At 43.0% G+C, this 71,852-nt stretch overlaps 1 protein-coding gene across 4 annotated transcripts; it reads left to right on the top strand.

The window, feature by feature from the left end:
* Positions 1–17,527: 17,527 nt before the first annotated feature.
* On the top strand, positions 17,528–64,571 carry TNC (tenascin C). 4 transcript variants are annotated; one of them, XM_086475861.1, is made up of 24 exons: positions 17,528–18,026; positions 18,980–19,072; positions 19,166–20,293; positions 22,077–22,340; positions 23,211–23,326; positions 23,424–23,580; positions 24,168–24,437; positions 25,567–25,752; positions 26,497–26,586; positions 27,304–27,567; positions 37,321–37,593; positions 39,640–39,912; positions 47,880–48,152; positions 53,548–53,670; positions 54,923–55,066; positions 56,208–56,327; positions 56,776–56,919; positions 57,433–57,563; positions 58,549–58,681; positions 60,516–60,667; positions 61,615–61,711; positions 62,391–62,552; positions 63,787–63,950; positions 64,461–64,571. In XM_086475861.1, the coding sequence occupies exons 1-24, from the start codon at positions 17,528–17,530 to the stop codon at positions 64,569–64,571; spliced, it is 5,367 nt and encodes a 1,788-aa protein (XP_086331987.1). The 4 variants fall into 4 exon arrangements, with proteins under 4 accessions (XP_086331987.1, XP_009954751.2, XP_086331988.1 ...); XM_009956449.2 differs by having other exon boundaries at positions 18,980–20,293; XM_086475862.1 differs by lacking the exon at positions 47,880–48,152 and having other exon boundaries at positions 18,980–20,293.
* The last annotated feature ends 7,281 nt before the right edge of the window (positions 64,572–71,852 follow it).

Raw genomic sequence — 71,852 nt, 5'->3', positions numbered from 1 at the left:
CTTTGTTGCTATTCACATCACTGATGTGCCCTGATGGTTCTAATCCAGTTTTTGTCTAGGCTGTATCTGCTAGTGGCTTTTTTCTTCCAGCTCTGAAAGCTACAGTTAGAACAGAGATTGCTTTGCAGATGGCAGAAAAAAAGTATGTAGCAGAGGTATAGTCTTGTGTTTTTTTCTTTTTTCTCTCAAGTTCGTAGCAAATTGCTCTACTTGGCTGATTGCTGTGCACCCTGCCATGAGTCTGAATGCAGCTCAAAAGCACCCCACTGACCTGCTTGTTTTGTTTCTCTTTTCTGAGTTCCCATTTCCAGAAATTGATGCTTAAGTGTTCGAGCTCTTAACAAAAAACCCAGATCCAAGGACAGACTGAATTCCCTGTTAACTTCTGCCTCATCTCATTCACTGGAAGCTAGACTGGCATTGGTGCTAGTTCTCCCATAGTTACCTCTTCCAATTCTGTTCTCGTTTTTTTAGTTTATATGTAACACATTTGAGTAATCTGCCCCATAAAGTAACTAGTTTGTTTCTTGTGTCTTATATAAAAATCCTTCTGTGGTTTGAGCTGGATGTAGTATTCTTCTTTACATGCTGTCTCAAAGCATGAATCACTTCAGTTGTGTAACAGCAGCAGGAGATGTTGCTGCACAACAGTGGATGCAGCTCGTCATGGAGGAAGACTGTGTGTACACGTGCGTATGAATGATTCCTCTGATTTCATATAATGTCTGGAGACTGTAACAGATGAAAAGGCATTCTGTAGGTATAATTAGCTGGACCCATGTATTCTGTTTCAGTTGCAGATTTTTCTCAAATTTTCTGGTGTGTTTCTCTGTGGGTTTTGTTAACCTTATCATTTATTTCCATGGTTTCGTCATCTTATTCTGGTAATTGGCTTGGCACATCCTGTGTTTTGGCTTCTGAGTAAGTCTTCAATTTTCTATTGTTACACTAGAATTTCAAGCAGTCATGTAGCTATCTGCATACTCGCTACACATCTCTGGTTAGACTTTCTTCTTCAGTGCAAAAGACCTTTGCTGATCTGTGATTCTTTTTCTCTGTTGCATTGCAGGGATAACACTACAGTTCTTTGCTTGTTATTTTTCCGTCAATTTTATAGCACTCTTCAGGAAGATGTTTAACTATGGAAATGAGGATTTGACATTACTTTTCCTGCGAGGTCCTTGGAATTAAGTATTCTTAATTCACAGAGACATACATTCCCCCCTGTGAGGTTTTACCAGTGGATAAACTGAGACACATAAGATGATTTATAAAATAATTTCAGTGCAGGATGCCTCAGTTTCAGTACTCAGTTCTAACCACGAGACCACACTATTAATCCCAAGATTGTGAGCACTTTCTGTGCCAGGAGCACATGGTTCTGTGGGAGCTCCACATATCCAGCCCTGACAAGCCAGCTCTATTTAGCTTCATTTATGGTGCAGAAGACTCTTGAGTTGACAGACCCTTCGTTGGGAAGGTTTTGTCTCAACTACTGCTGAGATGTAGTTTTTCTGGGCCTGGGGAATCCATTCAGTAGGAGACCTGTTCATTTCTTGCTTTGCAATGATACTGTAAGGTAACAGTCTATGCCTCACCGTCTCATTGAACTATAACTCCCAGATGAACATGTTCTTTGGCTGCCTTATATATCAGTTAATTTCAAACTTTATTTCCGTTTTGATTTTCCCATCAGTCAGCAGTAGACTCCCTAGTAAGTCCATCTGACAGTTTGTATTCCCAGTTTTCACAAAGGAGAGTCTCTACTCTCCAGAAAGATCCATCCTCACAGCACCACAAACCAAGGCTCTACAGCAGAGCAGAAGTGAGCTGCGTGCTCCCTTGCCTGCCATCATCTTCCACATACCCATGCAGGACAAATCCAGAAGATACTCGCTCCTTTTCTAATGCTGCCTGAGTAGCAGGACCCCAATCACACCAACGTATAAGCCACTGTTGTAAATGTCAGCTGAAATATATATATGTGTAAATAAAACTACTCCAAATTAACATTTGTTTGGCTTTTTCAGCTCAGCATTGAGAGTTTCACCTCTTCACATAATAATGAAGGGAATAAACGTAATCTGTAAAAAAAAAAAAAAAAAAAGGCACAAAAAAGCACAAACCCAACAAAACCAAAACACCAAACAACTCTATGCTTTTTATAGATACAGCAATTTAATTTCTTGGGCTTTGCACCTCTAAGGCAGAAAGGAACAGCAACATAAACCATGTGGGACATTACTTCAGTCAACCTATTGCAGTTTGTATTATTCCCTTGAACTCGTTCAGTGGCGTCCTTTTTACATGATCTTATCCTTATTTTGCCTCAAACAAAAACTGTACTTTAAAAAAAGTAATACAGAGACATATTTTTAGCTGCTGTGAATCACTGGACTGCCACAAGTCAAATTCACCAGCTGGTCTAACATACTTTGTAGGAAAAGAGAGAGTGAAGTTGGCTAATACACCAGAACAGTACAATCAAATTAGAAAAATGAGAAATCTCACTATCTGTCTCCTCTGCTCCCCCTCCCTGCCCCTCCCCAGCTCTTCTTTCCTCTCTTTTCCCAGTCTTTCAAGCTGTTCGTTTCACATCTTGAGCCAAGCTGGTTTCCAGCCAAACATACTGGGAGGTGTGGGGGGAGTGTTATTTATCTGTAGTTATAATACTTTTTTGTATAATAAGCAGAACTTGCCTTGCAAACAGAATAATCAGTGTCCTCAAAGATGGTAAGAAACAGGAAGGTAACTAGACAGTGAGTCAGCCATCAGTAAAAAGCTCTTTGGCTCCTGGGCCATTACTTTTGAAGCACTTTGCTGCCTGAAAATTCAGTTTGGTTTCTAATGGTGTTTTAAAATGTGCTGACATGCCTTCCCCATGGGCATCTCTCTGCACTTTTAGAGGTGTAAATGAACATAAGATTAATTCTCTTTCTCTTCCTGTCCTGGGATGAAGGAGACCATGAGCACTGTAGTTTCATAATACTTTTTCCTCAGTAATTGAAGTCCAGGCTGCTCTGTGCTTTATTAGAAAAAGGAGGTTGAAGAAATGATTGAGGTGGTTATTCTTTCAAAAAGGCCATTTTGTTCAAAGCAAGCTGTAGCAGAAAAATTACTGGTTTAAAGGAAAATTTCCTCAGAAAGGTTTTTCAGGGTAGGATGGAATTTTTTCTTGAGAAAGGGAACTCCCGAAATGCTGCTGACTATAATTTAGTTTTCTTCTTGCTGAGTTTTTAGAATTGAATGAAAAAAGGCATCTTTCAATGGCAAAATATGTTGTGAAAAAACATTCAACCAGTTACTTTATCATCACTTGGTCACAGTTATTTTGTAGTGCTCTTTTCATAGAGCCAACCTTTATACATTTGTTTGGTTGCTCAGATGTCCAGTGAAGAGGACAGGGAAATACTGAATGTAATAAACCAGAATGAGAAGAACTGAGTTGTTTGTTTGGTTTCATTTGGTTTGTTGGTGGGTTTTTTCCCCCAATATAGGGGATCACTGATGCCCCCAAATAACTAACCTGAAATAATGTCATCCTAATAAATACCTGTACTTAACAACAGATATCTTACCATTTACAAGCATCTTTGATGTCTGCTTACAGACAACTCGAGCTTTGCTTTTCTCAGACTTCACAATCTAAGATGACCTTATGTGTGTGTGAGGGAAATTAGTAATGATTTAGTTATAGCTCAGTGTTTCCCTGCTGTCAGAGCTGAGCTGGTGTTCCCCCCACATGGTAAGGGGTGCTACAAGGCATTACAAAAGTTATCTGAGCAGCAGGACGAAAGACATCCTCATCCAAAGGGCTAAGTCTTTCTTCAAGTCAAATAAAAATTAGGGGCACGTTTTAGGTTACCTCCCCCTCAATGGAACAAAAGCCCAGTGTTTTGGTAAAGGATTTCACTACTGCAGAAGGTAGGCACTGTGTCATTCCAGCAGTGAGAGGCAGAGGATGGCTTCTAGGAGGCTGGTGCTATTCGGATAGTGCACTGTGATCCTTCAAGGTGAAATTTGCCACATAAATGTGTATAACTAGTATCTGCCACAGGGTGGGGCTCTAGAAAATTTGAAAATAGATTAAGACCTTTGTTCTGCCATCTGAAAACAACAAACTCCTTTCTTGTGCCCCTTTCCCATCTTATTCTTCTCTCCTTTTCCTGTCGGAGAAAATGAAAAGAAAAAAACCCACAATTTATTTATTCACTTCTCAAGTCTGCCTGAGACTGTTTTTTAAAGACCCTTCTTTTGTGAGTTTAATCAGATGCTTGATAACAGAAAAAGCGTTGCTAACTAACCCGGGGTACAAAGAAGCCCCTTCAGAGGAACACATGACCTCATCGACAGGATTACTCTATCACATGAATTCAGACTCGATCGCACACCCAAAATAAATGTTAGGCTCCGTTTGCAGTGAAGTGCTTTATTTGCCTCTATTCGGCAGGGCATATGCTTTGCCAATGTCTTCCTCAGTAGCTGGGATTAAACATGTATGGAAATTCAGCACAAGAGGCAGATTTTCCTGGTCACAAATAGCCTGCCGTGCACTCAAAAGCTGCTGGCTGGACTGTGCCTTTGGGCCATTGCCCTCCTGGAACCAGCAAGCTCTGGCACAGGTTGCAGTCGTGGAGCGAGTCTGGTTTTCGCTCACAGCTCCCATTGTCTCTCTTGGTTTTGTTGGGTGCTCAGAGCCTTGGCAGCCAGGAGCTGACTCTGGGAACACTTGCAGGGTCACACACAGCGCTCCCAAAAGTAACCCTTTGCCAGAAGGTGGCACACATCCCTTCCTAATATATAAGAAGTGACGCCATTGTATTGCCTTGATGGTCTCAGGGTGTCTAGCACCTAATATTAGACAGCATCAATATCGCTCAGATAACCGTTTCGCAGGCACTTCTCAGGAAGTGTGTGGATTTCTAGCCAGGTGCTTTGAAATCTCAGTCCGGGTGTAAAGAATAGAGCTTGTATTGCCCCTGTGAATGAAGAGGAGGACATGGAGAGCAGTGCAGCCTCCCACCCTGGCACACTTTTGCTGGACAAGGCATAGCAGCAGAGACCTTAGGGTCTCCAAGAAAAGGCAGGAAAGGCTTCTACAGTTGTTGCAGTAAAATTAACTAAAAAGGCAAGATCCTGACAAGTCACAAGCTGGAGGCATATTTGGTATAAGCCACATTATCCATGGTCAGGAAACCATGAGCTTGCTGCAAGGCAACACATCTGCAACTCAGGCTGAGATGTATCGTTTATTTGTTTCTAATTATGCACATTTACAGTATATTACATGAGAGATTAAACAAGAAGTTATAAGCATGGTCTGATCAATTCTGCAGTACACGTCTAAGTCACTCGACCATTATCTTCATTCGTTTTGAACTCAGATAATTTTATTAATTCTGGCGGTACTAAAGATGAGTTATTAAGAGCTTTGGATTCCTGTGTTTAGTATGGGTCTCTTCCTGAGTCTGGTTGGCTATATATAACTATTATGTAATGCCACATTGGATGCTTTTCACATAAACAACTGTGTCTAAATAGCCGTAAGGCTCTGACACAAGCCAAGAGAAGCTGGGGTATTCTAGGGTTCAGCAGATGCCGTTTCCTTAGGGTCTGATCCTGTAAATGTGGATTCTGCATAACATTTGTGATACCTGGTGGTGGGACAACAGATGTTGCAAATCCTTGTTCTTGAAGTTTTCCAGTTGATATCATGATCGTTTTGATTAAGTGAGGGCTCAAGCTATTATAAGAGCATCACGTTACAATACATGCTGTGCCTTTACATTTCTTTAAGGGACAGCAGGCTGCTTTTTAGCATGACAACCCAAACGTACACCTTTGAAGTTATCTGCAAGAGGCAGCATTTGGGGGTAGTGGCCCCTCACGCATCCTGCAGGGGCTGTGCCTGGGCAGTAAGCAGAGCAGAAGGTGTGCAGGTTCCGCCACGTTTGCTGCCATGCACTGCTGGCTGCGCAAACTGCGGCAGGGGCCATCGCTGCCCCCCACAGTACACCTGAAATGGAAATTTCCTTATAGTAACGCAGAGCATTTCCATAAGGCTAATCTTCTTTTAATAATGTTAAACACAAGTTTGTTATCTGATTTCAACCAGTGGTGGCTGGCCTCCGGAATGGCTCCAAAGCAAGAATTGAGTTTATTCTACAAATAATTGTATAGGCATGGCCTTAACAAGACTATCTGATACCCAGCAGCCCTAAAAACCATGGTAGTTGTTTCAGAGCAGCTCTGCTCTAGCCAGATTGTATGATTTCCAAAGGCATCTTATTTTCATCATGTTTTCACCATTGGTGCTGTCTACTGTCTATCTGTGGCCTCTTTAGAAGCTGACTGCGATTAAACCTTATTAAGAACTGTAGCCACTTGGCTACTATTGTTTAACACACTTGGTACTTCCTCTAATATAGGTGGTATATAAAAGTTTTAAGAGACAATCTCTAGCGTGAAGATCATAGAACTTAGGCAGAAAAATGGAGAGCAGGGAAAGTCTTTTCATAGGGGGTAAACTGAAGAAGCAGTCTAGAGAAACAACTGGAAACATGAAAAGAATTAAGTAATTTAGATATTTGCACTTTATTTAGGGTGAAAATCTCCCATAGACTTACTAGAAATCAGGATGATAATTGACTTGGCTAAACTCATGCCAGAAATTAGGAGCGATCTCAGATCTCACAAGTCGCAGCGCAGTGCCATTTCCACAAACCCGGCTTTCCTCTGAGTTCTTGCTCCTTTGCTCTTGGTGGACTAGCAATAGCAGCAGTAATGTGTTCAGGCAGAATTTCTTTACTTTTGTGATCATCAGCCAGGTAATTCCTAAGAAACATAAATCAAAAAAGTCTTTAGGACTATAAAACTGGAAGGCACCTCTTGGTTGTTGAGTTCAATATCCTGTTATTGCAGGCACCTCATCACATAATCTGTTTTTCACTTCTGTTTAATTATTACGTGTTTTCAGCAGTCATTTTCTCCCTGCTATATCTCTGCCAGCTGACTTAATTTTTCATTTAATTCATGAGATTCGCTCATTATATTTAATACTTTATTGATCAAAGGTGTTACTGATACTGGAAGAAGACCACCTCTGATCTCTGAACTTCTGCTGTGCTTTGAAAAGCAGCCAAACTCATTGTTTAGTTTGGAAAGATCTGTTCTCTCTCTGAGATCCTGAACAAGGGTAGACCTAGAGAGATTTTCCATGGCTAAGAGTACAAAACGTTTGAAACAAAGTAGTTTATAATGGAATAATCATGCTAATTTAACTCAAAATAGTCACTGTACGACAGAAGATTTAGGCTCTCATGGGGCTCCTTTTATGCTTATCATTCAGAATTTACCATAGCTCTTTCACATTTTTATGGATGTTGGCTTCAGTGGGTTATTTTTACTACCCCTTTTGTGGCACTGTCATGCTGATGGCTTTGAAATATGAGCCTTTCCTAAATTCTAAATTGTACACAAAGCAATTAATTAAAATTCCTTCCAAAACAGCCTTGGTAAAGCCTTGTCTATATGCTGCTTTTCAGCCAAGGTAGAATGGGCGGAGGCTAAAATGATTCCAAATGGTTTTATTTAAAGATGACGTACGGTAGGATCTGTGAACCAGAAACTATACAGCTTCCCAAAAGTAGAAATGTCATCTAAGAGCCAAAGCCAAAAATGAAAAATGAACTGGAGGGAAGAGTTCATGCTTAGCTGAGGGATGTTTAATGCAGGACCTCAGGGGCTGGATGGGGCAAAAAATACCTCTGTGTTTTAATTGCTGTTCTTTGAAGCAGTCTGAGGTATAAATCTGGTTGCAATTCTAGTGATCACTAGGATCAACTGCAGGGTTTGTTTATGGTAATCTAAAATTTGGAGGTTTTTATTAGTAATTCCAGTGGCATGGGCAAGGCCCTTGGAATGTATGATAGATGCATTCTGCACATGAAAGCTGTCATCTATGAGAGCTCAGAAATCAAGCATGAATTAACTATGCAAATCAGTTCCCATCTCAGCATTCAAAGTGCCCTTAGTTATAAGTGTTCTCAGTCATAGAATCACAGACTGGTTTGGGTTGGAAGGGACATTGAAGTCCAACCCCCTGCCCTGGGCAGGGACACCTCCCACCAGACCAGGTTGCTCCCAGCCCCATCCAGCCTGGCCTTGAGCACTGCCAGGGAGGGGCAGCCACAGCTGCTCTGGGCAGCCTGGGCCAGGATCTCACAGGGAAGAACTTCTTCCCAATATCTAATCTAAGTCTACCCTGTTTTACTTTCAAGCCATTACCCCTCGTCGTATCACTACCCCCCCTGGTAAAAAGTCCCTCCCCACCTTTCCTGCAGCCCCCTTTAAGCTCTTGAAGGCCGCTCTAAAGTCTCCCTGGAGCCTTCTCTTCTCCAGGTTGAACAACTCCAACTCTCCCAGCCTGTCCTCACAGGGGAGCTGCTCCAGCCCCTGATCATCTTTGTGGCCTCCTCTGGACCCGCTCAAGCAGCTCAATGTCTTTCTCGTGGTGGGGGCCCCAGAGCTGGCCGCAGCCCTGCAGGTGGGGTCTGACCAGAGCAGAGCAGAGGGGCAGAATCCCCTCCCTTGACCTGCTGGCCACGCTGCTTTTCATGCAGCCCAGGATGCAATTGGCGTTCTGGGCTGTGAGCGCACACTGCTGGGTCATGTTGAGCTTCTCATCAACCAACACCCCCAAGTCCTTCTCTGCAGGCCTGCTCTCGATCCACTCATCACCCAGCCTGTACCTGTGCTTGGGATTGCCCTGACCCGGGTGCAGGACCTTGCACTTGGCCTTGTTGAACTTCATGAGGCTTGCATGGGTCCATCTCTCCAGCCTTTCCAGCTCCCTCTGGATGGCCTTCCTTCCCTCCAGCGTGTCAGCTGCAGCACACAACTTGGTGTCATCAGCAAACTTGCTGAGGGTGCACTCCATCCCACCATCTCTGTTGCCAACAAAGATGTTAAAACAGCACTGGTTCCAATACGGATCCATGAGGAACACCATTAATCACTGATCTCCAGTCAGGCATTGAGCCGTTGATAGCAGCTCTTTGAGTGCAACCATCCATCCAGTTCCTTTTCCACCAAGTCATCCACCCATCAAATCCACGTCTCTCTAGTTTAGAGACAAGGTTGTTGTGCGGGACAGTGTTGAATGCTTACACAAGTCCAGGTAGATGATGTTAGTTGCTCTTCCCTCATCCACTAACACTATAACCCCATCGCAGAATGCCACCAGATTTGTCAGGCACGATTTGCCCTTGGTGAAGCCATGTGGCTGTCACTAATTACCTCCTTATTTTCCATGTGCCATAACACAATTTCCAGGAGGATCCGCTCCATGATCTTGCTGGGTACAGAGATGAGACTGACTGACCTGTAGTTCCCCAGGTCTTCCTTTTTAAGTATGGGGCTTATGTTTCCCCTTTTCCAGTCAGTGGGAACTTCACTGGACTGCCACAACTTCTCAAATTTGATGGATAGTGGCTTAGCCACTTCATCTGCCAGTTCCCTCAGGACCCGCCAATACATGTCATCAGGTCCTGTGGACTTGTGTACCTTCAGGTTCCTTAGATGGTCTTGGACATTATCTTCTCCTACAGTGGGAGGTTCTTCATTCTGCCAGTCCCTGCCTTTGCCCTCTTCAATTTGGGCGGTGTGGCTGGAGCACTCGCTGGTGAAGACTGAGGCAAAAAATTTGTTGAGTCCCTTCTCCATATACCAGGCAACCAGGTCTCTTGTTTCCTTCCAGAGAAGGCCCACATTTTGCCTAGTCTTCCCTTTATTGCCAATGTACCTGTAGAAGATTTTCTTGTTGCCCTTGACTTCCCTAGCCAGATTTAATTCTATCAGGGCTTTAGCTTTCCTAACCTGATCCCTGTCTGCTCAGGCAATTTCTCTGTATTCCTGTCAGGTTACCTGTCTTTGCTTCCACCCTCTGTAGGCTTCCTTGTGTTTGAGCTTTCTCCTTCTTCATCCATGCAGGCCTCCTGGCGTTTTTGCCTGACTTCCTCTTTATTGGGATGCATCACTCCTGAGTTTGGAGGAGGTGATCTTTGAATATTAACCAGCTTTGTAGGGCCCCTTTTCCCTCCAGGACTTTATCCCATGCTACTCTACCAAGTAGATCCCTGAAGAGGTCAAAGTCTGCTCCCCTGAAGTTCAGGGTAGTGAGATTGCTGTGCACCCTCCTTGCTGCCCTAAGGATCTTGAACTCCATCATTTCATGGTCACTGCAGCCAAGGCTGCCCTTGAGCTTCAGATTTCCACAAGCCCCTTGTTGATGAGAACAAGGTCCAGCATAGCACCTCTGCTCATTGGCTCTTCTATCACTCAAAGAACGAAGTTATTATCAACGCATTCCAGGACCCTCCTGGATTGATCATGCCCTGCTGTGTTGTGCCTCCAACAGATGTTGGGGTGGTTAAAATCCCCCATGAGGACCAAACCCATGAAAGGGGCTGCTCTTAAATGTGCAGTGCCAGCAGTAGATGAAGAATAGGTGGCTTCAGGGTGTGTCCAGAGCTCTGAGTTGTGGATGCTTACCTGCATCAAACACAAACTACCAGTTTGCCCTTAAATAAACAAGTCATAAAGACAGATTCATGAAAAGACAAGTGTGGTATTAGAGCCGGGTGCTCTAAGGTGCTATAAATGCCTTCTGGGAGGTGCTTGTGTTTGGACTACTATGATGGGACTCAGCAAAGCTGAATCAGCTTCGTCGGTCTTGCAGTGAGTAAAATACTTAGGCCTAAATGCAGAGGCTTCTAGGAGCTCGAGTGTCTCAGTGCCGGCCTCTCTGTGTCTGTTTTCTGTATTTGAAGTGGAGGAATGACCCTTTAGTCGCCCACTGTAATTACAAAATCTTTTGGAGAAAAGGCTTTCTGCCACATGTACAGCACGCATGGATGCTGTGGAGCCTTCGTTCTGGGGCTATGGACATCACCGAATCGCTTCTGTAACAGAAAGTGGGTTTCAGTGCCTTTACCACCTTGTATCTTTAGACTTCACACTTCTCTAGTTAAACGTGTTTTAGAACTTCCTTCCCAGTTGTTTCCTCTCTGCCTCTTTCTCCATGCAATTGTTCCAAAGGGTGCTTTCTCCCTCTTTTTCACTGTTGTTGGACATCCACCTGCACCAAGATCTTTTTGGTTAATGCTTTTCTTTCCTTTTAACTTCCAGGAATATGTTCAGTCCTCAAATCTGGAGCAGGGTGGGGTGGCAAAGGCTTTCAAATCAGTGCCTTTGTGCTTTGCTGTTTATAAAAGGGGATATCACTGAGTCCAGATCCATAGTTGTTTGTGGGTTTTCCAGATGTGGGGTTTCTTACATAGAAACCCATAGAGTATACGCAAGATGGTTTTTTTCATGAACTGGCTATGGAAGTAGAAGTGAAGTTATTTGAACATAGATTAGAGGTAAGTCTTCACAGTGCAACTTGGAAAGTGGATGGATTACAGCTTATCACACTGCATTTTATCTCTTAGAACTTTTGAGAATGAGGGAATCAGCTTCTTTCTTTCTTCTTTGATAGTTATGATCCCCTTGCTGTATTCATGCAGTTGATTTAAGACATCGAAGAAAATTTCTGAATTATGAGTATTTCCCTTTGGAGCTTCACATCCTAAGGATATATTTATATTTGTGGTGTCTAATTGGTGTTGAAACAATTCGACATTTCTTTGCATACATGTTCTCTGTGAGCCTTGGGGAATGCAATGGATTTTCTGAATTACTCTAAATTTGGCTGCCTTAAAATTCTTCTCCTTAGAATGAATACAATGTAACTAAAGAAGAAAAAAAAAAAAAAAGCAACAATTTGGCTTTGATCATTTCTGCTGGAAAGATTCTGTACTGATGGTTTAGGACTGTTATGGATTTCTGCTCTCCACTGTGATTTAATGTAGTTTGACCTACACTGAGTATCCCTGTTGATTCCTTTGCCCTGTTGGAATTGGGAACAGAAAGAAAATTATTTTCTGTAGTCATGAATGTATGGAAACAGCAGTGAAAGATGATGAAGTCAGAACTGTTTGTGTTTTGGCCTGCCATGTCACAACTTTCACACACACCCCTCCCCCCCAGTCTCTTTGAGAACATTTCAATTTACTTCAGTTTTAATCCATTTGTGTTTGATCTGTTTGGAGCCTCAAGAGTCACATGCTCTTGGCAAAGCTACATTAGCACTTTTTCTTTAAAAGTTTGCATCTTCTGAAGCCTTGCCTTGCAAAAATGCACCCTGTCAGACAGTTTCATTTTGTTAATCCTCTGTAATAGCACTGCTTCTAGAAAATGCACAAATTCCCCCTGTCTGCAGCGAGGGAGTATTCCAGGTCAGATCAAATTCCTAATGTGAATTTTTTGTCTGTATGGCAACAGATAAAGCGAAGAGTACCATGATGCCATGAAGTCAGAGCCTACACACATGCACTGCTGGATACCCCAGTCTTGAGGAAACAGATGGCCAGATCACACCTTGGTGGAAATTCTTGAAACATGAAGTTTCTTCACTTAACAGATCACAGAAAACTATTTTGGGGTTAGCAGTTAACAAACCTCGAAGTGCACCATTTTGGTTTTTACTGTAGAGGGCTATGGCTCTTCTCCAGCTGAGCCTCCCCCTCGGTCAGAATCTAGCCCCTTGCCACTTTTATGCAAATTTTAACAAGATGGGCTTGAATCCAATATACGCTGACAATGTTTCTTCCCCTCCTGCTTTAATGTTGGAAGTGTCTGTTTAGAGATGAATTGTTTCCATTTTTATCTCTCTTTTTTTTTTTTTCCCCTGCCTTTTTAAGTCTGATTTCCAAGTCATGGCATGTAAAGGGTGTCTAGGCAAATCTAATCAGCCTTCTGCCTCCTTTAAGAAGGACAGCTGAGATACTTTTTAACACCTCCATTCTTTAATTGCTGCAATCTGTTTTGATTAAAATCGCACAGGGTTTTCATTTGCATATTTATCGCTCCACATACCCACAAATCATCTCACAACTCTGCCACTCTCGAATTTGCAAGAGAGACCAGAGTGGTACACTAGAACTCTAAACTATGCAAACATTAATTTAGTTTCTCACACCTGCTGGTTTCCAGCAAATATGTCTTTAGGGAAGGAAAATATTCATACATTAGCTTTGCTTAGTATTCCCCAAGAGTCAGGATTCCTGGGTTTTTTTCAAGATTGATTGAAAATTTCCTATTAAGAAACAAATTCCTAATTAAATGGAAGGGTTCTGAAAAAGTTCTGATGTCAGCAGGGGGCAAGGGGGGGGGGGGCGGGGGGAGTGGAATGTCTAAACAAAACAATAACTCTAACATTTTTTCAGCTTTTGACAGCCAGACTGATGTGCTTTCAGGTCCTCAGATGAAAGGGCCACAGTAGAAATGAAAATTGTTCCTTTCCTTTGTGTTATTGACAGTCCATTTTACTTCTACCACATATTATTAAGAGCATTACTAGTATTTCTAGCTGGTGATCAGGACCTCAAGGAGTGTTTTCTAGAAATGGTCTTTTTTCTCCTCTTTGTATGACATCTAACTCTTTACAGTTAGTGTTTATATAAGACAAGGAAATTTTTTTCCTAAATCTCTTTCTCTATCAGCTGGTACTGCATAGATGCCATGATTAGCGTCTCAATTAATTGTCTCTAATTTTTTAATAGGCCAAAGAAACTCTAAAGTGAACAGTAACATGCTCTGAGACAGCCAAGACTGAGGAGTAGAGAGGAGACAGCAAGTTGAGCCTGTGGCTGGGATGAAAAAATGTGTATTTTCTTCATGCTCTTCTGACTTGAACCAAATGCTCCTTGCTGACATTCCAAATTTTCAACACCATTACTGCCATGGTGGCTAAGCTGTTGCCAAGTGCCCTCTTCCCATGTTGCATTGATATGGACAGCACATTTATCAGAGAAAGACTGACATCTCTATCCTGGCCACATAGACCAATAAATTCACATACATCATGTGTTAAGTTTATGTGCTCTAAAGATCTTGCACAATTTTTTAAAAAAAAAATTAGTACTCTTACAATGATAGCTGGTGCATCTGGTGTTAGTGATCCGAGGTTTCATCACTCAGCCTATACCTGCACAAGATGTACTGAGATGGGTAAGGCTGCCTAAGGGTTCCTGGAAGCAAAGACGTGCACAGCAGGCTCTGAGATACGCACTCTTGGATGTGTTTTTCAACTGGTGCCAGTACACAATGCATTGACAGGACTGCAGACTCAGTCCTGCAGGAAGCCACTCCTGATCAAGGAAATTTAAGATGTGTGAGAAGCCACAGCACCTTTGTTATTATTTATATAGTGGTTGTGCCTAAGGGAACAGGAGAAAGGTAAAAGTTAACTTGCCCCATGAGGGTGATGGCTGTGGGAAGATGCCGGTGATCAGATTGAGACCAACCACATAATCATTGCTGAGTTTTTTGAAGCAGTTGTGTTGTAGTCAGGATGGCAGGAAGACATGAGGGGCACAGTTCATTAGGATGAGTAATATTCCATATTAGACAAACTGCTTGTAAAAGATGGACCCATTCTTGGTCATACAAGCCTCAACATATCTGACAATTATGCTACAAACATCACCCAGCTCTTTTTATGTGCGTTACAGCAAGGCCAAACTCACGATAAGGGTCATCTTCTTTTGAAAACTCTTGCTGCAAGACTTTCAGGTGCCTGTAAGTAATCCAGCAGCTGATGTCTGCAAAGAAAATATAGAGAGGATGTCTCCAAGAGGCAGGTTTAAAGTACAATCTACATGAACCTTTCTGAAGGGAAGGAGATGGGGAAAAATGAAGGAACAACAGAGTCTGACAGTTACTTGGCTTCCATTCCTCTCTAGAAAGGCCTGCTCCTGGGTGGTCCATTGTGGCCTGAGCTGTTGTTTAGGTATGTTTGAGGAATCGGAGTTGGAGAGAAGGATGTCATCTTTGTTCTTCCAGCCAAAACCATGGCTAATGTATAAATAATTGTATGAAGGTGTCTTGTTTTGTAGATCTCAGATCTAGGAGTGGAGCTCAGCTAATCATGATCTGAATTAGCTCAGATATCACACTAGGTGTCAAAACTCAGAGGTCACAGAACAGACACTGAGGAATGCTTCTTCTAGACCACCATAATGCTTCTTCATGAACTCCAGAAGAATGTAAGCCAAGATACATGAAGTCTTCCAGTATCACCTGTAGGCTGAGAGGTTTGGCTGAGACTAATGCAATGATACTACTAAATGCAAAAGTAGTGCTGTTCATGTGGCTTTCATCAATAGTGAAGGTGACAGCAGCTCTTGTGAGAAGTAGGTTTTTCGTTTTCCAGGCATATTAAAAAAAATTGCAGTTTTTACCAGCATAAAATGATATGTAAACTCACGTCAGTCAGCAGAAAAACTACTATCAATTTTATCAGTTCAGGCAAGGTCCGTATTCTTGTGGGTTGGGGTTTACAAGAGCCATGAGGAAACTGATGCTCAACTTTCACTGAAATTCAGTGAGAATTAGATGCAGAGCTGCTTCCAGTTTGTTTCATTTTCCATTGGTGATGCATCTGTCAAGCAGCCTGTCGTTAAATAAGTACTTGTGGGTTAGGTACCAATTTTAGCTATATGACCTTGTCTCAGGGCAAAAAGTGTATAGCGCATGGAATCTCATTGCATGGAAAGCAACTTGCAAACAGCAAGTGGGAGTGCTTGAGAGGAAAATCCCACTTCAAATGCTGTCCTGAACATGTTTCATGAACTGGCAACCCAATTTAGGGGTTGGCCTGAGTCACAAATGAGACCTGGACCGCGTCTGTCTCTGTTATTCTCTATTGGCTTAAAGCTGAATGCCTTTCCATGAAAAGAAAAAAGCTTCTACGGCTGCTTGTTTATTTCTGATTTATTCCCCAATAAAAAGGGGTGGAGTTCAGTCTTTGTGAGCTCAACATTGTGTACAAAAATGCTAACTTCAGTAGAGGGTCTGATGTATTATTGTCATTCTTTCACAAAAGCAGCTGGGATAGCATGGGAAAAAATGATCTCTTTGGGGGAAGCAGAAGGGTGGAAGAAGCTAGTCTCTCATTTGACAAATGAATTATCACCAAAACAGTGGTGTTTCAAGAATAAATTGCTGTTTCCTCTATTACTGGCATTTCACTAGCTTACAGATAGTGAAAGCACAGTCGCTGACCTAACCATTAAACCAAGCTTTTTTGGGAGTAAAAAGAAAAACAAATGCTAAGATGATATTTATTAGGTGTGCTTGTTTAGTCGTCTATTAGCTGCTTTCGGTTCTCACTCTACATGATGAAGGGTCGATTCTGCATGGAAGTCAGTAGATGTCTTTCAGCTCCCCTGGCTCATATAATTTGAAAGGGACAGGCACAGGCCAAGGAGGAAGAACTAATTGAAAAGAATGAGTTTCAGGAAGAGCTAGTACAGCCCAGCCAGGTGCTGGTAACCATAAGCTAACTATTGTATCGTAGCTGATGTGGGATCAGACAATGGGAAATGTTGCCTGGTGAAAAGGTGTATTGGTTGCTAAAAAGATGGTTTTATACCTGTATTGATATAAAGCTTTCTCTTTTTTTCTTGAAGGACTTAGATAATCAAAGGATTTCCTTTCCTTCTCTTCCTCTCCCTTTTGTGTGTGTGTGTGTACATGTATTTATTCCTGTTTCTTACATTGTGTCTCCCTTGTTGGAGTCTCATCTTCTGTTGTGTCTCACTTTCTATGCTAAAGTATTGCTAGCTGTGATGCAGGCACTGACACCACAACCTTCAACCTGCTCTGTTTATATTCATGCTGTGGACAAACCATCAGCATAGTGAAACTTGTTATTGGGCTACCAGCCCTGGAGTTCACATTCCCAAGCAATTGGAGTAATTTAAAGCATATGGAAAAGGACTGCAATGAGCTTAGTAGTGTTGATATAGCTTTTGACAATGTCTCGAGTGTCTTACATGATCCAGCCTTTAGTAGCCTTCAAGCAGCGGACTAATGGGAGAAGGAAATACAGACTTTTAACATGAGTTGAATCATAAGAGAACATATATTTGTTTTATCTACCTCTGTCTAAAAGTAGTGTTTTCAGTTGAGATGAGGCTCAGCCGGCTTCTTTGCCCTGGTCTTCTGCTTGAGGCAGGTAAACCTTCCATATTGCACTATACTTGCTCTGAATTGGAAATAATAGTAGCTTCCTTCAAGATTCATGTCTTGTGACATTTTGTTCACACTGAGATCCTGGAAAACAGGGTTATAATATGTAAGAGCAAGCTCAGCAACCTGGATGAAGCGAGATGGTACATTGAGTAGCACCCCAACCCAAGAATGTTCTTTAAGGATGCCAGCATGCATTCAGTGTCATAGGCCTTTGTTGGGTGGCATGGCTGCAGTTCATCCCTTACACTGCTCCTTCTTCTTTTAGGGAATAAGTGTGCCAGGAAAGGAAAGGACTTGGTTTGAACTGGCTCTCCAATTTCTGCTCCAGATTACAAAGGCCAAACATATATAAGACTCCATCAGCTTTAAAAAGGAACCAAACGCCACAATGGGACTCCCCACCCGGGTTTTGGCCTGTGTGATCTTAGCTTTGCTATACCAGTATGTCAATGGTGGACTCATCAAGCGAATTATCCGGGAGAAGCAGGAGCCTCGACTCAAGCGACTTATCCAGCAGAAGCAGGAGACTGGACTCAACGTGACCTTGCCAGAGGATAATCAGCCTGTGGTTTTTAACCACGTCTACAACATTAAGTTGCCTGTTGGCTCCCTTTGCTCGGTGGACCTGGATACAGCGAGTGGTGACGCAGATCTGAAGACGGAAATTGAGCCCGTCAAGAATTACGAGGAGCACACGCTGAACGAGGAGAACCAGATTGTCTTCACGCACCGTATTAACATTCCCCGCCGGGCTTGTGGCTGTGCAGCTGCCCCAGACATTAAGGATCTGCTGAGCAGACTAGAGGAACTGGAAGGGCTGGTATCCTCCCTACGGGAGCAGTGTGCCAGCGGGGCTGGATGCTGTCCTAATTCCCAGGCAGTAGAAGGTAAGACAGACTGGGGAGCTGCTTTTGGGGAAATTCTTGTGCTGGTTGTAGATGTTATTTGAGCAGATACTCAAATCTGTTTCAAGAATGAGCAAATGTCAACCTGTTAAATTTGAAACATAATCCAAACTGGGAATGTATTTGGCTAGCTTGCCAGATACGTTCGTTCACAGTTTTGCAGTTTTATGAATCTGTGGGTCAGAAGTCCGCCTGGGCTGCTTTGCAACTGTGACATTGAGCATGTATGGTGCTTGGGCATGGTGACAATCTGTGTTGGAGTTAAGATTAAAGCTCACACAGGCCAAGCTCTAGGCTCCACATTTTGTCTCCTTGAGTAAGCAGCCAAAGTAACCGTTTTCATTTCCAAGCTTTCTTTAATAGAGACCAATAAAAATGCAGCAGGACATAAGGCAATAGACAATCACAAATAGTTAGGGAAGAGGGAAAAAAGATATCCTTCCGGTTGCTTTTTAAACTGAGGTAAGAGTTTGGTCATACAAGAGAGAAAACACAGGTGTTCTCAGTAATAATCTGTCCCTCTGAGCTCAGAGCTGGTCTCACAGTTGACGATCCAGCACGCTGCCTGGCTTTTTATGTTCTGGAGTAAACTGGTGAATACTGTTTCATGGTGCGTGCCCTAATGAAGCAGTCAGGAAAGCTGCTCAGTCAGCGGAAGAGGAATTTTGAGAAGGGAAGAGGAATCCAGCATGCTCATTTACCAAGTAGTTGGCAGGGGTTCTTCCCTGGCATTAGCACGAATTAAAGCATTCCTGGTAAACTAAGCTGTACAGGAGAAAGGAGGAGGTATTCTCATTTAAAAGCTTTGGTGATTCTGGAAATCCTATCCTGTAGGGAGCTAGGAAAATCAGACTCTTTTAGGTTGTGTGTTCCACACTCACCTAATGCATCCCAGAGCCAAGGGGAGTAATGGTTTTTCCACCTCGTTGGTACAGGTCGCCTGGACACAACACCCTATTGCAGTGGACATGGCAACTACAGCATCGAGATCTGTGGCTGCGTTTGCGAGCGTGGCTGGAAAGGCCCCAACTGCTCTGAACCCGACTGCCCCCACAACTGCTTCGGCAGGGGCCTCTGCGTCCAGGGCAAATGCATCTGCAGTGAAGGCTTCGCTGGTGAGGACTGCAGCCAGGCCACCTGCCCGTCTGACTGTAACGACCAAGGCAAGTGCTTGGATGGGGTTTGCGTGTGCTTTGAGGGGTACACCGGCACAGACTGCAGCGAAGAGCTCTGCTCCCAGGGGTGCAGTGTGCATGGGAGGTGCGTGAGCGGGCAGTGCGTGTGCCACGAGGGCTTCACTGGTGACGACTGCAGCGAGCCCCTCTGCCCCAACAACTGCCACAACCGCGGGCGCTGTGTGGACAACGAGTGCGTCTGCGACGAGGGCTACACCGGCGAGGACTGCAGCGAGCTCATCTGCCCCAACGACTGCTTCGACCGCGGGCGCTGCGTCAACGGGACCTGCTTCTGCGAGGAGGGCTTCACCGGGGAGGACTGCGGGGAGCTGACCTGCCCCAACAACTGCAACGGCAACGGGCGCTGCGAGAACGGGCTGTGTGTCTGCTACGAGGGCTTCGTGGGGGATGACTGCAGCGAGAAGAGGTGCCCAAAGGACTGCCACAACCGCGGGCGCTGCGTGGGCGGGCGCTGCATCTGCCACGAGGGGTACCAGGGCGAGGACTGCAGGGAGCTGCGGTGCCCCAACGACTGTCACAACCGCGGGCGCTGCGTCAACGGGCAGTGCGTGTGCCACGAAGGATTCATCGGGGAGGACTGCAGGGAGCTGCGGTGCCCCAACGACTGTCACAACCGTGGGCGCTGTGTCAACGGGCAGTGCGTGTGCCATGAGGGATTCACCGGGGTAGACTGTGGCGAGCTGCGGTGTCCCAACAATTGCAACAACCATGGACTGTGCGTCAATGGGCAGTGCGTGTGTGACGAGGGGTACACAGGGGAGGACTGTGGGGAACTGCGGTGCCCCGAAGACTGCCACAACCGTGGGCGCTGTGTGGAGGGACGCTGTGAGTGTGACAATGGCTTCACGGGGGAGGACTGCGGCAAGCTGTCCTGCCCCAACGACTGCCACCGGCGTGGGCGCTGCGTCGATGGGCGCTGCGTGTGCCATGAGGGCTTCATGGGCGAGGACTGCCGTGAACGGTCCTGCCCCAACGACTGCAACAACGTGGGTCGCTGCATCGATGGACGGTGCGTCTGTGAGGATGGTTACATGGGGGATGACTGCTCCGATGGTAGGTTGCAATGTCCCTTTTGAACCCCTTCCCCATGGTAACTCCCTGTTACACCTCGTGGTAACTTGCAGCGGCCTCAGAGGCTCTGTGAACCTTTTCCATAGAGCTGGGCCCTGTTGCCACTCTTATTTATCATAGTCCAAATAGCTAAATCAGAGAAGTAACAACACTACTAGCAAGTTCTTGGCCTCCCTCACTTTTCAGGGCTAGATAGAGTAGCAATTGATGGTGACTTTTGGTAGTCAGCAAGCCAACAGGCTGATAATGGTGATGCAGTCATTTGTTTTCTCCAAGTTTACTCCCACCACAATGTCACTGGAGCTGTATCTAGCACTGGCTGGGATTTGTCACCATGACCATTCAGTTTCTCATAGTATCTCTTAATGCCAAAAAGAAACACATCTAAAAGAAAGTGTTCTAGCTATGGAGAAGAGGGAGATGTATCCAGAGTCTTCTTACTAGGTATTCAGCAGGATTAGTCGAAAGAATATGGACTGAATTTTGACTACAGAATAAGCCTTTGGAGGAATGAGATAATACAGATAATTAATGTCAGTGAATAAAGAGCCTGGGTATCAAATGATTTTTTCAGCCAGCTTCTGGTTTCCAGTCTCATGCTGGATGGATAAGAAAGGGGTTTGCATTTACAATGCTATCACTAGGAGCCGAAAATGAAACACACAGCACTGACAATATACACTGACAGACCCCAAGGGCTCAGTGACTTTGCTTTGAAGGTAGATTTCTGAGCTGGAGCCCTGGTGGAGGTAGAGAACACAGTGGAGGCAAGGCGCACACAGAAAATGACATTGTCCTGAGTGATCTGTATGAGACAAGTGTCATGATGGAATCACCAGATGTTGCAAATATTGTAGCGCAAGATTTCAGGATTATTACAGGGGCTTGGTTGTCTCTCAATTGGCCAAACAGATTTTTCTAACTAAAGTAAAACTTGATTTTTTTATGTATATACATGTATACGTATGTGTGTGTGTGTGTGTGTCAGATCTGACAAAAGCTTAGGGTAAAATCATGGAATCAGCTGGAGTGGAAACTTAGCTATAAAGCCACATGCTTAGTTTCCCAGTACCACCAACTCCATGGAAATTGATATAAAATTTTGGCAGCTAGATGATGACAAGCGTTACGCTATAAACGAGGTAGTTTTCTTTAGCTGATCCCAGGGGAGAATTTTGGAACTAAGATCTTTGTAGAGTAATCAGAGAGTAATTTGGGACTGGGAACATTATAAAAGACAATGAATACCCTTGAAAAGAAATTCCCATTTTTCATTTCCTCCTTCTGGAAGACTCCTAAGTCACTTTTTGTGCTCTTGCATGTGCAAATGTGGAGTAATCTATTGAAAGTATTTACAAAAATTATCATGTTTTATTTTACTTTGGAAAATCTGTGCAAACCCCAGGACTTCCAGCTATAAAATCATGTGTTGCTGGCAGTTGAATTAAATGCCTGAATCCCTAGGGACCCAGCTATAGTAGTCTTGTGCAGTAGCCATGTGAGGAGGAGCTGGAACACAGTCAGCCGTGGGTTGTGTAAGTGTGAGAGTAGAAATTGGCCTGTGACTTTTGGAAATGTCTGTAGTCTTCATCAGCTGAATATTCCTTTCTTCAAGCAGCTAATTTGTGTGACATGGCTTCCCCATTCCCTGTTTCTTAGATGATTTTTTATAAACTGCTCCTGGGAAAATGTGAACCTGGGTAACTCATTATTTTCTGAGCCTTGAAAACTTCTTATAAGTTGTTTTGTTTTTTCCCCTTCCTAGTGTCTCCTCCAACTGAGCTGACTGTGACAAACGTAACGGATAAAACCGTAAATCTGGAATGGAAGCATGAGAACCTCGTCAATGAGTACCTCATCACCTATGTCCCTACCAGCAGTGGTGGCTTAGATATGCAGTTCACCGTGCCAGGAAACCAGACAGTTGCCACTATTCATGAACTGGAGCCGGGCGTAGAATACTTTATCCGTGTCTTTGCAATCCTTAAAAACAAGAGAAGTATTCCAGTCAGTGCCAGGGTAGCAACATGTGAGTCTAATATTCCCTGTATTAATTATTTTATGTGTTCCATAGCATGTATTTTTTTGCATCCCTTTTTGGAGGTATTATTTCTTTTGTATTTTCTGTCTTCAGTTCATCTTCTCTTCTGGACAAAGACAGCCTTCTGCACTTTCATTTTCAGTTCTTTTCAAATACCAATAACTGCATTAAAACTACAGTTCACTAGCTCTTCTGCTCGCTGCAGTGCTTCCCACTGAACATCATGGGGTCTTTGTAAATTAAGACCCTTGGCTTCTTCACAGTAATGTACATTTTTAAAATGTGGTAATGCTTCCTGAAAAAATATAAAAATGGAGTGGCGTGTAGAAGACCAACATGAAATCACTTGGTTTTAAACTAAATTAACTTAACTTCATTTTTTACTGAAATGGAGGTTATATTTGGTTTGCATCTTCAATGTGTTTTACTCAAACTTACTTTCTATCTGCCTGTCTGTTCGTTTGATGTTCATCTTCCTTTTTGTATTGAGCACACCACGATCGTATCTGAACATCCCAGCTTCAAAAGATGCTCTTTGACTTCTGTCACTGTACTCACTTTTAGGGACCTGGGGCAGGATTCATCTCACCTAACTTGAAATGTCCATGCTAGGCTTCTTTCAAGAGGGCAAAAGAAAAGATTTCTAAGGCAAAATTTGTTTTACTCTGAGGTAACATCTAAAACAGGTCAGAGGAACGTCTCTCCAAAGACAGAATAACTGGCTGTGAAGAGGGTTTAAACATCTCAGATGCAGATACCTACATGGCAGATATTTATAGCGGTGGAAAGATGTCCCACCCTCAGTGCCCTATTTATGGGAATTTGTGGCTCATGTAATGTTATCCTTTTCTGTCACAGATCTGCCTGCTCCAGAAGGTCTGAAATTCAAATCTGTTAGAGAAACGTCTGTCCAGGTGGAGTGGGATCCTCTGAATTTTTCATTTGATGGCTGGGAGCTGGTCTTCCGTAATATGGTAAGGAAGCAGTGTTTCTTCTATAGAGGCCATGTATAAGTGAAAGATTCTGGATTTTTTATGTTTATACTACCTATGATTGCTCCATGTGTTACAGAAAAAGGATGATAATGGAGATATAACCAGCAGCTTGAAAAGGCCGGAGACATCTTATATGCAGCCGGGTTTGGCACCAGGGCAACAGTATAATGTATCCCTTCATATAGTGAAAAACAATACCAGGGGACCAGGACTATCCAGAGTGATAACCACAAGTAAGCACAACCTGTATTTGGTATAGTGCCACCAATAAAACAACTGTTGTTTGGTGTAGCCTAGGGAGTTTTTAAACAAAGAGAAAGCCAAGCTTTATTCTGTGAACTGATAGGGGGGAAAAAGGAAGTAGTGGAGCTGCCAATGAAGCATACATGAGGAGACATTAATTCCTTTCAAAATCACCTGTTTGAAGAGGAAAAGATATTTATGTTTAGCTAGAAGGTAGCAAAAATGTACATAACAGGAGCTAGAATTTCAACCTGGTGATATTTGCATGAAGAAATTATTTGAAGGTGAGTTTCTGTGGTGCACATGGAGACCCTCTTAGGGTTCCTGCTCATCTTTCCTTTGGCAGCTTCTAATGTTAATGAATTTTGATGAATTTGCTTCTGATGAATTGACTCCATTTGGCACTTTCTTCTACAACTATAGAAAGTAAAGGAAAAAAGTGAATGAAGATAAGCTTCAGTTGGTAGAAGCTACTCATTTTAATTTTGCTCTGAATCAGCAAATAAAAGCACAAGGATGCGCACAACTTTTCCGGCAAGATTTCTTTAAAAACCACCTCTTTCTCTTTTTGTAACAGAGCTTGATGCCCCTAGCCAGATTGAGGCAAGAGATGTCACAGACACCACAGCTCTTATCACATGGTCCAAACCCTTGGCTGAAATTGAAGGCATCGAGCTCACTTATGGCCCCAAGGATGTTCCAGGGGACAGGACAACCATTGACCTCTCTGAAGATGAAAACCAATATTCTATTGGAAACCTGAGGCCACACACAGAGTATGAAGTGACGCTCATCTCTCGTCGAGGGGACATGGAAAGCGACCCCATGAAAGAAGTCTTTGTCACAGGTAAGAGGCTTGGACACCAACCCAAACTTCTGGGAAGGTAACGAAATCACCATCAATCTTCCTGTGCTGTGTTTGTCTTGTTGCTTGAGTTTATAGTCATTGCATCAACACAGAAACAACACTGTTACAGAAGTACATGAAAGGGGAGGATGTTTTTCTGTGCTTTATATACCTTACTGGCTCAACAAAATATTGAGACCTCCCCAAGTATCTAAATGTATTTTGAAAATGGGAATTACGTTATTAAGTCCTTTAGAAGCCTTTGCTCATCATACCCTAAGTCTCTACTTCAGGAAACAAATTCCTCTGGATTACTTGTCTGTCTACTGAGCTAAATATCTTCCATGGTTCCTATTCCATCTAAAACCTTATTTCTGTTTCTCTAAATGCGTAACAGATTAGCAGAGAACTGCTTTTTTTCCTTCTTCAGTTCTGCAAATATTTTCTGGCTTGCTTCTACAAATTTACTTTGCTCCTTAGTGATTCCAGGAATACTTTATGAAAGTGTGGGTCCTTTAGCATGTTATCAAGGCTTGATGCATTAAGGGAGCTGAGTAAATGGCACATAGAGAACTACCTCCTTTTTCATCCTAAAATGTAGTTGTTGCAGGATTGGAGTCTACTATAGGTGTGAACAGTGAAAGCCCATTGAATTTCTACAAAATACTCACCTTTTGTTTTGAGATTTAGTGTTACTTTCAGCCATGAATGCAAGATATTTACTGAACAGAAATTCTAGAGATGATAAATGCTTTTTTCCAATCAGCCATTCTCCTTTTGAAAGCTGAGGTGTATATAAAGAAAAAATAGTATTTTCATCCAAATACGTTTTTCCATGAGCCTATTTTGTAATAAATAATAACTAAGACTGAAAATGTTATTTTTGTCTCAGGAGATAAAAGTTTAATTTCTTCCGTTGACATTTTCCCCAAAGCTAGCGAACTCTCCATGCTAAAAGAAATCTGCTTGATGTAGCTAAGAACATAGTGGTATCATGTGAGAGGAAACTTAACTTCAGCTTTATGGATCATTTCACCTCCTGAAAAGTACTGTTATAAGAGACTGCTGTTGTAAGATAATTATTCCTATTGATTTTTTTTTTATTATTTTATTGGTTGATTGATTACAGATTTGGATGCTCCAAGAAACCTGAAGCGGGTGTCACAGACAGACAATAGCATTACTTTGGAGTGGAAGAACAGCCATGCAAATATTGATAACTATCGAATTAAGTTTGCTCCCATCTCTGGTGGAGACCATGCTGAGATCACAGTGCCAAAGGGCAACCAAGCAACAACCAGAGCTACACTGACAGGTAGGGGAATGGAGAGATTGTCGTTAATATCGTGCTGCTGCCAACACCCTAGAGCACAGTAATGTAGCGAAAAAATGCCTTTTTGGTTGCTATACATGAGAGGTACAAGCAGAGGTTACGCATTTTAGTACAAGCAATTAAGTTAAAATACACGTGATACGTGTTCACACACTGTGGCTGGACAACTAGCCAACAGGAGCTGTGTAGCCATTTCACCTTCACGTGCATCTCTGATTCCCACCAGTCAGTCCCCTGTGTTCGAGGCAGCTACATGTCTTTGTGGAGATGGCTTCACCTGCCTGAGTTCAAAAGGCTTTTGCATGTGCTAGGGCTGGTATTTACTGATGCCAGACCGCAACCTTTCTGTGTGCCTGAACGTTGCCTTACCGGCCTGCGAGGCTAGATAATGGTACTTTCTCCATGTCACGTGGACATCTCTCTGTTTTTCCTTGGCAGAAGTACCTATACTGCAAGCTCTTGAAAGCAGAAGCTGTCTCTGATTATGTGTTTGCACAGTGCCCAAAATGCAATCTCAGTCAGCCATGATCTTTATCCTTTGGCATGTACATGGAAAAAGATTTATTAACATCAGGTCAGCTGGAGGGTCAACTAAAACCTCGATTCTCTGCATACACAGGAAAACGTATATCTTGCCTTGCATACATTCAGGCTTCCTTATCTAAACAAATGCCTGTAGGCATATTCCATGGACAGGAACTCTTACTTCTATTCCTCATCTCTTAGGTTTGAGGCCTGGAACTGAATATGGCATTGGAGTGACAGCAGTGAGACAGGACAGGGAAAGTGCTCCTGCTACCATTAATGCTGGCACTGGTGAGTATCTTAAACCCCCTTTGTGCTCTGGAGGAAGCAGAGAATCAGGCAGAGCCACACTGATGCTGCATTTCCAAGTAATGCTCTAAGAAATACTTCAGAAACTTCTTGATTTCATTTTGGTACCAATGGGACATTTTCCCTCAAGGGAAAGAAAAAACATTTCCCCAAAGATCTCGACCTCTGAATCTGCCTTCCTTTTCCTGTATAAGGATCTCTTAATGTTCTGGGAATTTAATCTGTAGGTGAGCTCCTTAACGGTAATTATGCTTACACTGATTACTTTGGCCATCCTCTAATTGTGAGGGTTTCTGGCAGGAATGGTAGTTATGACCAAAAGGTTGATCTGACTAAAAGAGTGCAGCCTCAGTGGTTGCAATAGTCCTGACTGCCCTTCAAATCCAAGATTTTTCTCACAATGTCCCCCTTTTCCCAGGTAAATTTGCTGAAGGCTTAAATTCTGCCTTTCCTCCGTGTAGTGCCTGCTTAAGTGAGTGTAAGTGGGGGAAATCTGTTCCAGTGTGGTTTGTCTGTAAAAGAGAACTTCATCATCCTCTAGCTATATCAAGCAACAGAGCTTCAAAAGCTCCAAAAGGTGGATAAGACTCTGAGCTGTTGCTAGGCACCTAGTACAGATGTTACTCCGTCTGCAGATGCCTGAAAAACAGTCCCAGGGCAGTTCAGAGACACCTCAACTTTGCTTTTTTTAACCTGTAGATCTTGATAACCCCAAGGACTTGGAAGTCAGTGACCCTACTGAAACCACCTTATCCCTTCGCTGGAGAAGACCAGTGGCCAAGTTTGATCGTTATCGCCTGATTTATGTTAGCCCCTCTGGAAGGAAGAACGAAGTGGAGATCCCTGTGGACAGCACCTCTTTTATCCTGCGAGGACTGGATGCAGGGACAGAATACACCATTAGTCTGGTGGCGGAGAAAGGCAGACACAAAAGCAAACCCACAACTGTCAAGGGTTCGACTGGTGAGTAACAGCTTTTGATGCGTGCAGTGCACCAGGCCGCTGGGCAATGACTAGCCCAAGTACAACTTCACCTGGTTTCGTAAGCCATGTCTGGGAAACTGCTTAAAAACATCAACTGCCTGCAGAGCAGACTTAGCTGTGTCTACCGTGAGACTTAACCGTGGGGTTTCTCAATGAAATCTCAAAGAAATCTCAATGATTTCTTGCTTATCCTTTGAGAAGACTCACAAAGAACGCAGCTATTTGTCCTGCAGGAAATGCAGACCTCGTCCTTTGTTTTAAATGAGGCTGCATTTTTGTGCATTATGTTTTATAATTTGTTTTGTTTTCTACAGCCAAAAACTAAGAGGAAGAGCAATTGGAATGTATTTAACATTGCTTGTTTCTGCCTAATGAATTCTCTTCACAGCATGCCTCCACCCATCATGCTTCTGCAGGGTCAACAGGGCTCTGATGTTGCCTTTTTCAGTTTTCTCATCCAAAAGCAAGAAAGGCTACCTCCACAAATCTGGTCACAGTCACTGTTTCCATTGGATACCATGACTGCTACATTTGTCTACAAAGAAGGGGTCTGTTCTTGCCATCTGCATTTGTACCAACCACTCCAATTAACCAGTGTCAGTGGACTACTTATTGAACAAGGTTTTATTCTTTGTGAAACATTCTGACCCAAAGCTTGTTGCATACAGAATTGTATCTCAGTATAGAACACAAATAAGTCCTGAATCTTTATGTGCCTTCAGGCTACATCCTGTGAGGCAAAACCTTGACTCCTATAAGTAATCAGAGACAGCGAAATCAGAATCAGCTGAGCTACAATTATTGTCCCTAGCAGATATCGAGGTATTTATCCTTTTCTCCCCAAAGACCACCTGTGAGGTAAACACATGCCAGAAGCTGTGATTTTACAAATTAATAGCTATACAGCTTCACCGATCAAAACTGTTTTTATTTTCCCTGGTAGTGTCCATGCCAGCAGACCCTCTGAATGCTTCATAGGGTCAAGCAATCCAGTACAGCAGAAAGTTTTACAGTATCATGTAAACTACAGAAAATTGTCAGTACTGAATTACTTGTCTGATGCATAAGTCAGGCCTGTGTCCAATGTAGGGAAAAATTAGGAAGCCTTGAGGCATGCACATATAAAGGAAAGCTGAAGGTTTATGTGGCAGGAGTGAGCAGGCTTCAATTTTTCCAAAGTTATGTGTTTTCCCATCTATCTGAAGCCTGAGTGGTCTCAAAAGAAGTATGCATAGACAGTGAAAAGGTGGAAACAACATGCTGTGGAATTTCAGTCTGGTCTTTCCAGCACCAGCTTCCAAAGTCTCACAAGGTGGATTCTTTTTCCTGGTTTGTTTTTTGGCTTTTTTCATAAATACATTAGTCTGGCCAGTGTATTTGTTTTAAGCCTTTACTCAGAGCAGCAAGTAAACAAAGAGTTCTCTGCATGGGCTCCTTAGAAGCAACGGCAGTAGTTGACATAACCTGTCTCTGTGACCTGCCTCCCGCGTAGGAATGGACAAATCCAAACCCAGGAGCGTGGGGAAGCAGAAATGCTCTGTCAGCCTGTGGGGTATAAGACAGGAGGTCTCTTCTTCAGTTTACTTTTTCGTCCACCCTCAAGTCAGTCCTCTTTATCCGTGTTCCCAGTACTTGGGAGGTCCTGAAGTCCTCAGGCTAAGGCAAACAAACTTGTTGTTTTACCCTCTCTTGCAGAGCTATGGGGCACCTCAGGTCCATTGCACTGCTGGGAAGAGCACTTGGAGCACCCAGGGAGAGAGAGGAACGATTGAAGGGAGAATGCCAGTAGCACAGCTAGGACTGGACTAGCTCTGCTTGGTGGGTGGAGAAGACGGTCCTGCTGTTTAGAAGGACATGTGCTATCCCCACTGAGGAAGGGAGCCAAGGACTGCAGAAGGGCTGAGAGGTTTTCTTTTCAGAGTTTCCTTTGCTTCTCCAGATTGACAGTTTTCCATCTTATAATCTTCCTAGCCTCTTGATTGTTCAGTCAGGCTTCTCTGCCAGCAGGTATTCAGGAGTTTCCCACATGTTATTTTATTTGTTTACATAGTGAATTTTCTGTGACTGAGGGTAAAGCTTCTTTCAGCCCCAGAGCTGAAGGTCTTCTGTTGGTGCCTTCTCTCCCCTCTCCCATTCTTCCTGTTACCTTTTTATGTATATCAACTCTCCAGACACAGGCAGCTGAAACATTCAGAGCTCATGAACCTCTAGCAAAAGACACACCACAAAATCTTCAGTAGTATAGGATGGCAGCCTTCTGTTGCTTCTGTCTCTTCATATGGATGAAAATGCAGCACTAGTGACAAAGGTATTTTTAATTGATGTCTATGATGCTGCATTCAAGGGATGGTAAAGATTATGAAGAGTTTTGCTAAATGTTACTTTGTTTTGCTGAAAAGGAAAGGCCAACTATTTCACACTGCCATTTGCTTGTTTCTTTGTAGCTCTATATAGTCTAACCCTAACGCAGGCAATGACTCCTGACCCAGAGGAGCTTTCTGGCTATGGGAGCTTTCTTGCTCCAGAGGCCTCAGGGATGCAGGAAGATGCACTGAGGGACCTTGTGGTCTCAAGGGTAACAGACCGCAGCTTTAGTGTCTCATGGTATGCAAATGGAGGAGTCTACAGTGGTTTTGTGGTGGAGTACGAGGAAGTGTCATTGGCAGGTGGGCCCCCTGCAGAAACCTTCCTGCCCAGAGAATCCCTAGGTGCTGTGATTGACGGCCTCCAAGCTAACACTACTTATAAAATCAAGGTGTATGGATTGGCTGGAGAACAGCGCTCTTCTCCTCTGGAAGCTGTGGCTACAACAGGTACCTACTTTCTGTTATTAACGAAGGTATCACAAACCGGGGTGCTACTTATTTGTTAGAGGTCCCATCCAGCATTGGACTAAGACTTTAGTTTAGAATCACTTCAGAAATCAAAGAAAATGAGCCATTTTACTAGGTGGAGGCACCTTTCTGGCAGCATGTTTTGAGAATGTTACATCAGATTAACAACTAACCTGTAGGGTGAGTGCATAACCCATCTCTGAGGAATCTGAGCAGTCAGGCTGCAGCTTTGTGCTTTTTTGCTCTGGTTCTGGAACCCTGCCTGCATAGCACAATGTGGGTGCTGGAGGAGGACAGACAGCAATATATCAGGCACGAGAGGCCTGTGGAGATAAATGAGTGGATATTAGAGAACCAAGAGCCAACCTCAAATTCCTCTGCTGAAGGACCCACATTGTGCAGCAACTGTTGATGAATCACGGATGTTGTACTGTCTTGCCTCTGGAAGTGAGTTGCAATAGGAGCATGGCTTGGAGAAGTAACTTTTCCATTCTGTTGGATGTTTTTAAGAAGATTTATGCTGTTTACCAAAGACCCATGTCTGTGTTGTGTGTCAGTCCCTCTTCCTCTCCTGGCTTCTACTAGTCTTAGATTGCACCACCATTTTTTATACAAACTCAAAGAAACATTAGGAAGAATGATTAGGTGAGCCAATTGAATGGGAAACTTTAGCGCTGACCACTGGGAAACTAAATTTGCCAGTGAAGATTGTCCATTTCTCCGGCTGATTCCTCCGCTGAGAGTACCTGGAACCTGACTTAAATACGAGGATTTTTAGTGGCAGCTACTGTAGTATTTCTGGCTTGTGACATGCTGCAATGCTTTCTTTATGAAATTCAGAGGTGCACAGGCACTGTAAGCCCAGTTTAATCAGCCGGTTGAGAAAGGGAAGACATGTAGCCAAAGGGGTCTGAAAAGAAGCAAATACCTTGCTAGACCATCATGTCTTACAGTGTGCTTGAGCTCATGAGAGACTCCGCAGTGAAACTGGCTGATAGCCCCTCTTGGCAAGTAATATAAATTCCAAGAGACAGAAGCAAGAAATAATACAGAATATTGTTTGCTCCATCCCAAGGAACTGGGGAAATGTCCTGGCAGGACATTAACATTCTTTTTAGTAAAATCGCCAATGAAGCATTACAATGGAATTCCTCAAAAGGCTAGCAAAAGCAGATAGACATATTTAGGCCATATTCAGTCTGAAGATTTTACTAAGAGAATGATATTGAGAAGTATTGAAGTCTGAGAAAGAGCGTATGTTTGTTGTCCATCCAGTTTTCCTTCTACGTAGCTTTCAGCTCTTTGACATCTACTGTTTATTCATCTTTGCACCATGAATCATTCTGTCTGGCTGCCACCCCCCGAGCTTGGGCTCCTAGAGCTCTCTTTCTCTTCGTCCCACCTATCCCCTTAGTTGCCAAGTCAAGTGTTTGAATCCTATTGGTCTTGTTATGCTACAGATTGATTGTTTTCCAAATTTTCTGTTACAGTATTCTGTTTGCTAAACAGTGAATACTGTCTGTGGTATCAGAGTGTTTTCCATGTATTCATATAATTTTCATTTTTATACCTGTTGTTCATTTGTACACAAAGCCACATATTCCTCTATTACACATGAACTTAACGTGGGCTATGTGTGCATTTATATGTGTGTGTAGAGGGTAGACCACCCTTTCTCATCCACATATTCATTTGTGGAGTCATCATTAGTGTAGTAACCACATATAATTACATAAGCTCCATGAGACAATCTGTGCATGGCAACCTCCCATGTAGTTGTCAAAGCTGGCACAACAATATTAATGCAATCATGACAGCAAAATTCTGAATTAGAATGTCACTTAGGTGGTTGGTCCCTCAGTGTTTGTGTAATACAGTTGAACTGCTGCCGTGTTTCCCATTCAGATTAGAGTAACCAACTCCTAGTGTGGTTATACTATAACTGGCAGGACTCTAGGAGACATGTCAGTAGGGGTGGTCAAGTAAAACGAGAAGCCAGTTTTGACTAGTGTTACACAGGGTTTTCTCACAGATCCTCAGTATATCAGGAGCCTTGTTTTTTTTTCTTTTTCCCTTGTATTTTTGGATGTTTTGTCCTCAGTTTCCAATTCAGGGTGCATGGCAGTTTCCCAGTGGAACCATTCACAGCATGGAGCTGTACCTGTGTAATGTACTGCTGCCCTTTCCTCCCCACTGGTCTGCTCACTCTATCTGTGCATGTCTTCTGCAGAAATACTCCGCAGTAAAGCCCAGCTACCACTCTGCATGTTAGGTAGACAACCTCAAGGCTGAACAAGTATCAGTGCACTCGCTTGATGCCAAAGTTTTTTGTCTGTTCCCAGAATAGGAAAGAGCTGGTTGGCATCTAATTGTGCACAAGCAGCTGAGAGTCACAGAAGGCTAATGGTGGAGTCAGATAACAGTTCTGACAGTCGGTTTACTTTGAAAGAGGGAATTACAGTAGCCGTTACCATTGCAGGTTTGCTGGTGTGATGACAACATGGCTGTCTTCAGGTTGCAGCGCACGTAGGGCCTGGTTGAGATCACGTGCTGCAGGAATTTAAGAAGGGCCGTTACCTAAGTCAAGAATATCAATGATATATGTAAATATAAATCACTGTTTGCCTCACAGGCTGCTCTCCTTCCTGGACGTGAGCAGAAAACAATGTTTTTACATCTGTATTTGTCCTCAAGAGTATATTTTCAAGATAACATTTCTGCATTTATTTGAAAACATTTTTAATTGCTCTATTGCCTCTGAAAAGTTCTTTTTTCTGATACATGTGTGAATTTGGAGACAGATATTGAATCCTGAGTACGTATTTGTGCTGATCTGATTGATGGTGGTAGATGACTTGCTCTCTCTTAATTGAATGCAACTGGAGCATGAAAGCAAGGAAGTCGTTGAGGTGTGAAATGAAGTGGTTTTCCACTAATGAGGAGATAATTCTGCATGTCAGAAAAATCACCTGCCTGTTGCCTTGCAGCTGTGATCAGAAATGCATTCTCTGTGATCTCCACAGTTCTCAGATTTTCAGAATCTGACTGTGCTACAGGATATATTTGCGGATCATTCAGCATGTTGAAGGCCAAGTCCTTTTCCCTTCTGTTCCTTTGGATCTCTTTAAAGAAAGATTGCTCAAGATCTTTCTGTCCTAGATTCTAGGTAAGGATGTGTGTGTCCCCCCCCAGCCTTTTCTGAAAATTCTGCATGTATCCAGGTGGATAACTCCTCCAAGCCTGTTTTTGATTGGATAGGATGAGATTTAGCATGCTTCTGCTGTGGCTTATTTCTCAGTCTGGATTTGGATGTGTTTGCAATATCTGGCATGCATTCCACTTACGGTTTGCATCAGAAACAATAACTAGTGTGCTGTAGTAAAGACAAAAGGCATGTTTGAGAGACTTGGGGTTCAAATCCTCACCGATGTACATCAGCAAAGTTCTTTGGAGGTAATCAAAGTGTACTGATTTACATCAACTGAGGATGTGCCCATTTCTCTGCTGGGAGCATTTCAGCTCATCTGTCTTGGTTGTTGCCCTGGATCTGATAGTTAGTGTGGTTTTATGGGAACCATGTTGTGCTGGTGATGCTACCTTTGCTTGTGGCTTGGATTCAGTCTCCAAAAAAAAGTACTCATCTGTTTTCTCTGTTCTTGGAGCTCTTTCATGCAAAGCACACAAAACTGTTTTCTAGCAGATGCTAGTTGTCTTTTGGTATATTTGGAGGTTTATTATCAGGAAATTTTAACTTGTAATTTACCTCTGTTTAGCACATCTAGTCACAACACCTGGAGAATCAATTAATGAAACGTCATTTAATCCTACCAGTCCTGCACCTACAGAGCTGAGTTATTTAACAAACCCAAGCACTGATTCCTATGCTCTGCTTTCGGTGCCCACTGACCTTCCCATCTTGGAAGCCACTGGTGCTCTTCATGACCTTAATATAACACACAGGACTTTCCGTAGTTTTACCCTGTCTTGGGCAGCACAGGATGAGGTATTTGATCAGTTCTTTATCACTCTGAAAGACCTGTCCAGTTTAAGGAGAACACAGGAAATCTTTTTGCCGGGAAACCATCGAGAAACAGAAATTACCAATCTCACAGCTGGCACACAATACCAGATTAACCTCCATGGAAGCACTCAAGGTCAGCTTTCTTGGTCCCTGGAAGCCCTAGCTACTACAGGTATTTTCTATGGATTCTTTAGCCATATGTTCCTTTTCTGCTTTGGAATACAGAACTTCATTTTCATACTACAGAAATGCTAGGCTTTGTGAGTGATGCATTTCTTCCTAGTTGTTTTTTTTTCTTTCTTTCTTCCTTTTGCATGGAATAAAACTTAGTGCTATGGAATGAGAGCCTTGAGCACTGCAGCATGGACAATGCCCCATGCAACTTTCTAGGTGATGCAGCATCAATTCTCTCTTTTCAAATTGCATGCAGAGAGAGACATTGATGTATCTGCTATTTACAAGGCATGTGAAAATAGCAAGATGCTACAGGTATTTATCTGGATTGTGGTTCAAACACAAGAAAGATTGCAAAGAGGTTGCAGTTGGCAGCATTGGCATGGAAGTGGTGATGTCAGAGAAAAAAAAGATTGTAACACATTGGGAGTACACCCTTCTGAAAATTTCCACCCCTTATCCCTATTACATGAATTTCATGAGGAAACAGGTCTATAGCCACAGAGCTCAGTTCAATAATGACCAAAGTAACAGTGTAAGTTCATATCTGTGAGAACCTAGCTGGAGACTAATGACTGTGCCTGTCCATCATCCAAAACCAAATTCACATGAGATAAAACATCTACATAGAAACACACAGATTATTTCACACCTATCACAAGGCTTGAGCCGTCTCATCTCTCAATGGTTTGTTCTGTCTTTTTTTTTTTTTAAAGTAAGAAACATCATCCCTTGATATCATTTGTCATGACTTTGTCATTGTTTTGTCATATGTGCTGGATGCTTTATGGGTGAGGCTTTTGGAGGTCTCCAGCTGTCCAAGTTGGTGCATGATTTTGTATGAGACTCTCTTGGTCCCTAGAGAGCATGATGGGGTTGTGTGCGCTTCTGTTTCAGACATGCATGAGAAACAAACGGGAGGAAAAGGGACTCTGCATCTTGGAGGTGAATGAAACTGAGCACTCTTCAGAGAAACCTGAATTGCTTTTAAGTTGTGATGATTACTGCATTACCTATTATAATCAAGCTTTTATTTGAAAGATTCTACCTTGCTATAACTTTTGGTTTAGTTTCATTTCCATTTTAAGGATATGTATTTGTTTTATTTGTTTCTGTTGTCACCAAGAGATTGTTATTTCTGATACAACCAGTTCCTTTTCTTTCCTGCTTTCTCTTTTTCAGCTAAACAGTGTGATTTTAACAGGATTCATATTTTGCCTTAATGAGTCTCATTTCTCTTCCTCATAAAGCAAAACAGCCTGGGATTCATGCATTTTCTTTTTTTGTTGAACATCATTGTGTTGTTTCATAAACAATCTCTTCCTTTCAAACAGGATGGGAAAAGCTCGTCAAAACTTTTGTGTTCCTGACTAGTAGCAATTTACTACACATTAGTGAATCTCGCTGAAGATAATTGACTGTGATCTATGAGTGTTCAACCTCTGAAAATATAACCCCAGCTACCTCTATAAGGCTCTGCAGCAGTCATACAACAAGCACTGTGTTTTTACAGGGGGAAAATTTATATGAGTAATGTTGCTGAGCCTAATTTTCATTTATTCCAGGGCCTCTTTATCTTCTGCCTTAAAATATGCATAAAGCTTAAAGATGAAGTTTACAACTTACAAATGAGATCCATTTCCCTTCATGCATTCTCTCTTATAAATTTTTAGCCACACGGATTGGGATTATCCAAATAGACTCTGTTCTTATAATGCTTATGTATCGACAATGCAAATAAATAAGAAAAGTGCTAGAAAGTCATCAGAATCCACAGGCCAATGACAGATCATATAGCAAGACTTTCCATGTAGAAAAAAACAGGTATTACTCTGTCATTGTCTCATATGACTGCTAATTTCAAGGAATCAGTGGTATTTCCTCTGTAAGAGAGGACTTTTTATTCTTGCTGCAAAAATGACCTAAACTTTCAGATTTAATAGCATCAGAGAGTTAATTCTGATGGTTCCTAGCTTCCTTGGCCACCCCTGTGATGGCTTATGAGAACATTAATTTCTATGAATGCGGATTTCAATTTTAAATCAATATCAGTAGCTGTGAAAATCCAAGCTTGTCTGCCACCAGGAAGGTTTTGTGGAGAGAATAACGTAATATAAGGAAGAAAACCCATTAAACTAAAGACATGCAGACATGGAGGAATTTTCCCCTTCTTTGTTGTTTTGGATTAGAAATAGTTTGGAAGAATAAATAGCATCCTTCATGTGGATTAAAAGCATAAACATCTGAATCCAAACTGCTCTAAACTCAATGTCTTCCTACCCTTACAACAGGCATCATTTCAGTATTCACAGTCACTTCATAATAGCAAACACAGAGTTGTTAATAGTGCAGTAAAGTGGTTATAGTAATACTTATTTGTCTCACAGGGAGCCGTAATTAATGTTGGCAAAACACTTGCAGGTATAAGATGGTCTATAAGCTGCTTTCTGTAAGCTGTCTTTTAGCATTACTGCGGTTATTATTTATTATTACAGTTCTTTTCTTACTGTTCTGTTTTGCCATGTCTCTGAAGAGATCTTACAAGTTTTCTGGGGCAGCTGGGAGTGTAACTGTGTGCCGGGGGGTGCATCTCTGTGTCACTGATTACAACTGAAATTCATTAATACGGAACATCGTTAAATAATACATCATCACCACTAGTCTGTAATCTGAGTAACTGATTGATTCTCTGTCCTTATTCAGAGGAGGAACCTGAGCTTGGAAAATTATCGGTATCAGAGACTGGCTGGGATGGTTTCCAGCTCACCTGGACAGCAGCCGACGGGGCCTATGAGAACTTTATCATTCAGGTGCAGGAGTCTGACAATCCTGAAGAAACCTGGAATATCACAGTCCCAGGCGGACTGCGCTTTATGAATGTTACAGGCCTCAAGGCCAACACACCTTATAGCGTCACACTTCATGGTGTGATTCAAGGCTACAGGACCAAACCCCTTTCTGTTGAAACCATGACAGGTATCTTTTCAAGTCACTCATCCAGCCTCAAGGCTCCCTTTCTTTGCAGACAAGGAAGTGAGCCAGAGCTATTGCAACTGCTCGGCAAAGCTTGCTCACTTAGTTGGCTTTGCATAGGGTGCACTGAACTCGTTAAAGCTTGGCTGAACATCTCTGGCATGGAAATGCCTCGTGATCAGACTTTCCAGTAAGAGTCTCAGTGCCCCCATGGAGCCCTTCACTTTTAGGAATGCTTTTTTTCCCCCCACCTCAGAATGGCTTGTTTTGTTCCCTTTACTTGCTCCTCTGCTGGTTGACACTAACAGCAAAACCCAGCTGGCTGTTCTACATGCTTGGGAAAGCTCAGGTTGCCTTGTAAAATTCTAAAATTCTTTATAGTCCAGAAAATCAAAGCTCGAGAGTATGTTTAGTTTTTATGCTTCAGAAGCTACCCCTGAAATTATGCACTAGGTTCTGTGTAAATACAAACTTGGGGGTATAGTACGTTCATCTGACTCAAGGGCAAGGACAGACACCTTCTGTATGTTCTCATATGGAAAAGAACACTAATGTATTCCTACCCAGAGTAGTATCGTATATTAAGCCACATAAGGTTGTTAAACAGTCTGATTGGTCTGAAAAAGATATAATGCAAGAAGACCAAATTCAGCAGAACTGCCCTGGCATAAAACTGACTTGAAGGAAGGAAGGTAAGCCCTGCATTATCAGAAGGTGGCATGAAATTAATGAATCGCCACAAAAATAATTTTCTGGCTCATCTTGTGAAAGATGGCAATTTTAAATGGCAGGTTATAACGAGCTTTGGCTGTGAGAGGTAAATAATATATACTTATGTCTATCCTGTATAGCCCACTGATTCTTCCAGGTGTTATGATCATTGGTAGTAAACAGGGTATGAATTAATTGGCAATAAAGGGGCATCAGTGGCTCTTCCTTCAGATAATTTCTTGTAGACAATATCTATTGCCTCTGGGCTTGCTCACAGACCTTTTCAGCCTCCTGTGAGTGTTGAGATAGCCAGAGCTTGCTCATATTTGATTTCCCCACGTACATATTACCCGGCACAGAAGGGGATAAAAGTACACATAAGAACTAAACAAAATTAAAGCATGAAACGCAGTAGAGCTTGCTTGTTACAATAACGCTTTAAGCAGCCTGGCTTAGGTAGCCATGTGTCTGGCACAAGGCACTTGCCTTGGGCTGTATCCCGCTGCAGGCTAGAAGTCCTGTGCTTTGAGAGTCCTGAGTGTGAGCTGGTAGCAGATTGCCCATTGAAAACAGACAAATGTGGCTAGACAAAGGAGGCTGTTCAGGGACAAACAAGAAAACAGACATCATGGGTGTCCTGCCTAAATATGCAATGTGCTCTCTTTTTATTAACTTAATGAAAACAACAGAAGATGCCCTGCTGAGGTTTTCCCTTCCCTTTCTGGGTCATGCTCAGCACCCGGCTTTTCAAATTTTTCCCTTATGGGGACTTCCAACTGTCAGAATTTTCTGAGCCTTCCTGTAACGCATCAGGGATGTCTACAGAGAGGAAGAAACCCCAAGGCAGCTATCACTGTTTTGCATTTTGGCTCCAGCTCCAAAATTACATGCCAGTTTTCATAGGCTTAAGCTGAAAAGGAAAGTAGAAGAGCAAACAAAACACAACCTTTTCCTTTGGATAAAGAAATACCTCTAGTTTTAGCTTCTAAAACTGGAAGCTGACTTTTCCAAATGCCTGGGGGGCATTCAGAAAAGTTCTTTTGCATCTGCCTTCATGCTCAGACCTCAAAGACCCATGGCTGCTCCTGGAGGTAAAGGGAAATAGCCGTAGCTTTAAAGCTTATTTTTCTTTTTTTCTTTCTTATTTAACATTTTGAGATGCTTTCATTTGATTTCTTCCCTTTAGCACCTGTCTGCTTGTAGCAAGCTTTTACTCAAACCCTCTTCTCCAATGGCAGCTTGGAGTGCTGCCAGCATGAGCAGAGAGAAGCACGGCATTTCTGAGCAGGAGGAGGTACAGGGCTGTCCCCTTCTGACCAATGTTGTTTCCCTCCTCAGGAGTGCATCCTGAAGTTGGTGAGCTAACCGTTTCCGACATTGCTCCTGAAAGCTTCAACCTTTCTTGGACAACCGCCAACGGGGACTTTGACATCTTTACTATTGAAATTATTGATTCTAACAGGTTGCTGGAGCCCATGGAGTTCAACATCTCAGGCAATTCAAGAACTGCGCATATCTCAGGGCTTTCCCCCAGCACTGATTTTATTGTCTACCTCTATGGGATCTCTCATGGTTTCCGCACACAGGCAATAAGTGCTGCAGCTACAACAGGTATATAAAACCTACCTCAATGCTAACTCTCCTTTCTTCTAACTCTTCCTTACAGGTTGTGCCCCTTTCCCTGCCCTCCGCTACCCCATCAGTCTACCCATTACCAAATTCTCTACCTCATTGTTTGACATCTTCTAAGGAAGACCTGCCGGAGACATTTTGAACTGTGAACGTTAATCCACCATCCCATCCAGCAAAGTCAGTCAGTCAGTCACACTGTGATGTGATTTCATTCACACAATAAGTTTGCTCTTGTTTAAACACTAAGGTTGGGGCAACCTCTGACACAGATGAGAAGCAAAACGAATTACCCAAGAACCAAGGGGGAGAAGATTTATTATGTTAGCCTTGCAACATGTGTTTGTCACACAGCACAGAGGAGACACTATTTCTCTCAGACAAGCTGATTTCTAGATACCGTTTTTATCATGATTCTCTAAATAGATTTCAGGCACATTTCAGTCTGTGACAGCAGACTCCTACAATGAAGATGCATTGCATGAATTCAACTTCAGAATTCAGTTTACATTGGATGAGAGATTGAAGGAGTTCATTTGACTTGATGCTGGTGAATGAAATAGGTAGGCATTTAGTTGTTGGCACATTGCACATCTCGAGGTTTTAGAGTTGACAGTCTTTCCAGAAAAGACAGAGAAGTCGTATGTTTGATGTGCTCTAGCCAATTACAGTATGAAAGTGGAAGGGAGGACTAGACTATGGATGCAGAAGACGCATTCTCATAGTATGCAGATAATAGCTCACATTGTGAACATTTAATATCTCTACTAAATTTTGCCTGCTGACATGATCTTAGGAAAAATTGTCATAGCAATAGATTAACGTGGTCAATGACGGTCAGCAAAATATTAGATTTCAGTGATCAGATAATACAGAGTTGCAGTTTCTAGCATCAGCAGATTGTGAATATCCTCACTGAATCATGGGTAACACAGGCAGGGCGACTGCAGGGGCGGCGGTATGAAAAACATTGAGAAACACAAAGCTAGATGATCTTTGTGACCTGGGGTTTGTGTGAATTCGAACTTCTGTACTATTTTATTTTGTTGCTTTGGGTTTTAATAATTGCAATACATTTCCATTTGTTTTTCTTCCTGTAGTAGAGGAACCTCTCCTTAGCAAACTCACTGTATCAAATGCTACCTCAGACAGCATGTCACTCGTGTGGGAAGCGCAGGACAATGCCTTTGACCATTTTATTCTAGAAGTCAGAAACTCTGACTTCCCTTTGGACTCCCTCGTGCACACAGTGCCAGGGGCCTCTCGGCGCTATGTAGTCACCAACCTCAAAGCTGCCACTAATTACACTGTCCAACTCCATGGTGTAATTGATGGGCAAGGTGGTCAGACCTTGACAGCACTGGCAACCACAGGTATTTCACGGTTTCACCTTCCAGGTTTGCTTTTTTCTCTTCTTTCTTTTGCTGTCGACCGAACTGCTCTAAAACGTGGCTCCAACTCATCGTTCCTTTTGAAAATTGTAGGGAAATCACTAGGAGGGGAGGCTGAAATACACTGGGCTTGAGAGTGCTTGGGAAAAGAGAGGTCTGAGACAATGGAAAAGGCTGAAAAAGTGCCCCCAGCATTAATGGAGCCAGTAGTAAACCATGATTGGTTTCCTTATATATACACTTATCTGCAAGTTCTGTGTATATATTATTGACTTGCTCCAGATGGTTAATATTTTTCACAGAATATCTTTGCACTTGATCTAGAATGAAGTTCTTATTCATCCCATCCTCACTTGCTTTGTTGTGGGTGGGAGGCCTTTATGTCTATCAGCCTGCAGAGGCACCTGCATGCCATTTTTGTTCTTTATTCTTAAAACCAAACATCTTCCAAGGCATTTGCACCTCTTGTGGGAGTTTCATGCAGCATGCTAGATGACCAACCAAAACTGCATGGAGTGGTCTGTTCTTCTCTGCCTAGTATTTTTATGTGTTCCCAGCAGAAAGCAGGGCTCAAAAAGCAAGTTTGCCCTTTCTTGATGGTCAGCCCACTACTCTATCACTTGCATTGCTACCTTTGAGGCTCTAAGACCTGTCTTGTTTCACTGGATGTCAGAGCTTTTCCTATGGTGATGGTGATTCCAGGATGGCAGGAGATCACTAAGACTTTCAACTTATTCTGCATGTAGTGTTCTTCAGCGTCTGAGTGTCATGACGTGAATGTGCCTGACGGGATGCAAGTGGCATGTGAAGGAATGTGGCCATTTCAGGATGAGATTGGAAAGGATCAGTTTGCCCTCTCTGACCTGCATGTGGGGCTGATGGCTCCATGCTTGGTTTCACTGGGTTCTCCACCCAAGCCTGTTTGCTTTGTGGATATTTTCTCATCTCCTCCCCTGTCTTTGGAAGTACCATGCTTACATGGTGACATCTTCACTGTCAGCCGTGAAGGCATTGACGTTCACTGGTTGACAGCATGACAACAGCATGTGTCCTTAATTGGGGCCACTTGGATTCACCTGTTCCTACACAATTCCAGAGAAGGTGGTGGGCTATTATCTAAAAGTCTTGCAATGAGGGACGGGAGTAAAAGTTGGAACATCTTGCAGCAGTTCTTGTTTTAGTTAAGAAAAGGATTTCATCCTTTCACTGTTTTCTTTGTCAGTGGGATACATCTGTCTTACTTTTCTCCCAGCATGAATCACTTACATAGTTATTTTCCTGTATCTCACTGGCTGCATTTCCCAAGGTGTTCTTGGTTTATACTCAATTGGCAAGAGAAAAAAATTGAAAATCAGCCCTGAAAGCAAACACAAGATTGTCTGACCACCTGATTACTGGGTCATGTTTGTGCTTTCTCTGTGCTCTAATGAATCTTTTAATGGTTTTATGCAAAATGGAATAGCTTTAAAACAGGATGGGTAAGGAGCTCTCCCCCTCCCATAGCCTGAAGGCCAAGTTTCTCCCCTGGTAGGGGAGAGATGTCATTTTGAATTTCCTCTAGCGGAAAAGGAAAGCCTTTGCTTCTTAAGGAAGTGCCCTGACAACTGAACAGTCAGAAAGGAGAGCAACAGCAGTATTGTGGGGTTTTTTTGTTCAGTCTATTAGATATTCTCTGATTGTGCCTAATCAGAGGATGAAGAACACCTTACCTGTGGAGTCCAGGGAGGTTTTGCCTGAGATTAGTGCTGAGATAGTCATCGTTAGGATTGAAACCCCTCGTAAACTTCAGGGTCCAAAAATTAAAAGTATCTACCAAGTCCAGGCAACAGAAACACTAAACAGAAGCTGAACCGGAATTTCAGGGATGTCTGTTTTGGACTCAGCTAATTCCTGCCTGGATCCTATTTTATCTACTTTGGAGTTGCTGTGGGTTGGTATTCCCATCAAATTCCCAATGCAGAGTTCCTGCAATTTCTGCGGTTTCACCACAGGACTGTATGCTGTTATTGGTTCTGTAAATCAGGCCCACATTTCATTAGGAAAATTTAATTTATTTTAAAAAATTGAACTAAAAACTAAATTAAAAGTCAGCACTAATTTCAATGGCTTCTTTCCAAAACCTTACAAAATTGCTCTTGCAATGCTCCTTTTTTTTTTTCTTTCAATGACTGCAAAAGAAGGCTAAAATGCCCAGCCTTATCTTTAAGCGTCTATAAACCTCCGCTGCTAATTCCCCCAGCCCCCAGAGTAATGCTGTCTCTTCACCTGTGTTCCTTTCTCCTTCAGAGGCTGAGCCACAGCTGGGCACGCTCACACTCACAAATGTTACCCCCGACAGCTTCAACCTCTCGTGGACCACAAGAGATGGGCCTTTTGCCAAGTTTGTTATACACATTAGAGATTCCTATGCAGCACATGAACCCCAGGAGCTTACGGTGTCGGGAGGTGCTCGCAGCGCTCACATCTCAGGCCTGCTAGATTACACTGGCTATGACATTAACATTAAGGGGACCACCAATGCAGGTGTTCACACAGAGCCCCTCACTGCTTTTGTCATGACAGGTACCTGCTTAAAGGTTTGGAGTGTATTTATTGGCTTATAAAAATATGTATTCCGTCATGGATTAAAAAACCAGACTCTCTACAGCACTGAATATCTTGTCCAGCAACAGTGGGTTTGTTTGCAAACTTGGTGCAAGGATGGGTCAGACCAGTCATGTTGATCTTCAAAACAATTTCTAGGAGGAGTACTAGTTTAAAGTGAGTTGAGAGCCCTCTGGAGTCTTTCTCCCATGTCTATAAACTTTTTTAACTCCTGAAATTTGAGGGGGAAATTTGCCTAGTACTCAGTAGTTGCATCTGAAGGATCCAGCAGGGACTGGATTTTAGAACACCTCCTGTCCTGTGATGTCGCCTCAACAAATCCCTTATGTCTGAATATTTTGGTCAGATTTTGACTGGGATCTATTGTACAACACGTACGTCCTAGGTGATCAAATAAATGCCACAGACTTCACCTCCTGTGTGTTATGTGGCCGATATGTGCTACTAGGGTTATGTCACATAGACATCTGGATGCCTTAAATAGGATTAATGGAGAAACGGTGGCCCTTTTCTTTTTCTCCTCTCTTCATGTACATGCAGTGGAATCACTAGTTGCAGTAGCAGCATCCCTCACAGCATCTGGGCTGCTACTGTGAAAGTCAATGTCCATGATAATTTTCCTTAAAGCAAATGGTTGCATTTTGCACCAGCTCTGATCTGCCCCCTGATGGCATTCAGTCTGTGATAGTCAGAAGTGAGCCACTCTGCTTTCAAAACCCCTGCTCTTTTGCTTCACCACAGCACAAATGCTTCCTTTCTGAAAATAAACTATGGACATTGGTTTTTCGAGAGGAAGCTTCCCACAGCTAGGTAAACGTGTGGCACTCTCTACACGAGGATGTGCCAGCAGTTCACATAAACCTGCTGGGTTTGGAGTGTTGATGTCACTCAACACTTATCCCAGGAAAATAATTTCAACATTTTGGGCTCTTAATTTGTTTACCTACCCTCCCAGAGACCAAACCAAAATCTGAATCTTTGATTAGAAGCAAGCAAGCTGCAAAAATGTCTCCAAATTGAGTAAACTCGAGCTGAATCTCTGGCACCCAAATGTGTAAACATCAAAACATAAGGACTTCCAATTTATAAAACTTCAGGAGGGAGTTTTTATGCCAAATTTTAACAGAACATCGGTTTCACAGTTGCAAAATGTCAAAGCCAAACCCAAAACCCTTTCCCAGAGAAAGTTCTGTGTTTAACTAACTGGTATTTTCTTAAATGAGTGGAATTTTAGTGATTGGAAGATCAGATGAGTTAGGTCCTGAGCCAACAAAGCAAGGTTTGTCAAATAATTTAGAGAAATACTAGCGATGCCTAGGATCCAGGATCAAGGCCAGGGATTAGCTGAGCCAGTTGATCTTCCGATTTGACTTGTCAGATTTTGAGTGAGTGAAATACACTGAGAAACAATCTTGTGAAAAATTCGCCTTTTTTTTCAGAGACTTGGTGGGAAAGTTTTGAGGACTTGAACTTTGGCAAATGTCGTGCTGATGCGAAAAAAAAAGAGACTCCTCACTGGAATTTCTTTAAGTTGTCAACATACCGCACTAGCAGCTGCCTGTGAAACTCTTTGGACAGATTACTGCTCTGTTCTGCAGTCATCGGCCCCTGCCCTTTGCCAGTGCAAACTCTGGCTTCTCCCCTATCCCCCACAAAAAAACAATCTTGCAAGTATTTAGTACTTGCACTGGCTATGACCCTGATTGATCAGTGTCCTGCTTCTGGCAGTCCTTCTGGCATTTCTGACCCCTCCACCACTGAAAAGAAAAGCTGGAGATACTCATGTGAAGTAGAGAGGTAAAGATGCAAAGTACAGGAATTGTGAAGGCCAAAGTTGAGGCTTGTCCCTAAAGCACAGGTGGTGGATAGAAATGGAAGGAAATGAAAGCTTTATGCATAGTATTTCTAAAACAGTTTTGGTTATAAGTGTTTTACAGTGCACGTGTAACAGAAGAAATGTGCTTACACAGTGAGCTTGGAAGGAATTTCAGTGGAGCTTGTGAGATGAGGTGCTGAGACACCCTTGATAAAAATTAAGGCTTGAGCATCTAACTTCTGAAGGCTTCATTGAAAATCCTAGCCTTGTGGTCCTGGCTATGCACTTCTGTTAAATCCATTCTTTGGGGAAAAATGTGATTTATATTTGGTGGAATCTGTGACACGTTCTAATTTGCAATGTTTTTCGCTTCTTTTTTTGTGTGTTTTTGCACCTTCCCTTCTTTTAGAGGCCATGCCCCCACTGGAAAACCTAACTGTCTCTGATATTAACCCTTATGGGTTCACAGTGTCGTGGATGGCATCGGAGAATGCCTTTGACAGCTTTCTAGTAGTCGTGGTGGATTCTGGCAAGCTGCTGGACCCACAGGAGTTCCTCCTTACAGGAGCCCAGCGGCAACTGAAGCTTAAAGGCCTTATTACTGGCATTGGCTATGAGGTTATGCTTTATGGTTTTGCCAAGGGGCACCAAACAAAGCCCCTAAGCACTGTGGCTGTTACAGGTATTTTAATGTGAACAAATTTTTCCCTTCCACCTTTTCTTTCTTGCTTTTCTTCTCACATGGAAGATGTTTTATGCAATCCATTTGCAAAGCAAACCTTGACTTTTGCATCCTTTTCTGCATCGTGGCTACACATAACTCCTCATGACTGATAGATTCACCAATGAAACTCTGTTCCTTTTAACTTGATGTTTCCCTTTTGTCTTTACAAGGGAGCGTGTAGAGGTGCATGACGTGGGTTGAGGGCTGAAAGTTTCTGACATGGTCATGCAGGTACTTCTAACTGAAGTCTTTAAAGAAAAATGGCTGCATGCAGGAACTCATCTTGTTAACAGCTGCTGGGCACATCACCATTCTCCGACTTGCCAACTGTCAGGACCTTCAGAAAGAGTCATGGATTTCTTGCCCATGGCCTCCTTTCTCTTACTCTGTGTGTGGGTTCCACCTACAGACCATTGAGTGCTATCATTGCCACCCATAAAGTTGGCATCTCTCTCCAGAAAGCCTTAGCTCATATTTTCAACCTCATCATTGCTGCCATTTCCCAGCAGCATTTGAGCTTTCTTGAAAAATCATTGCCGACTGATCCTCTAGCCCCATAGCCATCAAGTGTCGTTTGCATGTTGCTGACTCTGCAGCAGTAAAGCTGGGGGTTACCTGATTGGAGGTTTGCGAGAAAATAAATAGGAACGTCTTTCTGTGGAAGAAAGAAGTGCATTGGAGGTGCTGTAAGATATAACCACTCCAGTGGCATTTCTCTAGGTAGTGATGCCTGATCACACTGAGCTAAAGATGTTTTGCAGGTAATTAATAACTTACAGCTCCTGAGATCCTCTCGAGTGGGTTCTTTCACTAAAGACAGTAGGTCTTACATTTGGATTTAAGTGTGCTGTTTAAAGGATATGAATTTTCATGATTCCCCTTTGCTGCTTCAGCATTTGTTTAATATCGAAGTAAAGGATTCATCTGATCGGAAGCAGCACAAGAAGTGCATGAAGTAAAGGTTTTGCATGAAGAAAAAGATTCTTTCAAGTGGCTTCTATGTTGTCCTCCTAACAGAGAGAGACTTGACAATATTACAGGCATGCCTGCAGTTCTATAACAAGAGCTTGTTTTTGTCGTACATAAAGGTTTCACATAGGTAGCAAGGGAGAAATGCACATGACACTTACTATTAGCATGTGTAACTTTGCATGTCAGAAGCAAACGGTGTATGTCCATGCGGTGGATTTGCTGTTAAGGAGTGAAAGTTTGAATGGGCCTGCACACACTCACATATATGTGATTAACGCTAATGTTCTTCTTTTTTTTTTTTTTCCAATAGCTGGCAGATTGTTTCCCTTTCTTTGAACTGTGGTTGGATTCTTGCAGTATGCTATATCCAGACCTCAGGCAGGTCTCTAATGAACTGATTAAAAAATCATTTCTTTTCCCTACTGCTATCTTCTTTTTTTAGAAGCAGAACCCGAGGTCGACAACCTTCTGGTTTCAGATGCTACTCCAGATGGCTTCCGTCTGTCCTGGACTGCAGATGATGGGGTTTTCGACAGTTTTGTGCTAAAAATCAGGGATACGAAAAGGAAATCTGATCCACTGGAACTAATAGTACCAGGCCATGAGCGCACCCAGGATATAACAGGGCTGAAAGAGGGTACTGAATATGAAATTGAGCTCTATGGCGTTAGCAGTGGACGGCGTTCGCAACCCGTAAATGCAGTAGCAACCACAGGTATTGTCTTTGCAGTAGGAAAGGCATAACGTGTTCTTGCCTGTTTCCTTCAGCACCTCTCCTTTTCATCACCAGCTTGGGCTGTTCCTGAGGTGTTCAAATGGTCTCCTGCATGCCCCTTACCCAAGTTACTAGTTCAACGGCGTGTAGTTATTTATAATCTATTATCTCAGATTCCTTAGCTTCATCACTGTCTATTTAATGTAGTTTTATTTAATTACTTTCATGATCTGGAATTAGGCAGCAGAGTCTAGCAATTAAAGCACTGGCTTTGAGAGCCAAGAAATATTGTCTCTCTAACAGCCTTTTTCAGTGATTTCCTAAGACTAATTACATATCACCACTCCACAACAATTTACCTTCCTAGAAAAGAGGTACGACAACATTAATTTATAAGAGCTATTGAGTTTATTTACGGCTTGATGAGCTAAGGAATAAGCACCATTAACTTAGACTGATCTTATCAGGAGCAACACATGATCAATAATTCTTGCACAATTGAAGCTTTGAACTCCCTCAGCAGAAGTTGCTTTATATTCTCACATCAAAAATTCTCATGTAAATTAGCTTAGTGACTTACTTAGGTAAAATAATCCAGAAGCAAACATGCAGGTATGGCTGCCAGTTCATGCCATTTTGTTTTAAAAATACCAAGACCTTAATCCTTAATTGCAGCACGCACGCCAGTTCCACAAAGCTGGAGTTCTTGCCTTTCATAGTCTTACACTAATGCAGAAACATTGTAAACATAACTGCAAATGATGCTGTCTGAAGTTAGCCTAAACCTATATATGTTTCTGAAAATTCTTCACCAGAACAGAGCCTCATTTTCGCAGTGCCAGGGAGAAGGAGGAAGTTTTGCTATTTGTAACTGGAATATTTTTTCTTACATGATTTTTATATGAAAATAAGCAGATATTAGTCAAGTAAAAAGTTCTGGAGGCTTAAGTTGAATTCCTGAGATTAATTCAAACAAAAAAAGGTTTGTAATTTGAAGTGTTTCAATTTGGCCCATTTGAATGAAGCTTTTCAATTTTTCCCCCCTCCAAATCATGGTTTCATTTTGAAGCATATTCAAATCCAAAGCAAATGAAGTAATGTCCTGTGACCCAGATTCTTTCTTTAAAAATTTTGAGCTTGCTGATATGAAAGCTTAATAATTTCAAATAAATCTAATTCTGTGAGGAGGGGAATGAGAAGGGGACAGGTAAGATCAGTGTGGGAGGAAATTCATAAAAGAAGCATTTGCTCAGCTGTAGCAGTGCACTCCAGACAATGCACAGAAAAGCGACAACAGTAACTAAGCACTGAACAGCTTTTCCTGAAATAGCATGGCCTCATGATTCACCTTAATGTCTGTGGTGCCAGTTGTTAGCATGGAAAGGCACATTTCTGACCAGCTCCACTGATTGCCATCACATCCCTCGAATAAACAGCAAGGGCATGTATCCACTCATCCAGACATTTACATGAAGCAGAACATCCATCCATCACAAGCCACTGCGGGTTGACTCATAATGGAAAGGGATGTTTAAAGTCAACTGCACTTGTTAGCAGCATGTCTCCATTTTCACTAACTTTGAGGATATTTATGGTAAACCACTAAGAGTTACCATTTTCCTCATGAGTACATTCTTACTCAGTTCTTTCAGGGAGATTTAGCTCATCACCTACTGAAGCCAACAGCCCGAAAGATGTTTGTCAGATGTAAACAGCCCGTGGATAATTGACAATGGAGCTGGAACCACAAAAATCCAGCTAAATAATTCAGACTGCAGGTTACACCACATTGGGTAGCTGGGCCTCCGAGGCATCTAACTGATTTCTTTTTTAGGAGTTTATTATTACACAAACATATGTATATTTATAGCATTTCCAGTCTGGTTGCAAAGAAACATTTCTATCCATGAAGGGGGCAGCTCAGACAGGCTTATAGTCAGCCTTTCTTTATTCTGGCCTGCGTACAAGTTACGAGTGAGTAAGGAATAAATTAGCTAGAAAGTCTTTAGCTTTAGTAGAGGAGATAGTAAAGTAACAGTTGGAACAAAGCTAGCAAACAGACCAGCAAGCCTAAACCAAACACTACCATGGAAATGAAGGCAAAAAAAGACTCTTGATTGAAAATCCCTATCTGTATTTATCGCTCACAGCTTCCCCCTTCTTCCCTACCTGGGCACATACCCTTGCATACGCAAATGTAGTCTTCAGGGATCAGGTCCTCAACTGGTGTAACCGGTGCAGTTAAGGGAGTCTGGTTTAAGCATTGCCAAGCAATCCTCTCTGAGGGTCTGTACAGCAAACCACCCACCCACCACGAGGAAGGAGTGAGAGGAAAGATCTCACAGTGTGCACCTTTTGCTGCCTTGTCCTCCTCTGTGGTTTCCTTTCCTTCTTTCTCTTTTAAGAAGTCAGCAAGGCAGTTGATCTAGTGACAGCCACGGGCTTTGGATGTGGAAAGGATGAGTAGGGCAGGACTCGTATTTGCCACTTTCTCCATGTAGCTTGTGTTGGTCCTGGAGCTGGTAATTTCCCCAGAGGCTGAGATGATCTCCCTTGCTCCCATCACAGCAGGAGTGTGGTGTGAAACTGCTGGGCTTGGGAGTTGATGATAAAGTTCTATCCTCCCACACCCATCACAAGTAGTTCTTCCTCCATTACTCACTTGTATGTGCAAGTGAACAGCCAGAGTTTTCCCCCAGAACTGCTGTTGATAATGTTGTTAAAAAGTTGTCCTCTTTGGGGTGATGATGGCACCCACACTCCCTACCCTCTGCATTTGTCTGTCATTTTACCCTCATCAATTCAGCTGTGATAGAAAATATCCATTATAAAATCACTGTAGTTCAAGGCAGCATCATACAGATCTGCAGTGTCTAAAGCTGGCACAAGGGAGGCTGTCCACTGCTGCTCTCAGAGGAACAGTTGGTGCCTTTTGGAAATCCATCTGTACAATGTCTGCTAAGCTGCAATTCAGCCCTCACCAGGGGACCATGACACAGCTGTGTGCCACAAAATATCCTTGGTGGCAAGTGTGGGCCTCACGCGGCTACTTCCCTCTTCTTCTAATGGTGTTTTGCCACACTGTGACAGCATTTTTCGTCTGAAAGGATCACAAAACACTTCACATGCTCTTTATGCATCATAAATGCAACCTGATGCTTCCTGTTGCTCAGGAGAAGAAAGCCAGTGGACAAACTCCTATAGTCTGTTAGCAATGAAAGAACAGGGTGGGTTTTTTTAGCAAAAAACATCCCCAAAGAAGAGTGGCTACTCAGGTATCATGGGTGCTTGAGCAATCTCACAGAAAAGTTCTCCATCTCTTGTATAGATAATGGGGAATGATGCTGGAGGAGAATGCTAATTATCTATATCTACCCAACAGATGAACTGAGGTTTTTTATGATGACAAGACAGAAGCACGCTGGCCTTTTTTTATGCCTGCTTAGTTCTGGCTTTCAGGTAGCTCAAGAAGATGGTTTCATTTGCTCCTTTTTAATTTCCCTATGCTCAAAGGTACCACTCTCTCACATCTCTGGGACTCATTCCAGGACTGGTGCTTGCTCTGATGGTCCATTATACCTTCTTCGCCAGGTTTGCTCCCAGGAAAGTAGCCACAGTTGAGGTACTTGGGGATGTGGAACTCTCAAAGAGTCAATGCTCTTCTTACTACTATTTGTTATGCAGTTCACCTGGTGCAGAACACAAGCATGAAGCCCATGGCAGTGTGCATAGCACAGTCCAAGGGGGATGCATTGCGTGCTTTATTTTCTGGGAAAGGCTGGAATTCCCCATATGTGTGAAAACTGCGTCTCTGCTCTCCAGAGTCATCACTAGCACTTTCCATCGGTCACTAAAGACACCTACAATGTGAAGCAAAATCAATGTGATTTTCACTTCTCTCTCTTTCCCAGGGTTCTTTATGCTCTTTTGTTTCCTTCAGACTGTACCTAAATCAACTTTGTGTGCCATGTAGCTTTACTATCCCCACCTTGCTTTCTTCATTATCTTTGATTCTTTTCTTTCTTTTTTTGGATTTTCCATTTGAGCAAACCCCACAAACACAACATGTCTAGTGAGCTCCAGAGAAATTTACATTTCTCTCGAGAGCTCAGTTGTTTTTCTTTCCTGGCCTTTCAGTTGATTTAGTGCATTGCTGCTAGAGCTTTGGGGACACACGGAACAAATGGCCCTCTGACTTCTTTCCCGCAGATACGTTCTTTCCAAGCTATTTCAAGCACAGTCAGTTTTTTTCTCCTCTTGCCCGCCTTCCCTTGCCCTTAGCCTGTCTCCACCACTCTTAATGAGGCTGATGTTTGGTATCTCTCCTCTTTGTGCTAATGGCGTACTCTGTGTGGGCTGTTTATTTTCTCAACATGTGTCAGGGTTGTTTTGGTTACAGTCAAAAAAGCAAATTGGAAGTGAGAGGCTCAAAGTAAACTTTGAAGTGGCAGGTCTCTTTACCATGTCCTTCCAGAAGCCCTTTCCATGCTTATTTTGCAGTAGCTTGATTAAGCTTTAAACTGGAATGTTTCAGATACGTGTTGGTTTGCATCTTAAGACTGGGTGGTTTTGGCAAAACTTGGGCTTTGTTTGCCCAGCTTACTGGTCAGATTCACATGGGCAAACATGGCGCTGAGGTTTATACAGGGAAAGGCTGGATTGTATGATAAAGAGCTGCAGTGGAACCACAAGTGCCTTCCTCATGATAGTTGTACTTGAACGTCCTCTGGGTGGATGTGCTTGAAAGTACCTAAGAAGAACCCTGGTCTCAGATAGATATTCCAAGAAGAAAATCATGTCACTTTTAGTTGGAAGCCAAGAGAAGTTGCTTAAGAGGATGGACCCCTGATGAACTTGTGCACCTGGGTCCAGGTCTTGTTTAGGCATCTTATAGTAGAAACTTTATGCTCAGGGAGATCTCTCCACTGCTAAGGGCTGCCATTGTTGTGTGTCACAGATAGAGCTCTGAGACTCAATGGAAAGTCTAAAAGTCACCCAAATGAAACTGGGCTAGTAAAAATTATAAATGCAGTGATTCCTGGGTAATAGAATGGCATTCCCGTAAGTATTTCTCCATACTTTTCTATACACTGAAGTCTCTGTTAACTTCTACGTATATGATACGTAGATACATGTCTGGGGTATTTTTAAGCTATGCACTACTGTAATGTTACTGAAAAAGGAAAATTTAAACCAAATAGTTTGTTGCTGTCAGTATGTAATAAACCTGTTTGATACTCCCTGCATTAGTGTTGTTTAGGACAGAATATTGGTAGCATGAGCTCTTGGGGTAGAGGGATAATGCAAATCACTGTTCCAACACAAAGGACTCATAAACAAATTATTTACTTTTTCTTCCTGTGCGGTGTGTTTGTTCTCTATTCTCTGATGACAGTTGTTGGATCTCCCAAGGGAATTTCTTTCTCCGACATCACGGAAAACTCTGCTATAGTGAGCTGGACACCCCCTCGCACCCGCGTGGAGAGCTACCGGATCTCCTACCTCCCTGTCACTGGAGGTGAGTAACTGCGAGGAGGGACAGGGAGGAAGATGGTAAAAGGGAGAGCAGAAAAAGTTTATTGTGCTGATATCCATCTCTCAGATGATCTTACACAGATTGTCTCTTCTTTTTTTCTTCAAACTGCTGACCAGGAACGTGGGTGTGCATATATATGGTCCCAGTAGCCAACTTCTTTCTAAACATAGTGTCCCACATCCCATGGATAAGACTTGTAAGGGAGCTCAGAGCTAGATGGTGGAATGGTTGTACCCCTGATAGGGCACTTTCACAAAGATCTCTGTTTCTGCTGAGGCTCCTAAGTAAGGATTTATTTCGAACTGTCTCATTATTTTGTAGGCACTTTATGAGCTAAGCATATTTGAAAAGATGGCCCTTGGAAATAATAATCGTAATCCATAGTTATAATAGTTTTCCAAGGCAGTGATTTTTCTTAGAACTCCACAATGTTGTTTCATTCCATTTGTTATATCTCTGGTTTAGTGTTCAGCTTAAAAAGCTTACTATACTTAAACAGATTTTTAGCATAACTTAGGGACATCTTGGGAAGGAAACAGCTAAAGAGCAACCACTACAGACATCAGGACCATAAAAGACATGCTATTGACTAAGAGACATAAAGATATAGGCCTTTAAACAATGTAGTATGCAAGCACTCATGCAATTTTAAATATATAGTGATCCCACAGAAGAAAAGGAGCAATCCACAATCATAAAGTTAGGCACTTGTCTAAGTGCTTTCCTGGAATAAACCCAGAATTTTAAACAATAATGCGCCCTAACTCCTCACCCACACATGCAGCGCTCCTTAAAATAACACATGCTGTATCTTTATTTGAAATGAGATGGATGAAGGAGAAACTTCCAGCCCTCACCAGACACAAAGCAGATATAAACTGCAAGTCCTGCCCTTGCAGGTGTATGAACTCCCATGTAGAGAGGGCTGTGTTTTCATCTTACATCTCATCTGTAAAATTCTGTTTTTCTGAACAGAAAAGTTATTTTTTTCTTACTGTTGGCATACCATGGGGAACGAATACAAACCAATGTCTTAGATTTAGGTGTCATGGCAGCAAGAATTTTTTCTGAGGCTGCCCTTTGACATCGCTGATTGCAACTAACTGGGGAAAATTCACCTCCTCCTGTACAAGTACATCCATGTTGGTCATAATGTCTTTAACTTGAAACACATCCTTCAAGCATTTACTGGAGTATTTTGCCACTGATCCCTTGGCATTTGGCTTCATCCTAGGTACTCCAAATGTTGTTACAGTCGATGGAAGCCAGACAAGGACCAAGTTGGTGAAGTTAGTCCCAGGTGTAGACTACTATGTTAGTATCATCTCTGTGAAAGGCTTTGAAGAAAGTGAACCTGTCTCTGGCACTCTGAAAACAGGTAATATATAAAGAGAAAACAGCAAGTTTTCAAACACATTGTCTGTGCTGTAGGAGAGACTCGGGAACTGGAGCTGCAGACCAGCTGAGGAAGACTTTTGCCCACTCTTCCTTTGTGTCTTTGTATTTCAGATGAGTACAGAACTTGTAAGCTTGATCCAGCTCCTATTTTCTAAGCGCTGAACGAAATTGCAATGAGACAGAGGCAGTTAATGTGTATACAGTCCTAATGCATTAGAAAAACCCCAGAAGTTTAATTAATACCATTTTATAGCTGAGGGAGTAAAGGGACAGGTCAGCTAAGCAGTTCAGACCAGTTCCTATTGTGGGCTCCAACTGCACTTCTCTCAGGTTCCAGGCTGTGTTCTAAGCATAAAACCACTCTCTCCTGGATTTTCTTCAGTACTTTGAATTCTTTCTTCAAATCTTTAAATATCACTACACTCCTGCTGACCCCTCCCTGCAGTCTCGTTTATTCATTCTCTTTTTTGGGGGCTTACAAGCATTCAGAGTACTGAGGCAAGGAACAAGATGATGAATATTGGATAATAACATGAAATCTATAGCTTGTTCCAGCTGTACTGGAGGCAGATACCCATCCCAATTCAGGAAAACCGTAAAACTATGTGCAAAATAGAGTCTCAAGAGGAAGCAAGGCAGGACGTGTGGGGATTTTGGATGGTTGGCTGGCTGTTCGATGGGTTTATTTTTAAGCATGCAGGGCAAACTGGTGGAAGGTCACAGTGGCTGTCAGTTGCTGTCACTTTAGTTATTTTTCCCAGCACTGTCTCCTGAGTTTGCTCCAAAGAGCAGTCCAGATTTGAGCATGTTGAGAGAAATATGTCCGCTCTGACAGAGCCATTAAGATTGATGATATCAAGACTGATCTGAGAACATAGCTATGTCTGTTCCCAGGGTTTAATCTTTTCACACATTGACCTCCCTTTCGGGTGGAGGCATTTGATGTTTCTTCATAGGCACTGGCATCTTTTCTGCCGAGCTCCCCTATACCAGAGGGGATCATAAAAGTTGCATCAAGCAGCAGTGTTTGCACATTTTATATCATATATTTACAACAGAGCATTGCACAGAGCCGAGAATGTTTGTCAGATTCCTTCAGTCTGTTATTCTCTTTCTTTCAGCTCTGGACAGCCCGTCAGGCCTCATAGTGGTGAACATCACAGACTCTGATGCTCTGGCAACCTGGCAGCCAGCAATTGCTGCTGTGGATAATTATGTTGTCTCCTATGCTTCTGAGGATGGTAAGAGGAGTTAGTGATGGGTCAGGGAGCTGACAGTACTATGGCTCTCGGGAGATGCTCAGAAGTGGGTGCAGCAGTGTGAGTCCAGGAGGGTGGTGGGGGCTGTTATTTGAAGAAGGCACCTCGCTGGAAGCATTTTAAAAATGATCGTTTTAGTTAAGCGTTCGCAATTCAGACATGAACCAAGAGAACAGATTCTTGGAAAGAAAAGTTGGTGCTATAATCCGTATGAACACTAGAGAGTGCTAATACTTTTAGATAAAGGACTCTGGTGTCAATTCAGATTCAGCGTCGGCGTAAGCAGAGAGGTGGGCTCTGGGCTTTTACTATTTTGCACTTGCTCCCAGCTAGTAAAAAAAAATAATCACTGAGTGGAGCATGGAGTTGAGTACATCATGACGTGTCTGAATAATGCTGGGACCTGTTCTCTTCTGTGTTTTCTTCTTAGAACCAGAAGTTACTCAGATGGTATCAGGAAACACTGTGGAATATGACCTGAAGGGCCTTCGACCTGCAACTGAGTATACACTGAGTGTCCATGCGCTGAAGGGCCCGCAGAAGAGTGAGACCCTCTCCACCCAGTTTACTACAGGTACCATGTCCCACCCCACTGCGTTACATGACTTGTCCCAGGACGTTAACTAGAAAGCCAAGAGCTGAGCCATACAAACTCAGTGTTATAATTACAGTGGAGAAGGGAAGCTGTAGCCAGACCAAGTATGAGAAGTTTTCCTATTCACCAGAGGCATCATTGGAACCAAAATTTTTCTTCCTGGGAGTATGTAAATACTGAACTGTCATCATGTAAAATAATGAAAGGCACAATTTTGTTTCAAAAGACATTTCAGTACAACTGCTTATAAACTAAAGTGTCTGAGACAAGCCAATATTTTAATTTAGACAAAGTAAATATCTTTACTTTAAAATTTCCAATGGGAAAATTACATTTTAATCACAAAATTTGGGTTGAAATATTTTTTTAATTTCAAATTTCTGGGGAGAAAAAGTCTGCTTTTCTGGCCTGTTTTTATATACTGCCCACAAGGTAGCTTGTGTACTAAACTCCACATAGATGTGAGTGTAATTGATCTGTTGTCTCCTTTAGGACTTGACTCTCCAAGAGACTTAAGTGCCACTGAGGTTCAGTCAGAAACAGCTGTGATAACCTGGAGGCCTCCACGTGCTCCTGTCACTGGTTATCTCCTGATCTACGAGTCCATTGATGGCAGAGTCAAGGTATAGCACTTGTACCCAAACCAGAAGGGCTGTGCCTCAAAACCGGGCAGTAGAGGTTCTCTGAGGTGTCCAGCAGTAGAACATAACCATGTGCCTTGCGTTGAATATGGTAAAATATAAGTACCTGTTTCAGCGCCAGTTGGAACACAAATGCATTTACAACCTGCTTAAGTACTTATATTATATGCTGAAACAGAAGCTTAACTGCAGCCTGAATTTTGACAGTCATCTCTCCACAATACAGCTAAAAGCACAAGCAACTAATTTACGTCATTGCAAACCTGTGTCGTGGAATAAACTCACACACCCCAAAGAATGGGATTTCCCTTTCTAAACTCAGGAGAATCCATCCCTGTGCAAATGGGGTGCCTGAGGGAGGATGAATCATCTTTGAAAGTGCCTCTTGATCTCTAGTAATTTTATTATGTTCCTACATAGCTAGATGACACTAAATGCTTAAATATGAATGAGGTGAATCCCAGCAAAGATGACAGATAGTTTTAGATGCCCAGCCTAGTAAGTCAGAAAGGGTTCTGATTTTCAAGAAGGCAAATTCCCTAAGTGTGCTGAAAATCTCTCTTTTAAAGTTACAAAAAGAGTCCAGCCTTTCCAGGAGTGGAGTATGATACTTCCTTGTCCTAAAGGGTGATTCTCCTCAATTTTTCATGAGTTTCACAGAGACAACACGTATACAATGTGTACGTTCAAGGCATGTAAAAATTTATGTTGACTTGCTTTTAAACCACACAGCTTATACATTACGATGGTAAACATTCATTTCCAGGCAACTTTCCTCTAACTTCTAAAGAAAATTATCTTGATAAAAATCTTAGAGGAATAGAAGTTTTGTATTAAATAATTTAGATGGTTAAAAATACCATAAATAATTACCACAAAAACCAGTGTGACAGGCCAAAATTTGTAACAGGTCTTATCATTATGTTTTTCTCCCTGAGATTTCCCTGTATTATTTCTCCTCCCATAGGAAGTCATCCTAAACCCCGAGACAACTTCCTACAGCCTGACAGAGCTGAGCCCATCTACTCAGTACACGGTGAAACTCCATGCGCTGAACAGATCACTGAAGAGCAAAACAATCCAGACTGTTTTCACCACAAGTAAGGACTTTAGAGCCCCTGCACAGCTGAAATAACAAAGAAGTTACTACTCTCAGGATACAGCAGAGCTCTGCAATAGACAGATGCAAACCTCATTGAAGATTTTTGATCCAATTGTCAGTATGCACTTGATTTGCTTGTACTGTCAGTGCAAAAACCCCTGTTTCCCCTGAGCTGCAGTGTCATCTGCCTCCCCTGGACTGGCAGGATGAAATTCTTTTCTTTACATCCATCCACATCACCTCTTAGTCCTCTCTCTGATGAAACATCCTGCCTTTCCTGTGTAAAATATCGAAAGGAACGTTACACTTTAAAAGCCAGGCTGACACTCTGATTTACCTCTGTGTTGATGCATAGCAAGCTGTTAAAACAAATCAGCATTTTAAATTGAAATGAAGCAAAACACACACACACACACAAATCAGTTCCATGGTCTGAGGAGATGAATTTCTGGGCAGGTTTTTTCCTCCTCTTTCTGAGATTGGTTTTCACAAAGCCACACGGTATGTCTGTTCCAGCTCTACGGGACAGCTCTCCAGTGAGCTGAATGCAAAAAAGATTGGGTTCTCTGAAGGTCACTTCACAGCTGACTTCAAAAAAAAAGTAGTTGTTCAGTATTAACTGTGAAACCTTGCCTGTCATTTGTCTCCCTTTTCGTGGTTTCCAGCCTTTCAGACCCAGCAGGGCCCTCAGCCGTTTCCACTCTCCCTTCTGCCACTTGTACCAACTTCAGCCCGGGGACTCACAGAGCTGCTAATAACAGTCACATAGCCCCGAGTCTGCTCACAGTCACTCCTGGTGTGGAGCAGGATGAGCTCCACTGACAGACGACAATCCACAACCAGAAATAGAAGAATTAAGTCTGGGTGTATTCAAGTGACATTTGACAAATCGACCATAAGCAGGGACTGAATGAGGTGCCTTCACCCATGTGAACGCAGTGTCAGCCTTGTTCAGGCAGATGCTTAAGCCTGGCTTTAATTCTAAACATACATTTGTGTGCTATTTAGTGAGAGGGAGACGCTGAAGTAGCTCCCTGCAGAGAGCCGCTTTTCTCCAGATCCCAAAGCTGATGCAAATTCTCCGTAGCTGAGGCACAGGCAGGGATGTACAACACACTGGAAGGGAGCAACAGCCTCTCTGTGAGCAGCCACAGTTAAAAACTCTCCTACGGACACACGTAGAACATTGCTTAATTAGACCTTTGGCTGAAAACGTTAACAGGCTAAGAGAATTTAAAAGGAAAAAAATAAAAGCTTTTTTTGAGGGTAGAAATTGTTCTACCTGCAACAATGCTATTAGCTTGTCTGAAAGAAATGCTTCACATGTCCCTGTAGTTTCCACTGTTATTGTTTGCTTTGTTTTTTTAAAAGCCTGGTTTTATAACATATTTAATATTGTACTTGCTAGCAAATTATTTCAAATTTATTTATTTTTGGTTCTAGTCCTGTCTTTGTATTTCCCTCTCCTTTTTCTGTCACCTAATCACAGATTGGTAGTTTTGGTTTTACACAAAAGTTGCAGTAAATGCACCTCATGCCATTTAAATATTTAGCTCGAGGATGCACTCCCATCGTAGCAGGGAATAGTTATGGCACTCACAGCACTTCCAAAAGCATAGACAGATGTGCAAAAGCATATTCAAAAGAAAAATTTACTTTGTCTGCCATTCATTGTGAAACTTTTGTATGCAGGATAGCAATTACAAGCCTGTTCCTGGGCTCTGTACCTGGCTGTGCCATTGACCCACAACGGACTTTCATGAGTCATCTGAATTCAACAAGTTCCATGCAATTGCTGATTTCTTAAGGACTGCTTTCTTTTTTTTGTGCAGCTGGTCTTCTCTATCCTTACCCTAAAGACTGCTCCCAGGCTCTCCTTAATGGAGAAACCACCTCTGGGCTCTACACAATTTACCTGAATGGGGACAAGGCTCAGCCTCTGCAAGTCTTCTGCGACATGGGCGAGGACGGGGGCGGATGGATTGTGAGTAAGAGGGAGAGGGCCTGCACCACCCTCACGGGCGTCTGCCTGTGCCTGTGCTAAGAGTAACCCTCCTTGCTCATCTATGGCATCCCTCATAGTGCTCTATTATCAGAGTAGGGGTGCCTTGTCTATAAATTGGGGGAATTTTATCTTAGGTAGGACACCTAGGTGCCTAGAAAACAAGGTTACCAGCTCTTTCTGTAGTTGAAGGAGGGAAAGGTATCTCCAAAGGGTGGGTCACATCGGTGGTTTCAGCACCTCGGAAAAGCACTGATCTCTCTCCACTGGCTATAGGGGGTGCTGAAATGACCATCTTAGATCAGATACATACCTTCTAAATAGCTAATTAGGTGAGAGGAGGGCAGCCTGACTCTATTTGAATGTTAGAGACAGTGAGGGGGGTTAAAGCACAGGCCAGAGAAAGTGCTTGTTCAGCAGCCACATGGTGGTGGCCGGCTGGGCTTCCCAGGCTGTTATATAAGGGATGCACCCCCTCCAGATGACAAAAGAATGGCAATAAAAACGCCAGCTCTCTGTACTGACATCCTCAAATCTGAACATGACAGAGGGACCCAGGGCACAGAAAAGATGAAGGAGCTGGAGAAATCCATGGGTAGGAGACTAGGGGATATGGAAAGTCTTGGCTCAGAAATATAGAACTGTGAGGGGCTGTTTAAAAAGCAGAGCGCTTTTAAAAGCTTTTTAAAAGCCCAAAGGCCACATCATGCAGGGGAGCCTGGGAACCCAATAGAGAAACTAGAGACTTAAAAAAAGCAAGGGGCCTTCAACAGTCTTGGTATAATTCAGTAATTGCAGTGAGACTGCTGTTTGAGGTGGTAAAAGCGGGAGAGCAGCAACGCCAAGCTCTGCATTTGTAAAAACCACCTTGCTAGGGCCCTTTCTGTCAGAGGCTGTCTGTCGGTAACGCTTGCATGCGGTGGTTGTAGGTGTTCCTGCGGCGTCAAAACGGGAAGGAAGATTTCTACAAGAACTGGAAGGCTTACGTGGCTGGTTTTGGAGATCTTAAGGATGAATTCTGGATAGGTAAGTGACAAGTATTTGTCTTTTGTAAAAAGAAAATGCAAAGGCAGCCCAAAAGACTAGGAGCCCCTTTGAAGCCTCCCTTTAGTTGGCAAGAGTATTGTAAAGGGGAACATAGTCTGGGCGAAGGAGGCTAGGGACGGCATGCTGCGAGGGAGATTGAAATTGCCACGTCCAAGCCAGTCTTTCCAGTTGCAGTTCATAGATGTCGTGCTTCTTGGGTCACCGAATGTACCAAACCAATGCTCACTGGTGCTCTGTAAGAAACCAGCAGGTAACCTGAGAAGTAACCACAAACCTCCTTCCTGTACTCCTAGGACACCCCCAGCAACAAAAGCATACGACTGAAAGAAGCAAAGTGGGGAAAATAGAAGTAAACCCCAAATTTTCAAAGATTGCGCTACATTTTATGTGGTTGTAAATAAAAATGATAATCACACAGCACAACTGTGATTGCTTTTCCCTGCAACTGTGACTTGAAGGGAAGAGTTCTCTCAGGCATCCTGTTTTTAACTATTTGGCTTGCGCTAACATTACCCTGCAGCTGAAACAGCTCGCCTTCCTCACCACTGTGTATGCCCCGGTGTATCTATACAGCCCAGTATGACCCCCTGTATGGGGTAATATGATGGTAGAGACATAAACATGGGGAGTCAAATGAATTGTTCATTTATGTCCACAGGGCTGGAGAACCTTCACAAAATCACTTCTCAGGGTCAGTACGAGCTGCGTGTGGATCTGCAGGACAAAGGGGAGACAGCTTATGCTGTCTACGACAGGTTCAGCGTTGGAGACGCAAAGAGCAGATACCGGCTAAGAGTGGACGGGTACAGTGGCACAGCAGGTGAGATGAAATATTTTTTTTTCTTCTGATTTGCAATTTCCTCCCAGTTGGCTCAAGGTAACTGTGTGAATGTGTGAATGTTGCAGATCAGCTTCAGGTACCTCTTGCATGTTAGGTGTTTGAAAATGTGAACATGTCAATATATTTTATGTTCCTGTTTTAAATCCTCCAGTCATTTCAGTGCCACATTTTATGGCATTCTTATGACAGAGTATAAACAGGTATATTTAACAGCCATATATCTCATTTGGCCAATGCTTGACTGTCATTTATACAGCTAATAATAACTTGGCACAGCATCATTGCTTGTCAGTGGAATATGCAGCAAACTCCTGCTATAACATAATTCGTAGTTTTGCTGAACAAATTATCTGCCTTTTGTAATCATACTGGGTCAAACCCTGCAACTCTTCTCGAGTCCTCTTCAGGGCTTCAAAGGATTAAGAGATAAATCCAACTCCACAGGATGTCTTAAAAGGAGACAATTTCACGCTGCCAGGTGCATAAAACAGACCAAGAGGTGTGTGTGTATGGACTCTGCCCGGTGACCATCACATGAACTCTATGCCTGGCCTGTAGGGATACAGACAAAGGATAGCCAGCCGTAGTAGAATTAATGTCTGTTTAAAGGGAAACACACTGGTGCAGAGCAGTAGTAGCTGCTACAGCTAGTAGCATTCAATCCTACTACCTCCTCTTCCTAAGCATTCAGCTCTAAGATTAATGGATGGAGCAACACAGACACTGAGGTGTGAATGTGAGCTCTGCTTCAGGCACACACTGGAGGCTGCTCCTTTGCACCCATCTGTAAACGGGTGCCCAGACCCTGGCAGTGGGAGGCAGACATAGACCAGCCAAGTGTGGAGACTCCTTTGGCCTTGATTCACTCCTTGTGGAGGTCTCTTTGGACTTGGTTTGTCCACACTGCTTTCTGTACAGGGCCAAAATCCAGGTTTCAGCAAGAAGGGCAGAAATTGAGCTGTGTAAAAGACCCACTTAATAAGCTGTGGATTAGGGACCACCTGGAAGAATCTTCTGACTTGTCTCCCACAACAAAAATTGTGTACTTCCTTCTGTGTTAAAACAAGCCAATTTTTAAAAACTTAGATATGCAGCCAGGCTTTACAGACGGCACACGGTACAGTCCAAAGATTTTCTGTGGAACGGTCCCTCCCATGTAACCTGAACTAGGCAAGCCACTGACCTTGCTCTTTCTTTTGTCTCCCCCATACAGGCGACTCCATGACGTACCATAACGGAAGGTCCTTCTCCACCTTTGACAAGGACAACGATTCTGCCATCACCAACTGTGCTTTGTCATACAAGGGTGCATTCTGGTACAAGAATTGTCACCGGGTCAATCTGATGGGCAGATATGGTGACAACAGCCACAGTCAGGTGAGTTGGGTGTTTGAAGGCTTCCATAACGCATTAGAAGAAGGGGAATTGCAATTATGGATCTGTCTGGTGATTCAGCTAGCCAGACATCAGAGCACCCACCAAGCCTGCTCTCCAGACCAAAAGATCACAGGGAAAGATGTGGGCAGTTTCTCACAAAACAAGAATTTAATGTCAGCATGTGAAATATTTATGGTTTTCTATGATTTTTCCAAGGGAATATCCCAAATGTGCAGGGAACAACTGCAACTTTCAATATGTGGAACAAAATGTTCTTCCTGCCATGAAAGCCAGGCAAAGAGCGGCAGCTCTGGGGGACAGCACGTGGGTTGGTTCGTACACGTTGTGCGTGCTAGCGGCCAGAGCCCTGCGCTTCCCAAAGCCCCTCTCCTTTGTGGTGCCTCTGTTCCCAAGTTAGAAAACAGCCTGCAATCAGAAACGAGAGCAGTGAAGGCTGACAGCAGGAGAAGTGAATGTGTGACCTCCCATGTTTCATCTCTGTCTTTGCAGGGTGTTAACTGGTTCCACTGGAAGGGCCATGAATATTCCATCCAGTTTGCAGAGATGAAGCTGAGACCCTCCAGCTTCCGAAATCTGGAAGGAAGACGAAAGCGAGCGTAAAGCCCCAGGGGTGGCGAAGGGGCTACAGGCAGGGTGAAGGGGCTGGGGTGGGGGGTGGAGATATAGAGGGGGGGTGTGGGGAGATCCTCTGGCATCACCGGGGTGGTGGGGTGTGAGGAGCTGGTAGTCATACCAAAGCATCGGTGACCCTTGGCCCAACAGAGGCTTCTGCAGCCGTCTAAGCAACAAGCCTTAAGTGTCCCAGCATTCCAGCAGAGCAGCTCTGGCTGCCCACCAGTAACGTCCTCCACACCAAAGACAACGATCTCAAGGGTTGTATGTTGGTTTATTAATTTTTATTTTATCAGAAAGCCTCTGGGATAACGTCCTTCCACAGTCTGACTCTCTCTTGGGTGGCCCAGGGTAGGGGAGGGAGAACAGCTTTGTATGTTGGTAGTTTGTTTTAGAACCAGCCATATTTTACACACAGAAATGTGTACGATTAATTATCGTTATTATTATTATTATTATTAGTTATAATTGAAATTCATTGGTCATTGGGAAGCCTTTTTTTATATATATCAAGTACCACAGAGAAGGAGGGGATGGGGAGGGGAAAGCAGTATGTTTTTAAACTTAAGCATAAGATTAATATTATTAATATAATGACAAAGTAATAATAATAATGATAATAATAATAATAAGCTAAGTTTTTGCCATTTTTAAGAGAACCATGCTTTCGGAAACACAGCAGGACAGTGTCTGATTGTAAATTTTTTTTATAAATAAAAGCACAATTACTTTTAAATAAATTTCTACCTTTTTTCATACATGTTGAGTTTGTGCATGTCCAGGTTGTATTTACTTACATGGGGAAGTAAAAGAAAGGCTGAGAATGATTAGGCTACTGAGCCCGTCCCGAAAACTGTTCCTTTTGTCAGTGATTGTTGTAAGTATTCTGTTGGGTTTGTGACAGTGAAAGGCCTGTAAGGATTCGGTATCTTTTAGAACATACTTTTTCTTTTTCCTGCCCAAAAGCTTCTTACATGTTTTTCTGAGTGTTACTGACCAATGCTTGCTCCGTCTAGGTGGGAATAACTAACAAGAGAATACAAAGGAAATACAGAGTTGTTGTTAGGTACCATTGGCAACTTTGAACACTTGTGTAAATAAAGGGCTCTTTTTTATATGAATGAAACCTACGTGTAGTTCTTCTGTATCATACTCCTCAGCTGAAGACAATAAAAGATCTTTTGTTTTAATCCAGTCTCTCTGCCCTACTTCAAGGCTGCGCTTTTCAAACAGAGCGAATGTTTCTGCCTCCTCCTTGGCAATCACTGGAAGGTGGCTGGGAAGGAAGATGCTTTCAGTCAGAGCGAATACGACCAGCTCTGTGAGTAAGTGCTAGCTATTAGGTAAGGTCAGATAGTGTTGATTTGACACAGGGTGTAAAAAGCTTGTGTGCATGGGAAATATCACTAAAAGACTTCAAAATCAGGAGAGAGGAAAGGAAGGAGGGAGGGGATCCCTTCCCTTCACTCTTAGGTCCTGTCTTCCTAATTTGTATATATTTTTTTCTTTCAATAGTTATTATTTTTAATTGCAATACTTCAATTGTTGCATTTCTGAGCTTTAGCTGAATGTTAACAATTGGGAACAGTTATGTTCCAGAGCCATCTTGACTAAGACTCCCCCTGGCAATGCCCCAGAGGGGAGAGCCTGGTGGGGACCCCCCATGTCAGGGTGTGCACTGGGACCAGCTTTACTGTGAGAGATGCCCAGGACAGCAGGGCTTGCTGTATGGAGACGCAGAAGGTGCTGCAGACAGGAGCACCAAAGCCTGTGTGCTGTGCTTTATTAATAGTCAGCCGCAGCAACGGCATTTCAGAAGTGTCTGGTTTCTGTAGGTATTTATAACGCGTCTCCCAGGAACCCTCTCACACAGACGCTCGGCAGACTTTAGGGCCACGGGCTCAGAGAATGCAGAGGATTTACCGTCTGGGAAGAGGCAATGCCTGGCTGGGGAGTGGGAGAAGTTCCTAACAAACAGAATTAGTAAAACACTGGAGGTCGTCTGTTCATACCGTTTCTATACCAGCGTCTCTTGGCAGCGCCGCTCGCTCTCCTCGCCCATTTTAAGCCTGGCTACCGGCAGGTGGCACACGGAGTCCGTCCCTCCTGGTCTGTGCCCGCTCTGTTCGGCAGCACTTGGACATCCTGCAGGTATCCAGCATCTGTCCAGATGCTGCCATTCTTCACTGTGGCCTTCTCGTGTGGTGGCATCTGGCACTCCGAGCTTCCTAGCTGCTGTTGATGTCCCCGCAGCAGTGATGTTTGCTAGGAAAACTGACTGCATATGGTAAAGCATTGCCCTGTGGCTGCACAGCAGGAACTCTGCAAGGGCACCTGTAAGAAAAAGTTTATTTTTGGCTTGTAGGAGCAGCAGCTAGGTCACAGCAAAAGCACGTGTCAAAGGGGAACTTCCTTCATGAACATTATTCCATGTCCTTCGAATTTCTCCCCCTCCCACCCCCCCACCCCCCAAAGTTATCCTAGTGAATATTGTTTGTTTCGCATAGAGAACACAAATCTCCTTTCACCTTCCAGAGCGCTGGCAGGGGTCTGAGCTGAAGCACTACATTACATTCATTCTCTGTAATTAATAACCCTGCTTTGGTGTTTGTCAGAGCAAATGGTTGGCCGTATAAAAGACAGGAAATCCAGTAATGAAGAAATATGCTCCACTCTCATGATGCTTTTCAAGTTATTAGGAAATGGCACTACATCTGTATAACTGGGGACTTGAAAGCTCTTGCAGTCTGTTTGCAGACACTGAGAGGAAGAACTGACATTTATGAAATTATTTCCACATTTTTAGTAACATCACAAAGCTGACTGTATCTGGCTGTGACGTCATTTAGTTTGGCAGGTCCAAAGAGGGCTGCTGGAGACGGGCTCAGATCTGTACCTTGCTCCAGGAATGATGCAAACACCCTGCACAGCAGAAAGACGATATTTCCTGTAATTACTCACTGACAGATGCCCTGCTTGGTATTTTTCATGATTACTACTGTGAGAGAGAACCTGGCAAATCCTTGAAGTAACACATGCCAAAACACCCTTCAGAGCTGACACAAGCTTGATTCAGTACCAAGCAGCTCCACCATGGGCTATTGTAAGGGATATTCACTTCCTGGGTTTTCTCTCCCCCCTTTCCTGATTGTAACTTGTGAGAACAGCAAACAAACACCCTCAGTTTTGAAAACTATTTATAAACCTGCCAAGGGTGCCCCAAATTGCTGTCTGGTTGGTTTGTCAGCTTAAAAAACCATAAACCACCTTTGTGCTGGTGTGACACTTAAGGTGACGAAGCAGTTTAGGACCCTAAAGGGGGCAGGAGGGGAAAGGCTTCAAAAATATTTAGGCAGCAAGATCCAAGGTCTCAAAGACACTGAAGGAGATATTTGGGGGAGTGAGTGGCATTTATGGGGTTAGGGCTGTATCCATAAGGGGTATTTTTGAGACATGTAGATGGAAACATCTTTTCCAGTGCCACCGACCTGTCCTGCCTCCTTCAGTCACTGTGCATGCCCAGCCCTGCAGAGACCCTTATTCATACTGCAGCCCTAGCAAGATCTCAGACTTGGATTTTTTTACTTAAGTTTGGGTGAGGTGAGCGCTTCAAGCCAGGTGGGCAAAACAGCTGGATTGATAATTTTGGGGGACTGAGGCTTAAGTTGATGGCAGCTTCTGCTTTACTGAATCCTTTGGCTTTCTGTGGGACTCAGACTACTAAATGACGGGTTTTTTGTGAATCCAGGCATGAGTGTGCAGCCACACCAACCGAGCAGGCAGAGCACTCCAGTGGGTTGTGGGAGATGACAGACACTTCAAATTCCTCCATTTGCCTGAACCAGAGTAAGACCTTGATGTCAGCTGTTTGAGCCCAGGAGAGCACCCTCTGCTGCACTGTCTCTGGGTGCAGCTCCCTTACCTCTTCTCCTGATGCTGTTCCATTTTGTTCATCAGTCAAGGGAACTGATCTCACCCATTTCTGGGCTCAATGTAACCACAAAACCAGAGCATCTTGCCTTAGCCTGTGTGAGTGAATAAGCAGCCCAAACTATTGCAGTGATTTGTAACAGAGGACACCTGCTTCTTCCCATCTTTCCTGTACAAGGATGTCACTTCATTCAAAATTACAAGTTTGACCTGCTTCAAGAGAAGTTGGGGGTTAAAGAGCATGTAAAACTAGGAATCGAGTATAGAATGATCCAGTGACTGCCCCTGCTACCCATTTGGTCTCGGTCTTCACTACCTGAATCCAAAACTGTAGCCTTGAAAAACCTTCTCACAGCTGACACAGCAACTCTGAGGGCTGTTAAACCCTGTAGGAGCAATACTTTTTTCTTCATTATTTTTTCCTCTTCCTCTTCTTCTTTTAAGCGTTCTTTGTGCTTAACCTAATGAATGTTCTCTGTCAGACCTTGATCAGTAGAAAAGAAAGCTGAATAGATTGTTTAGGTGTCACCAATAAGCAGCAGCTTGATCCTCCACTCAGAAAACGGCACGGCGCTGGCATCAGCCTCATAGGCACCTCGGCACTTCGTACTTCTGCCCTCCAGAGACGTGGACAAGACGACACAGGCCTCTGGAACAGAGCTGGGATTGCTGAGATGGCGCTTGGCTGGTTGCTGCTGGTTCTCTGCACTCTGTCAGGAGCTACAGGCAGACTGGAAGTAATGAGCCGCTATGAGACACCTTCATATGATGTTACAAATACAGGGTCTTGAGAAAACGATCAGGCAAAACGATAAAATGTATTTTATGAGAAGTGGGGGAAAAAAACTATGTAAAATTAAAAACAAAACAAAACATGAAACCTTCAGCATCTTTAGAGCTCCAGGTGGGGTATCCCCTGTTCAGGATTGCCTCACCATTTTCTTTGAAAAAAGTCTGCTCAGAAACCCTCCAGACTCTGGTCTTTGTTCATATGCCTTTTTCTTGGGTATTTCCCCTTGGCAGCCTCACCAGGTAAGGCAATCTCAGCCTGTAGTGCCACAACAGCTTTGCGTGGCTACAACATATGTTTGTCTTGCTAGACAAGGTGTGGTTTGTCACCAAGAGACTGCAAGCAAATATCAGCAAAAGCTGCACATACGATCTTTGTTCTTGGAAGGCTGACAGCCTCGCTGTAAAAAAACACATCTTAATCAGACCTTCAATCTAGAGAATAACATGACCTCTCTGTGGTGAAGAAGAACCTGGTTTAGGCAAGAGGGAAAGACAATTCTCAGAAAAAGAGAATTAAAAGATCATGTACGAACAGCTCTGGTTTTCTGGGTCATCCTCAGCTGCTACCAAGCTGTCCTGGCTCCAGCCCAAGAAGTTTAGGAGTAACGACACAACCCTGATGATCGTACGGTGAAGAGGTTTTCACTTGACTAGCACCCTTGGTGAGGAATTTCCACAGCGTTGAGAATGAGTCTCCATCCGGGCTTGTATCAATCATGTTCCTTCTGCAAAATGAATCAGTCCTATTTCATTTTGCAGTGGAAATGACATCCCAAGTGGAGGATGGAGCAGGAAAATATACCACATGCACGCATTTCAACACCTCTGTAATTTAAAGGAAGGTTTTTCTGGAGGTAGTAGGAGTTGGAAAAGAAAGATAGAGGAAGTTATTGCGTTAAACAAAGAGGCTGATGTTCTAGTATACAATCTCTGTCTGTCTTTCATCCCTTCTACTCCTACATTTAGAAACATGCACACTGAAAAACCCACTTCAGTTTTAGTCACTTTTAAAGGATGGGGAACTCATGGTCTCATTCAGATGACATCTGAAGAGTTGCTCACTTGTGCCCTTTTAGGTGACAATTGAGGATAAGGGTTTTTTAGGGTAAAAGTCCCTTTCTGGGCTCTCTGAAATGGCAAAAGTTTGGGCTGAGCTTTTAGAAGGGGTCTTGCAATGCAGAAGACCCAAGTCACATTCCTTAGTGCCGATGTTTGGCTTCTCCTAAGAGTGCAGAGGGGCACAGAGGGGACAGATTTGACACGGCAGCTACGGCTGTGCCATACAGACAGGAGCTCGCCAGTTGCCTCCCCCTGCCCAGTACCCCCGCTGACCTCTAGTCCCTGTGTATTAATGGTTAAGGGGTTTTGGTGTACAACACGCAATGAACTGATAGCTGCCGTTATTCACAGATTCAGGACTCCCTGTGCTTGGATTGCCACAGGGAAAAACTCAAGCCTCGTGTACCTCTCGCTGCCACGCACTGCAAAACCACTTCAAAGGTGTCTTGTTGCAAGATAGCGTCTCTGCCTGAAACCATTGAGGACACACGGGTAGTGACGAAGTCAAAGGACCTGATGATTTTACTTGTTCACCTCTTTGTCAGGTACTTTCCTCAGAGGAAATAATTCAGCTTCCTGTGTTTTTACTGTAAATTATATGCTGCAAAGAGGAAAAAGAGAAAGAGACCAAGACAGATTGACAGATTAGGAGGGAAAAAAACACAGTGGAGGGTTTCAGTACAGATAACCCCTTTCACTGCCACTTTTGTGGCTCTCTTTGCCTAAGGCATCCCCCTTTATAGTTGCACAGAAAGAGCTAAAAACAGCAGTTAACCTGAAATTTTGTCCACTGCTTAAACTGAAACTATTTTCAGGACTGAAAATGCTCATTTCCTCCCCGCCCTTCCCCTGCCTCTTTACTTTTACTTTACTTAATGTCTTGTCCTTCTATTTTTGTAACTGGCAAAGAGAGAAGAGAAATAATTTGAAAATGCCTGTTTCTTGTCCAAGTGGAAGAAAAAAAATTCCTAGCTATGTCACTAGAGAGCACAGTCACTCAGATTTATTCTCAGAGATAAATTCTACTTTTTCATCAAACCAATTGTAAAAGTCTCAGCTTTAGGAAGAGTTGGGACTTTTTTATTAACAAGATGTTCTAAGTTTCCATGCAAATAGGATGCTGCTTGCAAAGAAAGCACTTAGCCAAAAAGAAGCTGTCTTCCCTAGAAAAACGTTTTGAACGGAAATTTTTAAGTTGCCCCCACAGAGGTATTTCAAGTCCATTACCACAGACCCAAGAAGTATAACTGCCTGAGATAAACTGAAGGAAAAAACCCTCCAAACCATCATGTTCTGAATATGCATATACCCTGAACCACTTGACTTTTCCCTAGAAAATAAATTGTAAAAATGAGCTTAAACCACCAATTTTTATATGCTTTAAGTACAAGCTATGTTCATCCTGTACCTTACAGTAACCAGACTACCTGGAAATAACACACATCAGTCAAATTAATTGCCGATGCTTGTTTAATAAGTCCATCAGAA

Source organism: Leptosomus discolor, chromosome 19, assembly GCF_034619465.1.
Source record: "Leptosomus discolor isolate bLepDis1 chromosome 19, bLepDis1.hap2, whole genome shotgun sequence".
NCBI classification, from domain to species: domain Eukaryota; kingdom Metazoa; phylum Chordata; class Aves; order Leptosomiformes; family Leptosomidae; genus Leptosomus; species Leptosomus discolor.
The sequence above is the reverse complement of the archived record's forward strand: the minus strand, read 5'-3'. Positions and strand labels throughout refer to the sequence as shown.

Excerpts from the sequence above, each read along its gene's own strand:
- TNC (XM_009956449.2), top strand. The coding sequence starts at position 17,528 with ATGGGACTCCCCACCCGGGTTTTGGCCTGTGTGATCTTAGCTTTGCTA. Across the intron at positions 23,327-23,423 it reads AGCTGGTCTTCCGTAATATG|AAAAAGGATGATAATGGAGA; the intron begins GTAAGGAAGCAG and ends CATGTGTTACAG. Across the intron at positions 61,712-62,390 it reads TAAGGATGAATTCTGGATAG|GGCTGGAGAACCTTCACAAA; the intron begins GTAAGTGACAAG and ends TTATGTCCACAG.